The sequence below is a fragment of the Nothoprocta perdicaria genome, unplaced genomic scaffold (assembly GCF_003342845.1).
Source record: "Nothoprocta perdicaria isolate Ctin4 unplaced genomic scaffold, notPer1 scaffold_9, whole genome shotgun sequence".
In the NCBI taxonomy this organism is placed as follows: Eukaryota; Metazoa; Chordata; class Aves; order Tinamiformes; family Tinamidae; genus Nothoprocta; species Nothoprocta perdicaria.
Window position 1 is genome coordinate 2,211,876 of NW_020456198.1, and position 70,990 is coordinate 2,282,865.

Below are 70,990 nucleotides of genomic sequence, written 5' to 3' on the forward strand. Positions count from 1 at the left end.
CAGAGATGTCCCTTTTCTTCAGTTGGGGTATAGGAACTGCATAACTAAGCAACTAATTGAAATCCAGCATCTAATTAGTCCTGCAATCACAAAGTGCTTTATTGATACAAGTCGTTTAATGTGAAGCTTATTAGACAGTTAAGCCTTATAAACATGTTATTGTAAGTTTTATGAAGCAAAGGACAAATCATACTTTTCCTATTCAGAGTATTAATTTTCGTGTTTTGTGTTTTCTGCAGGCTCTTGAATTTTTGTTAAACACATGTAAAGTACTAGTAATTGGAGCAGGAGGATTAGGATGCGAACTCCTAAAAAATCTGGTAATTACTTAGTTTTCATCCTTTGTTTCTTAGTTTTTTCTTTTCTTTTTTTTTTTTTTTTTTTTTCCTGAGAAAATATTCTTTTTGCTTCACCGGTTTGGCAACTTTAACTCTATATGACTGTTATGTTTCTAGTGTATAATCCAAATTTACCAAATATGGGACTATACAGACAAACTGTGTATATATTGGAGAATGCACTATGCTAATAAGCTTGGAAGATGATAGTTGAGTATCTTGTGCATTATTTTTTAGTCATCTCAAAGCTCATCATGAAGAACATGCAAGTGTGAAGTATAGACAAAAAATCACTTGCAGTCTTAGGTATGATCTAATTAGGGATTTTTTAGCTATAAAAATATAAATAAATGAGTAAATTTTAAAATAAATCCTGCACATAACTATGGAGAGAAGTGTTGTTTGGAAGATAATGACTAAAAATGTTTTCTTTTCATATGAAAAGTCATAATTTCAAGTGAGAAAAGTAGCTACTATAAAAAACAAAACAAAAAGAATTAGTAGTCTTTTTTTCTTTCTTTTTTTTTTTTAATAATGTGTTTGGATTAATTCCAAGGGAAATACAAATTACTGGAATAATTCGTSTTCTTTCACAATGAAACAAGTAGAGCTAAATTTGCTGCTTGTATGGGGACCTTCATGTCCTTGGRATCAGTTTTGCTTTCCTGAGCAATGGATTTCAGGTTTTCTCATTCCTCAAGATCTGTAAATTTAAGATTATCTCCGAAGGCTGAATACTCCCTTAGAGTGCAGATTTAGGACTTAGATTGGCGCTTAGAGTGCCGAATTAGCACTCTTTAGCATTTAGAATGAATTTAAAAGGACTGTAAACATTTCATTTGCTGTTGAATGAGGCTGAGCRTATCTTTTCACAGGCGTTGTCCGGTTTCAGACAGATCCATGTCATTGACATGGATACTATAGATGTTTCTAATCTTAATCGACAGTTTCTGTTTCGGTAAGTGGATCATCTTTGTGATTTGGCTTTTCTTTTTTCTACAAAACTAAACAAAATGTATGTATGTATACAGGTGTTACTACTGTTGAAGAAAATGTCATAAAGTTTTCTAAACTTTCATATCGGAATAGTAATAATGTTTAACCAAATGTTATATGTTATTTGTTCTTGTTTTGAGATCTGTGGTTTCATGGTTTGATCCCGGAGATAATTAGCATACATTTCCTACTGTTCAAACGCAGTTAATAACAAATTTAGAAAGTAATAACAGACACAGGTTGAGTTATCAATTTCCCTGGTACCCTTTTCTTTTAATTACATAACTCTGAGGCTTTCATATCTGATGTTTTGAGAGAATGTCTTAGTATTATCCATATGAGTAAATTGCCCTGCAGAGACTATTAGTTATTAAATTCAGTATTTGTAAGACATAGATTCTCAAGACAGTAAATGTTACTAAAAWCATGGGTTTGAAATTGCCTTTTTTTCTTTTTTTTTTTTTTCCCAGACCTAAGGATGTTGGACGACCTAAAGCAGAAGTTGCAGCAGAATTCCTTAATAGCCGCATTCCTAACTGTGCTGTTGTAGCGTATCCTTTTGTAGAGTAGTAGCAGCCTTGGAAGGCCTCATAAAGCCCAGAAAAGTGTAGATGGTAAAACTACCTAAAATATTTTGTTACAGTCTTTTTTTTCCTTCTTTATATAGTTAAAAAAAAAAAAAAAGAAAAAAAAAGAAAAGATTGATTCAGCTGATGATTGAAAACTGCTTCTCAGAATGGAGTTACAGGAAATATATATCTAGAAAGAAAGCTAAGCTTTAAGAAATCATTACTTGTGTTTCTGTTGAGTCTGTTTTATTTGAAGTATCCAAATTGTCATTAGGATATTAGAATTACAGATTTATTCACCAGAGTGCCTTGAGTACATAGTAATAAGATACATTAGATTAAAAACATAAAGCACTGCTGATTAAGAGCTTTGTGAGAACACATTTGAGCTCCCGAAGGGGTTTTCTGCTCAGTTTTTTTCTGCATGTCCTTTGTTTGGTGCATTGGATGATGCAGCTTCAGCAATGGGAATTTTGAGTCTTCTGACCATGTTGTTTTAGRAAAAAAACCTAAAATTATAATGATAAAATATACAATCTTTTGCCTTTAGATCAGCAAAATAGTAAACTCAGCTGTTTGTATTCCTTAATTATGCATGCATTCAGATACTTTAAAAAGATTCAAGACATGGATGAAAGCTTCTATCGACGTAAGTGGTGTCTGTGTGCAAAACACTTGCTTTTACTTCAGAATATTGCAGTTGTTGCTTGGTGTTTTTTCTGCTAGTTAGATTGCTGATTATTTTAGTCTTCTACGATGTGCTGGTTTTACAGGTAACAAACAGAGAAAACTTAAATGCAACTGTCTAATAGGTAACCAAGGGGAGATGGTTGAACTACAGTCATTTCCTGTGAAAAAAAATCTATAGACAGAAAATATTGGTTGTCTTAAGAAATATGCATTAATATAGACTTTAAATAACATTTTTTTTCCTAGAATTTCATATTATTGTTTGTGGGCTGGACTCTATAATTGCAAGAAGATGGATAAATGGCATGCTGGTAAAGTCTTTGATCTTTTTAAAGCCTGGTTATTGCTTGAATATAGTTAACTAAAATTGGACAGATTTGTGSAAAATATATCATTAAAATGAAGTGAGAGATGTTGAAATTGGCAGCTTTCTGTATTTTTTCSTGCCATTTAAAAGAGAGAATAACTTGCATACTATTTTATGTTTGTTCAGTGTCCTGCAGGGCTAATTTCAGAGCACATGTTCAGGTCCCTATGAAGTCAGTTTCCAAAATTACTAAGAATGGAGGTTCCCCAACCTGTCTGGGTGCTCCCATTCTAAAAAGGGTTTTTCCCTTGCAGCCAAACAGAACTGCCTTGCTGCAACTTGTCAGTGTTGCCTTCTGGAATCCTGCTGCTACAAGGAAATAGCATGCTGTATATTGTAATTTCAACATTGTGAATTTGTTTTAAAAAATAGCGATCTTGAATATTTACCAACATGTACAGAAAAAAAGGTCCTCCAAAGAAACCAAGCAATAATTATTCCAGAGTACTATAAAGAAATAACAGCTTTTCATTGGGAGGGAGGAGGGAGGAAGGAGATGGTAGCTGAAGTTCTATTGCACTGACAAATAAATAGTGTTTAATACATTATGTATCCTTAAAATATCTTGTATCTTAAGCATGAGATCTTTGGGGTACCATTAAGCATAAAATTTCTGAGGTGATTTTTTTCTCCCTATAATTTCCAATTAAAAAAAAGTAAAAAAAAAAAAAGACAAAAAAAATCTTTTTTTTTATTAGATGTCATTTTTACATTATGAAGATGGTGTCCTGGATCCAAGTTCCATCATACCTTTAATAGATGGAGGGACAGAAGGTTTTAAAGGAAATGCTCGTGTGATTATTCCTGGTATGACGGCATGTGTTGAATGCACACTTGAACTTTATCCACCTCAGGTAATTAAAACTTTTGATAGTTCCTTTTTTTTATATATATATATATATATTCCACTTTGATTTGCTTGTTTCTTTCCCTAGAACTGTACTAAATACTTCTCTATTTTTTCTTTTTTGGTGGGTATTTCTTTTCTTCCCCCACCAGGTCAATTTTCCCATGTGTACAATTGCATCTATGCCTAGACTACCAGAGCATTGTATTGAGTATGTCAGGATATTGCAGTGGCCAAAGGAACAACCTTTTGGAGGTAATTAGTATATTGCCTTAGTGGAAATTAACATTTATCATCTCTAATTTTTTTGACTTAGCCATACACACCTTTGTTTAATCAAACAATCTTCTTACCTTCTATTAAACTTTTGTGACTCGCTGTCATACAGAATTGAAGCCATCTGGGTTGGTAGTTGCTTCTGTCTCCTCAGATCGGCCTTCCAGCCATATATTTCTTTGTACATTTATCTCTCTCTCATTGCACAGTATCTTTTCTGAGCCAAAGTGTAACCCATAACCCCTCTATAAAGCTATATATAAAAATTTAGAAATCGACATTTCTATAGAAATATATATTTGTGGKTTTTTTTAAGTGCAAAAATGTGAAGTTTTAATAGTTAAATGGGGTATTCATTTTTACCATATTTAAAACAAATGGGATATTTTTAGACAAAAAAAAAAATAAATAAAAGAAAGACTTGTGCTTCTGAAGAGCTGCTGCAACTGTTACTTATCTATAAATTAATTTTCCTGTAGAAGATGTTCCTTTGGATGGGGATGACCCTGAACACATACAGTGGATTTACCAGAAGTCTTTAGAAAGAGCATCGCAATTTAATATTAAAGGTGTTACATATAGACTCACCCAAGGTAAGGGGATCAGCATTTCACTAAGTTTGTAGCAATTTTTGCAATTAGGCTGAATTGGCATTCTTTGTACTTATTATGACTAAACTGGCAGCTCTGCTGGGAAAGAAGTAATGCTTTCTCCCTAGACAACTTAAAAGAGAAACAAGTAGCTTTTTTCCCTCTACCAGCAAGAAGTATTTCACAATGTGTCAGATGTTTAGGCATTCTTGATGAATCAGGCTGGGGAACTTATGTAGGACAAAACTGCATGTTCTTCTCTTAGTTTTAACCTGGAGCAGCTCCACAGTTTGCTTTAYACTATCTCAAAGAGTTCATACTAAACAAGAAACAAGAATACAAAACAAGAAAAAAAATTAGGCTGGTGAAGACTATAGTGTCTGATTTTTATGACTATGTGTGCTTCTGTTCATGTGCAAGTGCACAGTGCTGCCACGTACTTAATCAGCATTTTAAACTCTAATCAAGTAGATCACTAATTCTATTTGCATGATAGCTTTTTTCCCCTCCACATGTTCTACCTTTTCCAAAGTTCTTGAGAAGCATGACATTTTATTTTGTAATTAGTAAAGTTCTAGGAGAGTGTTTTAAGTAGCTTGGGGTCCACACTTCTGTAATTATTCTGGCTGAAAGTCATCTCACAGCATAGTTCCTGGAAAAGATGAACTTATTTGTTTTGTTTCTACAGGCGTTGTTAAACGAATTATTCCAGCAGTAGCTTCTACGAATGCAGTAATTGCAGGTATGCTAAAAGAACCAGAATGAAATTTCTAACCATGTCACCTCTGGAATGTAGATTTTAAATTTTCATAAGGCAATAGTTGGGACTGAAGACCTTGTGGGGGCAAGTAGTACATTTTAAGTGAGTCTAATTTATTCCTACTGTCTCATTTCTATCTTCCATGGAGAAACTGCACGTGATTGTGACTGCATGAATTTTAAGCTTATATGTGACTGTGTCAGTGAGCAAATGCATTTGAGACTGAAATAATACCAAGTGGAAAATGCGATATGTATGGTTAACACAGTCTCAGATTTGCGCTGAGTCTTTTATATTGATTCATAGTAATAGATAGTTGTTTATTTTTCTCTTTCAAACTGCTGTGTTATAAATGCTTTTACTTCTTTGATATGAACTTGTGTACTAATATCTATATGTTCTGACACAGAAAAGCAATGAAATTGTGGATTTTTTTTTATTTTGTTTTTGTTTTGCTCTTTCCAGCTGTCTGCGCCACAGAAGTTTTTAAAATAGCCACAAGGTATTTCATTTCTTATTAATAAAACACATAATTTCCAGCACAATGAGTTGTATTAACACTAATGTATTTATCTTTACAGTGCATACATTCCTCTTAACAACTACTTGGTGTTCAATGATGTAGATGGATTATACACATACACATTTGAAGCTGAAAGAAAGGTTGGTACTATTAAAGTCTCACAAAGTTGTTTTCCTTGATGCTTATTGCAGTTTCAATGAATTTCTGAAACCCAGAATCGAACCTCTCTGGCACTAGGTCTAAATATTTCTTAAATTTTAAAAGGAGAAACTACAGTGTTGCCAGTGTTGCTTTCACCTTGTGTGGATGAGGTCTAACACTGGTGAGAGTGGAGACCTATCCAGGTGAAGTAGCAGGACTGGAAAAGATTAACCTCAAGAACAAGATACCTTTTTTAATGAAAGCTTTTGATGTCCTGAAGACTGTGCTACAACCTGTTTTTCTGCTGGGTTCCCCCTCCCCACAAAATTACATAGTATGCTTAAGGGCATATGTCATATTTTGAGTGTTGAGCCAAAGTTTCTTGTATTTAGAAAGCAGCTGTTGRTATGCGGAGGTTTCTCAGACCAGCTAGTGCTGACTGACTGCTTGTAGAACACTGGTATTTAAACACCATTGCTTTTCTTGGGCTAGCTGTGGAGGAAAAGAGTGCTCAATATACAAGATTTACCTTGTAAAATAAGGAAATGAATTTTACACAGTAAAACACAGAAGGAAAACTTCTAAAAAAGAGGTTGTGATGACAGTGATTCCAGTTTTGCAGTACTCCTAACTTCAGTTCACATGGAATTTGTATTTCATAAACACATAGCTGATACTGGTAGCCAGTCAGTCAAAGAATGACCGGCATCACTGGGAACTGCAATTGTCCATAAAATTTTTGCAGCAGTTTTAACACTTCTGCAGAAATGTTTTTTAAAAACAAAAGAAAATAAAACAACCCTTGCAACTATCACATAAACTTCAGTACTGTGCTGCTTTTTRTAGGAGAACTGTCCAGCCTGCAGCCAACTTCCTCAAAACATAGAAATTTCCCCATCAGCTAAATTGCAGGAGATCTTGGATTACTTGACAAATAATGCTTCATTGTAAGTGTGCAACTCTTCTGATTTACTTGATGATTTTAATTAGTTTTTCTCAAAAAAGATGTTAATAAACCACTTTTATCTAATTTTTTTTTGGAATATGTTTTAAACATAGGCAAATGAAGTCTCCAGCAATCACAGCAACCATGTATGGGGGAAATAAAACACTATACTTACAGGTACTCTACACTTAATTTTGTTTAATATTCTTATTAAAAAAGCAAACAAACAAAACTTTTTTTGACTTGATTTGAGATGGAACATTTTATTTTCGTTTTCCTCTAGACTGTAGCCTCCATTGAAGAACGAACAAGGCCGAATCTTTCCAAGACGCTGAAAGGTATCATCCAGTTGTCACATGCACGTTTTCAACATACTCCTCTTAAACAGGAAGATACTGTTTTTCAGTTTTTGCCTCTTCATGTCGTATTTATCTTTATTTTGCCCTCATAGAAGAATAAAACTGTGTATAAATGAAAAAAAAAAAACAAGCAGTACATCCCTAGCTAAACATATGCATACTGCTTTGTTTCTTCCTGGTGATAGCTTGTGGGGATGGCATGGCATTCTTGACTTTTTTTTTTTTAAATCACGAGTTGCTGTAGTTGAACTTTTCYTTCTCTTTCAGAATTGGGGCTTGTGGATGGCCAGGAACTTGCAGTTGCTGATGTTACGACACCGCAAACCATGCTGTTCAAACTTCACTTTACTACTTAATTCAYGCATAAGGATGCCACTTATACAGAGAAATCTTTATCCACCTTGTAAAACAAATGCACACTGTGGGTGTTAAAGTAACCTGAAATGTTCATTTTAGTACTAGCGTTGTTGAAGGTTAGATAATCCAGATGAATCACCATATTTCAGAATTGTATGTAGAAGCCAATATTTGGTGGATTATATTTGTATAAATGCTTACTAATGTACAGAACTCTGATGTATAGGAATACACTCTTTTCCAGTTTTTGTTGTCAAAATGTTAATGCACACACATGGAAATTTTAAAGGTGGCCAGAAGACTGGTTTTCTTGTTGAATTTGGAGACGCGCATGCATGCGAAGAGATACCCTTTAAAAGGAACCACAGTGATCTGAATTTAAATTTTTAGCACTCCTGTACATTCACCAAGTCACCTTAAAACCAGAGGGTCAGTAGATGAAGCATTGTTTCCTTTTATTTGATTAATCTTCAAAAATATGTTAAATAACAGAGATTGCTTTGTTTACAAGAAAATACAGAAAAATAAAAAAAAAAAAGGACAAAACTACTGTACATGAAAACCCAGTCATGTATATTTGCGAACCATGAATGACGGCTGTGCATAGAACTGCAGATTATGTTCAAGTATCATTGGTGCTGTTAAGCTATTTATTAATAAATGATAATAATAATTAAAAAAATCTTAAAAATAGCTTAGTTTGTGGCATATCAGTGGGCATTCGCGAGTGTGTAAGAGGGTTGAAAATACTGCAATCTTTTTTGGGGGGGATTTAAATGATGATTTTTACGTTATTGAGGGCTCAAGTAGAGACCATGCTTGTGTATTTGCGTTAGTACTTTTGTAACCGCCAACTCGAGCATTAAAAAAACAGGAACCGAAGTTGTCATTTCAATATCTAATGTCACCCAACGGGGCGGGAGCCTAGGGGCCATGACGCCTACCGAGGCGGAAACGGCGCCCCGCCATGACGCCTACCGAGGCGGAAACGGCGCCGCGCCATGACGCCTACCGAGGCGGAAGCGGCGCCGCGCCATGACGCCTACCGAGGCGAGAGCTCTCCGCGTGACCGGAAGGGGCGGCCCCGCGGCTGCGCGCCGCGCCGTGTGCGACGTGGAGCGTGGCGCGTGCGCGCGGGCGCCGGGCCGCGCTCCGCGGGAGCCGAGGCCTGCGGGCGGCCATGAGCTGGTTCAACGCGTCGCAGCTGTCGAGCTTCGCGAAGCAGGCGCTGTCGCAGGCGCAGAAGTCCATCGACAGGGTGCTCGACATCCAGGCCGAGGAGGGGCCCTGGGCCGACGCCGTCATCCCCGACTATGGCGACGGTGGGAGCGGGCGCGGCCTTCCCTGCCCTCCCTCTTCCCGCCCTCTGCGTGTGGGGCTTGGGGAGGGGGTGGGTGATTATCCCCCCTCGGAGCGGCCTTGGGCATGRGGAAAAAAGGGAGTCCAATTAATTAAAACGGAGAGGAAAAAAAAAAATATGTGGGGAGGGGAAACACCCAGAGGAGCCTTTTGCTGCCGGTGGGTTGAGCCTGAGGCTTCCGCTTCTTGTGTTGACCTGTGGCCTAAAAGGAGGATCCAAACGGGGAAAACGTCTCCTCCCTATGGGCAGTTTTTCAGTGTGAAGCTTGGGGGAGAGGTTAAGGYGGAATCGCTGCTTAGGGATCACCTAGCAAAAAAAAGCCCCCTGCAATCTAATAGAAGCTTTCCTGTTATTAATAACTGCATTCAAGGTAGCATTGGACAAGGAAAAGGCAGAGAAATAGAGTCACCTGGTGTCAGAGGCCTTAGTGGCAAGAGAATTTCGTGTACTAGCAGTAGGAGGAGGATTTCAGACGGAGTCACAGCAGAGGCTCAAAAATCAAGTCCTGAATCAAGGGAAAGTGTTTTCTAGGTCAGTTCCTTAGCAAAAGTGTGGGCTTAGTTGCAGGTCTTTGTTACTGAATGGGAGCCAGGGGGCTTCAGTCACGTGTATAGTCTGTCATTTTGTTAAATTACAGGATTCTCTTATAGGAAGATATGTAGGCCTTAGTTTGTTAACATTGTAAAATCGTCCAAACCACKTTTAGGTTTTGCTTGTATCTCTGAGTGCTTGCAGTAGAATTCGTAATAAAGTGGCAAAGACCAGRCTGCTTCTGTTTTTCAGGTGGAAATGTATTTACTTTAAAAGAAACCAAAATATTTTCCGATATTACAGTTTTCTCAAGTGAGCTTTCTCTAAGCTATTAAATCATGGAGAARTTCATAATAAATTGGATATAGTACTTAGGTTGTTTTAAGTTTTTGAGTCTGATAGGTATTCATATTTTCTTAGATGATAGTTCAAGTATTATAACTTGGGGWTTTTGTATTCATGTGTTAATATGAGAAAACAGATACTACATAAAATAAGCTTGTTTTTAAGTAGCCTGAAACAGTTTTGTTTGCCAAAATCAAGTTGGCAGTTGTTTTTGAATACCAGACTGATTAATCTTTCTTACTCTGTGGCTACAGTATTTGGGATGTGAGTGAAATTGATGCTGTAATTCTTGTGCTGCTGACATGTCTTGGAAAACTTGCAAGAAATATATAACAGTAACTAATTGTTAACAGAGCTTTAGGATGGCTTCAGAGCTTCCCACAGGGGAGGAGTGACATTATCCTCTTAGTTTTGGTGCTGCAGCCCAGACGTGACAGCAAATAAAAACACAAATTGTCAATTTTTACCCTGTTGCTGTTTGAAGAAAAACATGAACAGCAGTGTAACTGTTTCTTCTATGGCCTGTGGAAAATAATGCTGCCGTTGGCATTTGGAAAATTGTCAGAAGTTTTAAGGGCCTTGGTATGGTGTAAATTTTGCAAATATTGGAAAATTGTCAGAAGTTTTAAGGGCCTTGGTATGGTGTAAATTTTGCAAATATTTAAAGATTTTTTTTTTCCTTGTGATCAGTAGTTGTGTTTAAGGGCTTGTCCCTTTCCTCGTCCCTGTGTTCAGTACTATTACATAACTTTTAAATTTTTCTCCCTTTCTAATGTTTAGAATTTTTGTTTCTAAATTGTCCGTGCTTGAACAGGGGAGGTTGAACTAGATGATCTCTAGAGGTCCCTTCCAACCTCACATTTCCTCTCCACGGTCACCCTCCCTTGTTCCCTTCACAAAGGAAATGTGTTTCCTTTTCTTGTGTCTGAATAGGTTTCTTGTCAGAACTGGCTTTCMAAATTGGCTCATTTCACCTTCCTGTGAACTTCTGTCCATCTTCTTTCTGCAATCATCAGTCTTGGAATTTCTGGTGTAATTTGTTTATGGTTCCTTTCTGCCTCTGCATGAGTTAGTGTTTAATAGGAAGAAAATTGTTTTCATTCAGATACTCCAACTTTCTGGAGTTGTTTCTGTCCRTGTTATGTCTGAACTATTTCATGTGTCTTACGAAACTTGTTTCGCTTTGTCTAAAAATCATTCAATGCATTGTAAGAAAATAGTTACAAAACAGATACAGGGCTTGTTTATGGCGATATGTATTTAAGTTGCATGGTATTGAACACTTTTCTTCTGAAATGCTGCATCTGAAAAAAACAAATACTGAAAATAACACATTTTAAGTGTTTTTGGCATGTCTCTTGTTTTAGGAACAAATTCTCTTATAAGTGGAGGATGGGATAYGTCTTCCTGGGGTTTAAATTCCAATACAGAGCCACAGACTCAGACGGTATCTCCGACAGCAATCACCAAGCCAGTAAGAAGAACGGTAGTAGATGAATCTGAAAACTTCTTCAGTGCCTTTCTCTCTCCAACTGATGTTCAGAGTATACAGAAAAATCCAGTGGTGTCCAAACCTCCAGCCAAATCCCAGCGACCCAAAGAGGAAGTGAAAAGCACTTTAAAGGAGTCTCTACACACCAGTCAGCTGGAAGCACCGGTGACAACAGAGGGGGACGTGAAAGATTCCTCTGTAGCTGGCCTAGTGGACTTGAAAAACTTTGAGATTCCTGAGGAGAAATTAGAARAAAGTCCTGTGCTTAAGTCTAATGCCCAACATGAAGCAAGCACAAATGAAGTTACCGATAAAAATGTGTCTACTCTAAATTTGAAAGTGCCTGAAAAGGCTGTTAATGAAAAATCCAGTGTTGGAAGTCATGGAGCAGGAGGTGCACTGGATAGCACTTCACAATCCCTTAATACAGGTACAAAAGACATGGGCTTGGAAACTAAGGAGCAAAAAACTGAGGACAGGCAAAGCAATACACCTTCCCCTCCGATCAGCACCTTCTCCTCAGGGACATCCACAACTAGTGATATTGAAGTTCTGGACCATGAAAGTGTAATAAGTGAGAGCTCAGCAAGTTCAAGACAAGAAACTGCAGATTCGAAATCCAGTCTTCATCTAATGCAGACATCATTTCAGCTTTTATCTACATCTGCCTGTGCTGATTATAATCGTTTAGATGACTTTCAAAAACTGACTGAAAGCTGCAGCTCCTCTGATGCTTTTGAAAGAATTGATTCATTTAGTGTACAATCTTTAGATAGCAGAAGTGTAAGTGAAATAAATTCAGATGATGAATTATCAGGCAAGGCTTGTGCTTCAGTATCTGTCACTGTCATTCCTCCTGCACCAAAGACAGACATGGTTGATCCTGAAAAAAGTAACTGTGAAGAATTGAATGACACTCCTGTTTTACATGCTGAAGAAGCTGAGATGGAAGAAAGTGGAAGAAGTGCAACTCCTGTTAATTCTGAGCAGCCAGATGTTTTGATTGCTACTGTGCAAGCTGATGAAGAACAGGCTGTGCAAGAGGACRCTGTGCTGCAGCAGGATGTTGTGGAAAACCTGCTTGAAGAAGATGACTCTGAAAAGCAACAACTTAAAAAGGTAACAGTAAAACATTTTATATAATTACATAGGGATTAGCTCATTAGGGATTTGCTTCACCTTGTTTGCATAAATTGATGCTGAATTAACTTACTTTGTTTAAAATAAGAATAAAGTCTTTAGTGTTCTACAATGGAAGAACACTTGGCCTTTTCCTYCCCCTCCCCACCACAGGCTTATAAACTATCAAAGTTTGACTGTGTTTTGTAAGTTCTTGCAAATATTTTCTGCTCTTGTGTATTTGCATATACTACAAGCCTTGTAATAGCTAGAATTTTAGTAGTCATATTTTGAAATAATTTTTTTAGTCATGCTAAAATGGTTATTGTGCTCGTTGGAGAGCACATATGAAGAGCAGTATTAGCTTAATGCAAACAAGTCCTTTTTTCTAGGTGATTTAATGCTTTTTAGTAGCAGAAAGTTTCCTTTGAAAGAGATATGCCATGYTTTTTAATGAAGTGGGGAAGCACAGTGAGAAGCATAGAGATGATTCATTCAAAKAGATGGCAATCTGTTTCAATTCCCCCCAATTCCACCACTGTGAACTTCCTTTTTTCCATCACTTTCCTATCCTCCTTGAAAACTGAGCTGCTGTGACATGTTCTACTGTTTTTATTTTGCTCATAAAGTGTTTGTATAATATGTGATATAGCTGGGCCCTAAGGTTGGCCCTGCCCTGCAGGAATATTTGTAGTAGTGGTGCTGTTACTTATAGTAGCAGAAGAAAGCAATTGCTGTGAGAATTGCTAAAATCCCCAATTTAATTTGTGTTTTAAGGAAATTATTTTTGTTTAAATTGTACAGAATGTCAGTGTAAATYCTTAGGACCTACATGGTAATGGACTATTATGAATAGACTTTTTTAACACTGGAAATAGTGATAATAGACTACAGCAGTGGCCCTTATCGAGCTGCRTATTTACAGAATGTTCAACGTGTGTATTTATATGTTTGCTTTATTTCTGTATGCTCCTCAAAATTTGGTATGAAGAGGTGATGTTGACTGATGTAAGTTGTCTTGACCATGCCGGAAAGTCACCAGCTTTAGCTGGTGATCTGCTGCTTCCTGCTAACATGTCACAGAAGAAACCTTCTGCAATATTAACTATAATTTGACTCTGTAAAGTAGTATGAAGAACCCAATGAGAGTCTTAATGGTTAATGCTAATTATCATTTTATAGACAATGWTTAAAACTCTTATGATTGAATATTGGTTGCTTTTAAATTGTTATAGTAGRAACATAGTGTGCTTCACTGATTTTAATTCATTAATAAAATGAAGAACTTCAGCTCTGAAATGGTTTGGGGAGAAAATTGTGGGGGGAGAGGGGGGAGGAAAAGTCTTCCTCTCTTGWGATTTGATTGTCCTGTCCAAAACCTCCAGGTGATTGATTCGTTGAATGAGAAACTAGAGAAGAGAGAAACACAGTTATTGAATACTAGTAAAGAAAAGGCACGCCTGGAGGAAGCTTATGATAACCTTAAAGAGTAAGTATGAAATAAAAATATATTGGGTGTGACTGTAACTCTAGTGTAACAGAAACAGTAGAAAGTACGGAAACACAAGTCCTTCTTGYAACCAGAACGAAGATTTCCAAGGGTGCTTGCTCTTTGGGAAAAACAGAAATGAAGGTTGTATGTACCATGGTTTCTTTTTTTTTAATGGTATTATTTCTTGGATCCTGAATCTCTCTTTGGAAGGTTGATGAGAGATTTCTGTAAGTAAGCAGCAAGAGTGAGAAACAGAGGTGCAGTCTTTGTTATAACACTGGAAATGGTCTCTTAAAGGAATCTGTTCTCTGATAGAAGCAGACGAACTCAGTTTACAAAGCAATTTTCTGTCAAGCAGGTCTTTATATTTTAATTGTAGTAGGCTCTGAAAGTATAGCAGAAGGGCTGTTTGTAGGAGGAAAAAAAAAAAAAAATTGTCCTTGATATGATGTAGGTTAATTTGAAAGAACTTGAATAATGGGTAGAATATTTTTTGGTAGATTTAGCATTTCATTGTTYTTACAGGTAAATTGTTGAAATAATGAAGAGCTTTGATTCTTTGAATATGGACCTCTAATGTTTAGAATTAGTGATGAAAGCATATAAAAATATACATTTATTTTAAAAACATTTAAGAYCATCTATCTTTTACAAGCTATTTGAAATGCCAGATAACTATGAAGCTGTACTGAAATGTTAATTTTGCATTAGTGAAATCCTTAGAATGAAAGAAGAGAGCAATAGCATTTCGTCCCTTAAAGAGGAATTTGCTCAGCGAATAGCAGATGCTGAAAAGAAGCTCCAGCTTGCATGCAAAGAAAGGGATGCAGCTAAAAAGGTAATCAGATTCTTCAGTGCCACTAATGTTCATGTCAGATGAAAGTGAAATTTCTTGGGGGAACCCATGTAAACTAAGCTAGGAGAAGGCACGAGACTGGCAGGTGCTATTTCAAGGAACTGTAAACTAACATAAGCTGATCTGGCTTCCCGGGCTCCTTATTACTTCCTTGTGTTGATGTGTATTCTTCTGCCACGTCATGAATTGAGTGAGGAYATTATTCAAGTTAAAGGCAGGCAGTCTCTTCAAGGGAAAAAAAATCCTCTAGTGTCATTTACTCTATGTCTACATATGTATTTGTTTTGGCTTGAGGGACAGAAAAGGCTGCAGGATGTAGTGAAGTGGCAAAGAATGGAATGATTTCTTTGGATGATTAACTGGTAGGAGAGCTAAGTGCTGAGGGGCGGGAGTTGTTTGGAATGAACAAAACACTGAGCAAAAGCAAAGTTTGTGCAGTTAAATTGTTCTCAGATTCTAATAACAGCTTTTATAGGCAGGAGGACAAATGAAAAGGTATATGTACTTATATATATATATACACATAGGTTTTTTGTGTGTGATTGTATGAAAAAAATAGTCACAAATATTTTGTTCTGTTATTCAGGAAGTAAAGAATGTTAAAGAAGAATTGGCTACTAGACTTAATTGTAATGAAACCGCTGAATTACTGAAAGAAAAAGATGAGCAAATCAAAGGATTAATGGAAGAAGGTGGGAATTAAAGATTTTAATAGAAAAAAGTTTGTAGAATAAGTTTGTTGAAAAGTATTTCACATATGAGCTGCCTTTATGTGGGGAAAAATACATTAATTGAGACAGATAATATCTAAATTTCTAAACCATTTATTTAACAGCAAAGACTGTCAGGAAAGAATAGTCAAATGTAGATGGCTGGAGATGTATTTTCAGCAACGTTTATTAATGCTGTCATAAATTAAAACCAGGATACAATGCAGTTATCCACGCACCATTTAGATGAAATTTGACAAGAGTACTGTTCAGGTCACTTCTACAATATCTCCTTTACTGCTGTTTAACTTTGGAAGTAAAATACRGTTACTAAATGAATTGACAAAGCAAGCTTTTTCTGATGTTATGGTGAGCCAAGTTTTTCTACTTTCAAAGCCTTTCATGGCTTACTCTGTAGTAGTGGAAGTTAATGCAGTGAGGTCATTTCAAGGCTAGCTGGATTGTACAGTGATAGCCAGGATACACTAACTTTATGTGCGTTTTCTTTATAGGAGAGAAGCTTTCTAAACAGCAGCTGCACAATTCCAACATTATTAAGAAACTAAGAGCAAAGGAGAAAGAGAGAGAAAATACTAACACAAAACAGAAYAAAAAGATTAAGGAACTGGAAGAGGAATTGCAGCATTTAAAACAGGTGAGAAATTGTTTCTTAAAAAACTTTGTAGAGTAGTTGCAGGGCAGTTTTCTGGGAGGTTTTAGGTAGTTTAACTTCTTTTTGTTGTTTGGAGACTTAGAATTTTGGAGTATGATTTCCAGTTGCCTTTTCCCAGAGAGCAATTTCAAAGCAATTCAGACTTTTTTAGGTTACCTAGTGCTGACTGAGCCAAACTAACAGCTTCCTCCTTCCAGAACTGCAGGCCCATCTTATTCCTGCTGCTTGTTTGCACTTACACTGGTATTCACTTGTACTTGTGTTAGGTAATGGGCTCACCAAATTCAGTTCACTAACTCAATACTGTAGAATCCATCCCAGCAAATTTTCGGCAGATTTTTTGCTGGCTTAGTAAATTGAATAAGTATCTCACAAGGAGCAACATCTGCATGAGTAAGTATGTGAATCAGATGTTGTTCCTTCTTCAGGGAAGTTGAGGAGCAAAACCTCTCTGTTTTGGGAAAGCTTAAAATCAATTTAATCATTTTGGTGTATTGTCATCCTGAATCAACCATCACAGTTGGCATTGTCCTTGCTCAGCTGGTGTGGACTACCCATGTGCTGTGGACTACCCCATGTACTGTGGTTAGTTTGACACATTTGTTTTGTACTCCAATAGGTACTTGATGGCAAGGAAGATCTTGAGAAGCAGCATCGAGAGAGCATTAAACAACTGAACAGTGTTGTAGAGCGACAAGAAAAAGATCTTACTAAGCTCCAAGCAGAGGTGGAAGATCTTGAAGAAAGGAACAGAAGTGTCCAGGCAGCACTTGACAGTGCTTACAAGTAAGAAGATATCTGCCTGCTTGTCTTCAAGTGTGCTTTCAGCTATTGTCTCTGTTCCTTGTGCAGGACTTGCAAGATGTCCCAAAGTTGTTATTAATACTGTATAATCTGTAAGAAGCATTGCATTTTTTTTTTCTTCTTAGAGAACTTGCAGATCTTCATAAAGCTAATGCCACAAAAGACAGTGAGGCACAAGAAGCAGCCCTAAGTCGGGAAATGAAGGCAAAGGAAGAACTTGGTTTAGCTTTGGAGAAGGCCCAGGATGAGGCACGGCAGCAACAAGAAGCTTTGGCAATTCAGGTGGGTCTTAAGTGTGGTGAATAAAGCTTTCTGTTTGAACAGATGAATGTGCAAACAAACTTGGAAAGTGTTGTCCAGTGATGGATAGATTATGGTGTGTTTGCAAAACTCAAACCTTTAACTTTTAAGAAGTCTCTCCTGTCTAATGGAGTTTAAAAATGTTATACATCTCTTGAAATGGACCATCTGTTTATGGTACTATAATTTTTGGCAAGAGATAAGTATCAGCCTATCTGTCTTAGGTGGCAGACCTGAGACTAGCGCTGCAGCGTGCAGAACAGCAGGCAGCAAGAAGAGAGGACTACTTACGCCAGGAAATCAGTGAACTGCAACAGGTACTGTAGCAAATAATACCAGCTCATAACTGCAAGGAGAATGTCAAAAAATGTTATAAAATGYGAGCTTGAATTTAATAATCAGACAGATTAAGTTTTGGTGTTTTTTGTGGTTGATGGTTTGTGTGTGTATTAAAATATATATATTAGTATTTAAAATCAGAAAGTTCATGATGCTTTTTAAACTTACTGCTGTCCTCCTATCATGAGAGAAAATGAAGCCATTACTATTCTGATAATACTTTAAAATTTCTTTGATTTGAATGTTCTTTGGTTTGAATGTTTCTTTAGCTTTTGGTCTTTTTTGATATAGGAGTCCAAAGACTCCTATATCAAAGGTCTATACCTTTGGCAAAATGCATCACCTGGTGTCCAGAAGGAAAAGCAAACTGAATAAAAAACATGTTAGAGCACAGAAGAGTTTGTCTGTGGTTGGAAATGAAGAAGATAATACTTGAATGTTGTTTTGGGAGGAAAAAACACCAAGAGAAGACCCTTAGTTTAGGGACAGTAATCTTATTTTCATCTTTAGTGAACGGCTAGTTATGAGCTGGTAACTTGCAAAGCCAGTATTAAATTTGCTTAATCTGGAAAACTTYGCCAGCACTCAGCAGTGATATCAGATAAACTGCCCTCCTTCTTCCAAAATGTAGCGTTTTCATCTGTTCTTCTATGATATATGTAAAAATGTTATACTTACATTTGGGAATTTTGTACTTCACTACTAGTTGGAACAAACACGTTTTTAAAATATAAAGCAAATTGCTAAATTCTGTGGTARCATATTAATCTGTCATATGGTTGTAAGGTTAAATCATATTTCATTTGTGATTTCAGAGACTTCAAGAAGAAGAGAGTCGGAACCAAGAACTGAGTCAAAGTGTCACATCTGCTACACGACCACTTCTCCGGCAGATAGAAAATTTGCAAGCAACGCTGGGAGCACAAACCTCCTCATGGGAAAAACTGGAAAAGAATCTTTCTGACAGACTTGGTAAGATTTTATTCATTTATTTATCTTTTACCGAACTGTGAGACTCTTGGTTGAAGATGTGAGATACTGGTAGTTATTTGCCCAAAATGAAGAGCTGGCAATCAAGAGAAATGAGCCCGAAATGCTTTTGTGCGGGAGAAACCATTGTACTTTTGGGTATTCTGCCAAGGATTTTGAACAGATAATTCACTGATTCTCTTTGAAACATGAAGCGGAGATGGTAAAGCTTGTGTGTCCTTTCAGCGCTTAAAAGAATCCTCCCTGAGATGYGGATAATAAATCAGCACTTTCTGTTGTCAAACTTGGTCCTGCGATTCCTTGTTTTTAAAGGTTGAAATGTAATCATTTATTTGTAATTTTATAGTCAATGAAACATATTGATCCTGTAGCAATCTGTTATTTTAAATGAATAAAAAGACAATTAAAAAGGGTAGAGACAAAGACTTAATGTCCTTTGCAACAGAAAACAGAACCTTTCTTTGCAAATCAGAAAAAAAAGAATTGCATTTCATGTGGCTTACAAGAATGCCTGAGTTTCATTTTGATAAATGAATAATTGATCCAAGTTAAAGATGTTTGGTCAAAAAGTAAAGTTTATATYTTTCCTTACTTGATTTTAGGTGAATCTCAAGCCCTTCTGGCAGCTGCTGCAGAAAGAGAACGGGCAGCAACAGAAGAACTTCTCTCTAATAAAGTTCAAATGTCTTCTACTGAATCTCAGAATAGTCTTTTAAGGCAAGAAAATGCTCGTCTTCAGGCTCAACTAGAAACAGAGAGAAACAGACTGAAGAAAATGGAAAATGAGAACAGTAGGTGGGTTAATGGTGTTTCTTTGGAACTGTAGTGAAACGGAGTATGCCATTGCACCTAAGCAATGCCAGCAAGTTGTTTTGGCTTCGGGTTGGAAGACTTGACTTTTTGTGCAGTAGTATCAACATTCAAAATGTTGGCAGCTATGCAGATAGCTGCCAAACTTAACAAACTTTATTTCATACTCAAGATTGTCTGAAGCATGTTACTTTCATATCATTTTCACATATTGCAACTCTCTTTATTTTAAAAGTACATGAACCTAAAATAATGAAAGCTGTATGACTTTCTTTCTTTCCTCGATGTAGATATGAGGTTGAGCTAGAAGGTCTCAAAGATGAGTATGCAAAAACCCTTGAAGAAGCAAGGAGAGAAAAGGTATTGTCCACCTCAGATTTAAACTATGTTAGTCTTGCAGCCTGGCCTGGCACGTAGTTCACAAACTGTATTTGTTTCTATAGATGCTGTTAACTACTCAGTTAGAAATGGAGAAAATGAAAGTCGAACAGGAAAGAAAGAAGGCAATTTTTGTGCAGGAAGCAACAAAGGAGAAGGTACCAAAACTTGATGTTTCTGTTTAATCTTATTGGTGCTATGGTGTCAGGTACCTAGAACCTGACACTTGCGAGCAATAAAACAGGCTTGGAACAATACAGTAGATATATCTGTRTAACCTAGGTGTTAGGGATTTTTTTTCTTTACTCTGACTGCCTTTTACTTCCAGTAAAATGCGAGAAATTTTGAATTTGAAATTGTAACGCTTTTTTAAAAAAAGTTTTAATTAACATGCCCTCAGAAGAGGCATCGTTCCATTAGGACATCCTTCCTACCATGCAGGCATACAATGTAGTGTATGCATCTCCTTTGTTTGTTGAAAGAGGATTTCTTTTGACATAGTTTGCAACAACTTTATTATTGTTTCCTGAAAAAATCTACTGTGTTCAATGTAAGCTGACTAGGCTGTCAGTAGTGTAAGTAATTCTTTACTGTATGAACCAGCATATAATTTAAGGGGGAAGAATGGTTATTTCTAAGACTATGTTCAATGCCTAGTGGTAGTGAAGGATATTGTCTTTTTCTTCACCATCTACGATACCTTTGTTGCTCTAATTGGTTATATTTTTCTTGAAGGATCGGAAGTCATTTGCAGTTGAAACTGTTGCAAGTACTCCTAGTATGTCACGCTCTAGTTCCATAAGCGGAGTTGACATGGCAGGTCTTCAGACATCCTTCCTCTCACAGGTATTTTGGGATTTTTTRATAGGCTACTTTCTTTTCAAGAAGGTTTCTTCAGTTAGAAAAYAAAGAGCATATTGATTTTAGACTAGTTAATTCCTGTGCAGAGACTTCCAAAGCTAYATGATGCCTGTGATTATAGAGCATCTGTGTAAGACAACATAAACCKACAGTGCTTACTGCATAATAATATGGACAAATATAAATATAAGTGCTAAATTTGTATGACTAAGCTAGCAGAGTGAAATTACGCTGATAGATGTGAGGGAGTCAAATCAGCTTGACTTCTTTTTACCAGCAGTCCTGGTTTAGGGCACACCCCAACTCCCTAGGCAGTGCCATTGACTGGTGTGGTCTGTGCAAAGTCTTTTGCTTCTGCTGCTTTCCTGTAGTTAGGCTTATGAGCATCCARAGTAAGTATTAGTTGTGTATATGAGTGGGAACTTACTTCAGTTTATAGCAGTCTAACTTTAAATAAAGTGATACTTTGAGAGGACAGATTTCAAAGTGTACAGTGTTGTTTTGCTTTTTGTCTAATCTTAAGGTTCTTTAACTTTTGTTTACAGGATGATCCTCATGATCACTCATTTGGACCAATATCTACTAGTGGGAGCAATCTCTATGATGCTATAAGAATGGGAGCAGGTTCAAGTATAATTGAAAACCTTCAATCACAGTTGAAACTAAGAGAAGGAGAGATTTCACATCTGCAGGTACTGTAGTCACTCAGATGTAACTAAATTCAGGACTTGACAGTAGAATGATTAATGGTGTCGTGTTTTTTTTTTTTTTTTTTTTTTTTTTTTTTTTTTTTTTTTTTAATCTTAAAAGCCCAGTCCCTGTCTGGTCCCTGTTCTTCGCAGTGCTGTGCATTCACTCTTCCCCTTCCATGACAGTTCTACTAATTAAGATAGCTGCCTAAGATAGCTGCTGGAGCTGTGTGTACGGAAGAGCAAGCTTAACTTKCTTATCTAAAAAACACTGATAAGAATTGAGAAGAAAGGGGATGCTGTCTTGTAGGCTGGTCTGTGAAAGACTTTTGTCTTTTACGTAGTGTATCAAAATATGTTGATCTTTAGTTTACAAATATGATAGATTCTTTCCTACTCCTATTTATGTGTTCACTTTAGCTGGAAATTGGAAACCTTGAAAAAACGCGATCAATAATGGCAGAAGAGCTTGTTAAATTAACAAATCAAAATGATGAACTTGAAGAGAAAGTGAAGGAAATACCAAAATTACGTGCACAGTTAAAGGTAAGCGTATTTGTAACATAAATTTGGTGTAAAATGGACATCCTTAATATCATCTTTATCARTTTAGGATTATATTGAAATGTGTCCCTCATTATAAGTGACTAAACATCCTTTTTCTAAATATRCATAACAGAACATGATGCCTACTCCATCACTACCTAGTCACTTCAAGATATAAAAATTGGTGCTGTACATAGGATTGCAGATCAAATCTGGGAGAACACATTTTTGTGTTTCTTTAAAAGAATGGGCTGGAAGGCTCGTCTCTTTAGTAAAGCAGATGTCTGCATAGACATCACAGATTTATTGAGAACTTGGAGAAGCTGAGTGCATTTGCAAATGTAGTAAAGATAATAGGACAAATAAGTTTTAATTCTTTGAATGCTTAAGTTACAAATAAARTACTGGAAATAATTTTGGAAATTATTGTTCTATAAATACAGAGTGTAAAACATCCGAGTGCAACATTTCACAAACTGCATTTCTTCCTGTYATAAAACTGTGTGCAATTTGCGAACACATTTCTTAATGGCTGTAGCAGTTGAACTCCAAGGCACTTCAGCAGCCCCTTTGAAGGGAGCACTGGTTTCAAGGATCTTTGCTTTTGGGGTCTCTTCCTGTTATAGCGAGTTCATAAATTAGCCATTCAGAGAGTCAAAGCATAAAGGCTTTTTAGAATTTTTGTGTGTTTTCTTATGGAACATTTTACTTTAATATGCTCTACTTATTTTCCTTGGTGGTGTAATATGCTGTCCTAAGTTGAAAATAACAATCAAATAACAGACTGCATGTTGTTGCAGGATTTGGATCAAAGGTACAACACAATTCTTCAGATGTATGGAGAGAAAGCAGAGGAGGCTGAAGAACTCCGACTAGATCTTGAAGATGTGAAAAACATGTACAAGACTCAGATAGATGAACTTTTAAAACAAAGACAAAATTAGCCCCTGCTGGAACTCATTTAACTTTATTATATGATAAACTGTAAAAATAGTTGTTTATGTAAATGCTGAATTTAAATATCTTGTAAAGATGATTGTATTATAGAAAATGTGACTATATTATAGAGTTCATATGTTGACAAAAATCAGTGCTTTACAGTGTCTTGTACTGTCTGCGGTTAAATTATTTGTGCAATATTTAAAACTTCTTTTAAAGTCATCCAGTTATTTAAGTTCTTACTAAATAGTGGACCATTTTACTTGTAAACAGCAGCAGAGTGGATGGTTGAGTGTTACATATGAGACAGCAGTAGAAGGTATGAGTTTTACTAAAGCAGCCCTTGATTCATAATCTCTTATTCATAAAAATGATATCAAAAGTTTTTAAAAATGTTCTGAATATATTTTTTTTCTAAAAATCTCATCAAATAGTTTTCAGTAACAGAAAATAGCAGTAGCTTTCTGTTTGAAGCCTAAGCAGTAGGTTTTTCTATGAAGGGAGAATCTCAGATTTGTGCTTTCAAATTCTTGAATGTATTAGGATGATGATTCTCTATTCTTACAGCAACTTACATTAGTATAACAACTGTTTTACACCAGGTCCTTGAAGCAATGTGAGACTGTGAGCTGAAACTTCATAATTACAGCTTCATCTTGCATACTGTGTCTCAGGAGTTGTCTAGAAACAGCAAGTCTGCTTGTAACGCTAAATGTGTTTAACTTTTTAACAGCAGAAATCTAAGCTCTTCTATGTTTGTTCTGGGGTCAGATAGAGTAGTTAAAGCAGTAGCTGAAAAGAACGCAGAAAATGGATTTTTTTTTTGGAAATTAAATAATTGCTGCTGCTGTCCAGTAAGCTGTCCCTTGTGAAGAACAARATTTAGACTTCTGAAAAATGTACTCAGACTTAATATAGCTCTCAAACTGATCTCCAGTGGCTGCTGAGTATTTCTCATGCCATTCTTCAAGTAAGGTATTGATCAAAGATCATCCACATAGCTTGACATTCAGCTACATTTTGGGTCATGTTAGAGGAAGCTTTTGAATTGAACCCTTGGGAATGCTGAGAATCAGAGGAAGCAGCTTGCTTCTTCCCCTCAGCATTCCAGGCAGCAAAGATTTCACCACGTCTCGGAATTTTAGCAGCGGTAGACTGGTAAACTTGTGAAATATTCTGCAGTTGAAATTCTTTGCTTATCATATCATTATCTCTGTTGAGAGAGRTTTCTTTTGCATTTGTGTGCGTTGTAGTCTGTGTTAGAGAACTCTGTTACTAGCTGGGTGTTCAGCAGATGGAGAAAGATGAAGAATGTGAACAGAAAAACCTAATACCATGTTTCTGTGTGCGTGAGGGATTTCTCTCTGCTTGTGAGAACGGTTAATGTCTGGAGTTTCACAGGCAATGTCAGATTCAGACAGATACTCTGAGTATGTCAATAAAGCAACAGAAGAACACTAAAAATAGTCTTAACTTCTAGTCTGTATTAGAAATTTTAATTGCTTTATTAAAATATTAAAATACAGGCTTTTTTCCTTTTTTTTTTTTTTTCTCTTGGAAGACAGGAAAGAATTTTAGTTTCATTTTGGAAACTAAGTTGAAACTTTTTTTCTTCTCAAAGACTAAAAATTAACCCTTTCATGTTGAAATTTTCTTGGTTGCTTTAAGTTTAAAACATACATGCAAATCAAAGTAAGTTCCACTTGTTGGAGCTTAATTAAATCAGGCTAGATTTAATTAAACACATGTAGGTGTTARAAATTCATTTTTCATAAAGGAACTTTTCAAGAAGGTTAAAGTTTAGGGTGCTAAATAGTTTAAAAAGAAATATTTTWAAGCAGTTTTCTATTGCAGTGAGTCAATAAATTGCTGTTCACCTTGAGTTTTTGTGGGGTTTTTGTTTTGTTGGTTTGTATTTTTTTTTCACAATCTTGGAAAAAAGGCTTCAAAAATTAAAGATTTAACTTTTATTTAATTTTAATACTACCACTGGTTTCTGAAGGTAATGTTTCACATGTAATGTATCTGTAAGCACTTTTTGAAAGGCTGATAGAGGTACAGTTTTTGATTTCTGCAAATGTATTTGGTTTTCAGGAAGATTAGAAATTAGAAATTTTAATGTGCTGTCAGCATTAACTGTTTTAGATATATAAGCACTTCTCAGATATATTAGATTTTTAAATACTGAAGAAGTAGATGTAAATATATAAATTGACTATTTTTGGATTCTTTAATCCCTTTCAGTGCAGCCTTTTTACTAGTGCATCAGAATCAAGTGGCTTAATACATCTTAATCATCAAAGCCTTAGAAAACAAAATAGCTATTGGAAAGTAGCCTAGACTTCTAATTATTGTCTATTTTGATTGTATTTTGTTATACTTCTGGTATGCTTATTTTGAAGAAACATTAGCGTTAACATCTGCCAGCACACCTTAAGTTCTTTCCCATTATGGAAATGGCCTGGAAAAGCAGTATGTGCTGAAGGGGAAGGATTTAACTCAGAAAAGTGATGCACGCTTCTGTTTAGATTTATTATTTTAAAATCCTCCCTCATTCAAGCACCTAATTTATACACGATTTTCACTGCATATGCAAATAGGAGGAATTTTCATTTTAAGGCTTCTTCCAAGTATGAAGCTCAAATGAGGCATATTCTGTAGTCTAGGGAAGATGGAAAACCTGCCGTTAATGTTGATGAATTTTGGAGGAGTTGGACTACGTGCACGTTCACTTCTTTGGGCTGGCTCCTTAATGAGGAGCCAAAGTTCAAAATCGCACATACCTGCACATGAAAGGAATAGTTTTTATTAATTTTTTTTGTCTTATTAGATAGGTTTGTTACAATTTGTGTATGTATGTTTTGCTAAGGGCTTTAACTAGTTGGATATTAAAGATAATGGATTATTGCACAGTGCAAATGGAACCCTTGGTGTTTCTAGTTGTAAAATGTGTATAAACTGTATAAAGCATGGGTCTGGGTAAAATAAAATTTTATGCTAACAGTGTGTGCTGGCTTTGCTTTAACACGGCTTTGGAGATCGTTGGAGGGTGTTTTGCTGTGTTTGTGTGGGGAGGCGTGARCTTAGCACTGCCGTGCTCGGAAGGGCGTGTGGATGTATCAATACCCTTAGAATTGAACTGAATTTAAATTTAACTGAAGTTAAATTCTGTTAAAAAMTGGGTGTTTTGCGGGTGGTGGGTGCTCAGTTCCATGGGCTGGCTCCCCCGCGGCTTTCCTGAGGGCGGCCGGGATTCCTCGCCTGGAAATCCTCATCTCCCGGTCGCGGGGCGCCGAGGAAGGCGGACAATGGCGCTAAGCGGCGCCGCTTCCTGCCGGCGCCGGGAGGAAAAGGCCGCGATTTGCCTTTTCCGCTGTTTTTTCCCCGCGCGCATCCTGGCACCGCCGCCGCCGCCTCCTCCTCAGGGCGGCGGGAGGAAGAGGCGCCGGGAGCCGCGGCCGCCCCGCTCCGTCCGCGCCGCGGGGCTTCCGGCCGCCGCCGCCTCCTGCTGCGGGTCCCGCCGCCTCCAGGTGGCCGCGGCGCCGCCCTCTCTCCTTCCCTCCCTCCTTCTTCCCGGCGCGGCCGCCTCAGGCGCGAGGAGCCGGCGCGCGCCGCCCCTCTAACGGCCGCCGCCGCTGCCATGCGCGGCCGGGCGCCCCGCGGCCTGCGCCTCTGAGGCGGCGGCGCCGGGACCGCCCTGCCCGCCCGCGGAGCCGCCCGGCCCGGCCCGGCCCGGCCCGGCCCGGCAGGTGCCGCCGCGCAGGTAGGGCCGCAGGGCGGCGGGGGGCTGCGCCGCGCACTCTATACGGGCTGCGTGGAAGTCTATAGGGTGCTGGGCGGGTGCGTCTGTGTGCGCGTGGGGACGGGCGCTCTAGGTTGGCTACATTTACTGCGTACGGGCATTTATCTATATATGGTGCTTATGTGTTCTTCTATGGTCCATGTATTTATACATATGTGTGCGTATACATATATATTAGCAAATACAGAGATACATATAGCTGACTTACTGCATGTAACTCTATGGTCAAAACTTTTCTTTAACGCCCTGCTCGCTACTGACGCTTCCCCGCATCTCGCTTTGGCTCTTTATTCACAATTGCCTATTTTTCTCCTCAACTAATGGTTAATTTCTTCCGAATTTCCTCTGAAGAAGCTTTTCTTCTTATCTGCCTTTTTATATGCGTGTGCATGTTTTATATGATAACATTTATATGTTATATGACATAATATAAATTAAAATGCATGCACACACGCACATGTGTCTCTATATAAAGCCGAATTTCTTACTCTTTCCCAGTCGAATACTTTAAAAATACTTCTGATTCCCTCCCGGCCGAATACTTTTAAGCATTCTTCCTGCCCTCCGCCTGTTTTATACTGGCTACTTGGCTTCCAGATATAAACTCCCAGGCATCCCGTGGGATCCAGTTAAAGTAAACACACCCTTGCGGGCCTGGCCGCGAGCTGGCAGTGCGTAATTCCCGCCGGGRCTAACGGCCCGCGGGTATTCCTGAGGCCGCTCTCCCGGCGGAAGTTTATTCTGCACTGGGAAAAATAAAAATCGGATGTGAGTTCTTTGAGTACGTGACTTAATTCGACTGAATGTTACCTTGTATGCTTGAAATGTGCTACATYGTATATATGCTAAGCTTTTTCTTTTTTCTTTCTTTCTCTTTTTTTAAATTACTACAGAATTTGTAGGTTGCCATGTTCATGCTGCTGGCTTTTGGATTGCTACTGMGAGAAATCCTGGCTAATTCCCAAGATGAAAACCTTGCCCGAATCAAAAAYGTCGTGGAGGAGCCGTTGTACAGCTACGAAACCATCAAGTTGCCAGAGGAGCACGTTCCCTACTTTCTGCACAACAACCAGCACGTTGCCAGCACCTGCCAGCAGGACCCTCTGTGCCCRTACAAAGTAGGTCTGCTTTTTGGTTTGGCTTTTTAATGGTTTTGTTCAAAAGTAATTTGGGGGTGGTTTGTACTTGGAGTCTTAATAATTAAAGATGGTAATGAGCTGGTCTCCTTGCCAGTGCATTGATTTCGTTGGGACCTGGAGCAGTTGCTCTTGAAAGGGCTATATTGGACCCTTTTCTGCATCTGACATTGCCAGATTTTTTTTTCTTTTTTTATGAATAACGAGCTAGATTTATGAAACAATGCAAGCTTTTGCAAGCTTTTTCTTTTTTTGCCTTTAATTACTACAGAGCTGAAGTGATCATGTTAATCTGAACGGCACTCTTGCACGTGTGGAAGATATTTGATCTAAGTATAGTTAGTAATTTCTAGGCCTGTGGCTCTTGGGGTGCTGCAGCATCTTTGGTCAAGCACCAAGAGTAGGGGCAAATAAGGGAAATGATTTTGCCTTGTGCACTGTGCTGCCTCTAAGGTTTATTCATTACCTGCAGCTCTCGCCACTGTAAAAATTTTGGGATGCTGCACACTGAGTCAGGAAAATTGAGGAAAATATATTCAAGACAAGAATAATATTTCTGTGTATATATGTCCTATTTTGGATATATGCCCATGCCTAACCAAATCRTTGCAGAAAGAAGGCTTGAATTTAAAATACCCCAAAAGGAAAGCCTTTTATTCAATGTATTTTACCAAAATGTAGCGTATAAGCTAACAATTAACTGAAGTAATTTTAAATTTTACTGCAGCATAACCTGTTCATGAGGCATACTCAATGAATTCTGTGTTACAGAAATACTTGAAGAAACTAAAATCCTGCTGGGGTTATGAGAAGACGTGCAAATCGGATTACAGGTTCAGTTACCCAGTGTGTGATTATGTTGAAACTGGATGGTAAGTTCCATCTAAAATGTATAATGTACAGTAGGTCATAAAATGTATATGCTCACTTTTCTATTAGTTTTGCAGTTACCATTATAGTGATATTTGGAGTCTAAAGGACAGTTATGATTCTTCGTGGTGTTATGTGCATATATGTGTGCTTGTGCATGCATATTTCTTTAAACATTATAAAAAGTACTGTATGAAATGCCTCAGGCTACAGTGTTTTCTTTATTCTGATGTAGTCTTGAATTCAGACTCCTAAAATAACTCCAGAGTTCCTTTCTTAGCTTTGAAAACAGAGGAGAAAATGTTAGAAAAGATTTTTATACCCTTTTAGGGGAGAATTTTAAACTATCATCGGAGTCTTTACTTACATGCAGCTGATAAGTTGCTTCCTGTTTTGCATGCAAAATGCCAATAAAGTAACTGGCCGGCTTTCTTGTTCCACTTCTAGTGGAACAAAAATATTATCTGTTTAAGTTATTACTAGAAMTCAGCAAAAGCCCTCAATTTTCTTCTCTTCATATTTCAGGGCAAGTGACATTGAGACAGCTCAACAGATATTCTGGAAACAAGCTGACTTTGGTTACGTTCGAGAGAGGCTGAATGAAATGAAAACCCATTGCAAGCCTGCAACAACGGTGGGTGTTTTTGATAGTTCATATAGCTCTTACTTGCTTCTAAATATCATTCTTGTTATTGATCAAGTCCTGCTTGCTCTTCTGTTAACAGGRAGATTCATCTCTGACCTGTTCTCAGTACCTTCAGCACTGCAGAGCAACAAACTTGTACATTGACCTAAGAACTGCAAAGAGAAACCATGACAGGTCTCTGATTTGCTTATGTTACAGTAAAATCAAAATATGGCAAGGAGAAACATTTCCAAATTTGTTTGACAAATCTGGACGTACAGCTGCTGTGCTTTGTGCTGTGGGATATGCAGTTGATCAAAGGCTCATCACTGAAGTGCTATGAAAATCTTCTTTTCTGATGACTGCTGGTTGCCTCTTGCAGCACTGCTGGGTTTTTAGGTTCTTGGCATGCTAAGCTATAAGTTTCTTGCAGTGATTCTTCCCTCTTCTGGGTAGAAACTAGAGAGGTAGATTTTCTGTATCTTCAGAGATATCCTTCATTGGTCAAGTGACATGCAAAGCAGAATGACATGAATGACAAAATAGTGGGTTTTTTTTTTAGGTAGGAATTACTAAGAAGGCCTTCTCTCTGATAGGTTTTAGTGGGCTGATTAGTGTGCCTTGATACAGGAAACAGGAATTGCATTCTCAGGTACAGTAAGTCTGAAGAAGACTCTAAATTTGGATCTCTTGTATCCCAGATTAAAATGCTATGCATTGGACTACTGGCTGAAGAAGGGATGGCATCGTCCTGCTTTCCTTTTGCCTTATTTTTAAAGTTAATGCCAGGGAATCTGACTTGAAAAAGCTGTTTCACAACTGTAACAGCAGTCATGACCCCTCAGACCCCTCAGAATGRGTTGTCATCTCCTCAGTATATCCTAAGAGCTAATTTAGACAACACCTTTGGTTGTTAAACTTTCTGAAATCTGTTCTTAGACCTTATTCTTYCAGCATTTATATAATTATTAGATGACTAAATGGATTATAAAATCCAAGGTTGAAATAGTTGTTGAAAAAAAATAGATACTCCTGTAAGTAATTATGAAGCAAAATCTCATTGAATTATTCATTTGCATACATGAAAAYGGTWCTTAAAATGTTCTGGCGGAGTAATGTTATCTTCTTGCTTAATATTTCAAACTCTGAGGGCACCATTATCTTTATTTGGAAAGTGGTGGAAAATGTTGCAATTATGCTGAAGAGAATGCTCAGATTTTAAGTATGCTTGAAGTATTTTGCGGAATTAAGACAAGATAGCACTGGTTTGAGTCTGTAATCTGGATTGCTAAGCACTTCCAATACTACTGCACAAAATCTGATAAGTTTTTATTGATTTGCATTAGATTCAAAGAAGACTTTTTCCAGAAAGGAGAAATTGGAGGTCATTGCACCCTTGATGTTCAAGCATTTTTGGCTGAAGGTCAACGCAAGAGCCCTCTGCAGTCTTGGTAAGAGTCACTTGTTGTGGCTGCTTGGCTGCTTCCAAGTTCTTTTAGTTTGGGTGTGTGTGTGGTGGGGGGTGGATTTTTTTTTTTTTTTTCTTTTTTTCTTTTTTTCCTTCTCTTGGCATTAGCAGTCTATGTTGGGTATTTCATAATGAGGACATAGTTGCTCCTTTCTAAAGCCAATTTAAGAGTTCATAACAGATTCCGCTAGTAATTACTTCTGTTCGGAGTGTTGTTCTGAACTGTACTGAGTGTAATTGTGTCATCTTGACTAATTTAGAGCAGCCGAAGTTTTGAATGTGTCTTTTAACCTGAAGGTCTAACATGCAAATGTTTTCTGGAGACAATGTTGACTCTGTGCCTGCGAACTGAGATGATCCCTTTGTCATTAAATGCCTGGAAGTTGGTGTTTGTGCCCTGGTGGACCCCATCCTTGTGGTGTTGGGGCCAGTGCAGAGCCTGCTCTGCACATTCATACACCCTGCCAGGGGAGCCCATTCGGGGTATGGAGCAGGCAGCAATCTACAGGCTGAGCAGGAACAGCAGAGGTTGCTTTGTGGTGGTTGGTGTCCTCTCAGGGTTGAATGTTGGTACTTCCAAGTAGTATTGCCAGTTAACTGATGAAGCATGAAGGAACTGGGACCATGAAGTTTCCTATATGAAGTCTTTTTTTTTTTCCCTTCCCTTTCATACTTTTCTCTTGATTCCAATTATTCTTCTCATTTTGCATAGATGGTCTCTTTAAGTTAAGAATAACTTCAGTGGAAGACAAGACTTATTTCTTCCCTACTTGTAATTGTCCTTTCAGATGCTCATCTCTGCTTAGTTCCAGGTATAATAAATATCACATTTGAACTCAGTATTCTGACCAAAACATGAAGATCTTGCTGAAGTATCTCTGGCAATGCAGATCAGTTTGGATAGACCCACAGATCTAAGCTCTAAGGCTCTTTGTTACATCTCAACTACTTTGATTTGTAGATCAAAGATGCTCTTTCCTGCTGAGATCAAAGGCTATGTTTAACCTCTTGGAGCTCATAACCTGAGAACTTTCCATTACAATTACAAACAATTTTAGTTGTCAGACTTTATCAGACTTCGGCAACCTKGTTAAATCAAATGCACTGGATGAACATTTGTTACTTCTTAGATATGAGGTACGTGGTCTTAAGTATGTTAATGACAAAGCATCTTCTTTGTGGTTGAATATTCCTAGGTTTGCAGAACTCCAGACGTTTACCCCATTAAACTTCAGGCCCCTAGAAGATGGCAAATGTGATATCATTATTGAGAAACCAACATACTTCATGAAATTAGATGCAGGTAACTGGTGTTTTCAGTGTAGACTTGTCCTGTAATACTGCATTGAAGAGAGCCCATATCCATCATACTCAGCTATGTTATACCTTTGTGCTATGTGAGATTTCCTTGTATTTTTTCTTTTGAAAAAAGGTGTGCCAGCTCTATTCCTGTTTTTCTATAGTTCTATTAATAATCTCACAAATTTAATTTGAAAACCTTACGTTTTCTCACAGATACTTAAAATCAGAGAAATTTCCTGCCACATGTCTGCACAGAGTCTTTGACTCTTGACTATGTTTTGACAAGAGTCTTTGGCACAAAGTCAAAGACGGTTCTGTACAGAATTTTTGGCTCTGCTTCTGGGTGGTAGTTTTCAGTTTTCATGTCTGTTGCATAAACACTAGGTATGTGCATACACATGTCTTGCAATGCGTATTAGGTAAATGATGTTTCTACATGTATTGAATGATATGAAAGAGGAAATGTTGTTCAAAGACAAAATGTTAGTAGATTATAAAACCTGATAACACTATTTTAATCATAGAGCTTCAAGCTCAGGTGAAAAGTCAATGCAGGAAGACTTATTTTAGTACAGAAAGTTGTGGTGATTGCTAGGCTACAGTATACCACTTATACAGTATTCATGTGAGAGGTGGCACCAAAAGGTCTATAGGAAGATGAAGCATCCTGTGTTATTTGACATTCATCAGCCTTTTTGCTCATGTGGTGTGTTTTAAAGCCAAATCCTAGCAAAAGAATTTTCAGAATGTAGACATTAAAAACAAGCTGTGGTGGGCTTAGCTATGGTTTAAACTGGATGTTTGCTCTATTTTGACTGTATGGCACATTGCAGCTGGATTATCCCTCTTCCCCTGTGGGCCAGTGTCTTGTGCTTGAAGCAAGGCTAGTACCTGAGCATTTTGCCCTGCTGTCAACTCGTACCTTTGAGCAGGGTAGTAGCCGTGTCCCAGGAGACAAAACTGTCGCCCTACATCTCCTTTGTTTTAGTGGAGGGAAGGAAATTGCTGTTCAGGGGAAGTTTAGACGCTAATGTCAAGTCTGCACTAGCAAAGAAACCGGATTCCTGTACTTCCTTTAGTCATCATAGCTTTTTTTGTGCCCTAATCTCTGGTATTAACTTAAGACACCAGGAATCAGCAAGAGTGCTCTGAGAGAGAACCTGATGAGTTACTTGGGCTTTTGCTTGAGTGTAAGTACAAGTTCTGTCTTGAAGTGTCTCAGACAGAGTTTCTCTGAGCACTTACAAAAACAAAACAAAATGAAGAGCACTGCCAAAGGCCTTTTTGATGTTTCCTGTATGTCTTAAGTAGCTACTGTTAGTGCAGCAGTTACTTTCAAACACTCCAGAAAGCAGTTGCACACTCTAATGAGAAGTGGCAAGTAAAATTTTTATTTTTTTTCCCAGTACCTTTATGGCCACTGATTTCACTGAATTTTCTTGAAATGTGCTTTAATTCAGATTTCTTATCTGGATGCCCTCCTTTTTAAAGGGCTGGTTTTCTGGAACATATGGGAAACTTTCAGAAGCAAGGGAAATGCAGACTTTATTTATACAAATATGTATTTATGTTCATATAAATATATGCTATATTTTTATAAGTGTATGTTTATATGCAGCCAGAATTTATTCACTGATAAAGAAAAATGCTTAGAGTGGAATAAATGGAGTGACTAATGGGTGAATGAATGAGTGAATGAATATCTTGCTAACAATTCTTTCTCTTTCTCAGGTGTCAATATGTACCATCACTTCTGTGACTTTGTCAATCTTTATATTACGCAGCATATCAATAATTCTTTCAGTACTGATGTCAACATAGTCATGTGGGATACAGTAAGTCTGTAGGGCATTTGTCATACTTTGTAATGTGCTATAGTTCAAATTTATAGAGACCTCAAAGCTTTTAATATGCAATTTCAATTTTCCGGTGGGCTGCTGATTTTAACCGTTTGAGTGTGTCATGTAAAACTTAAAACCCAGTCCAAAACTAACATACCTTTTACTATGCTGTTGTCCCTAGTCTGCCTATTATTTTGCTCTGTAATTTGCTTTGCAATACTTTGCGTTTTCCCTACTCCAACAGCTAATATTTACCAGGGAAGTGCCAATATTCAGTCCTTGCTATTTAATGAGAAACCAACCCTATGGCTAGAAGAAAACGTTTTTTCTACTTCCCCTGTATTTTGAAAGCTGAAATAAATCTCTTGCCAGATAAACCAGCTCCCAGATGTTATGTAATGACCTGTTAATCCAGCTCTGATGGCTTTCTGAAAAGAACATGTGTTAAATATCATTGTAAATTACTTTGAAAAGTAACTCCTTGTATGACATCATTGAAGTAAATAACTCTAKCAAGTGTTGCAATCAGGAGTACTATAATTCTGCAGCTTTAAATGTTTCTGCTCCTTCTGCTTAAATTTGTTACCATGTACAGCCAGATGATGGCACCAAGTAACTGCTGATAAGCTATCTCTGCAGTTATCAAAGACAGACTTGAATTTATTATTTGTTCTCTCTTTTTTTTTTCTTTTTTTTTTTCTTCTGATGTAATTGGATTTGGGCATATTCTCTAGCTACTGTAAAATTGGTGCACTGTTCTTATTAAACAGTAATGCCCTCAGATGTAGGTTAAACAAAGCAGAAAATGAGTAGGAAATCCACTGGGCGTTGATTTGCAGATTGCCTCTGTGAATGAAAGAAAATAATGTTTATAAAGCACTTTTAAGGAGAGGAGACAGGGTTAGAGAGCAGTACTTCCAGCTTTGAAGATCAGCTCTCTACTTCTAATCTAGAAGAGCAGGTCTCATAATGCAGGTTGCCAGAAAGTAGTATGGATTGTGAAATTCTTTAAAACTTAATGGAAGAAGAGGAGGAGAAAGCACCACTTCATTTTAGGAAATCTGGCAACCTTTAGATTCTTTTAGATTCATTACCTGCCTGCTCTCTTCTGTGGTCATTTAGAGCTGTATTTTTTTTTTTTWAAACATTTCCATGTAATTTTTCAAGAAGGATGATGCAGATCCAAGCTGAAAGGAACCTTTAAGCAGAAATCTGCACTGGAGTTAGTGAAGTCATTCATAGAATAAGATGTGGTGACTCTTTAGCCCTCAAAGTGCAGGAACTGTTATGGCCCTGAAGGCAAGAATGATTGAAAAGCCAAAAGGTTCCACAGCTGCTTGCTGCTATAGGGGATTTTCATATTATGTCCTTCAGAGAAACTTCAAGTAATACCAAACATAACGATCTGATGAAAGAATTAACAGGGAAATTTATCTTCAGTCTGTGATGCATGTTATATGCGAGTAAGTATCCCAAAATAGAGGCAAACATGAAACAGGCCGATTCTGAGTTTTTATTTTTAAACCCTACTGCTGCACTTGGGTGCCCAGGTGGTTATTAGTTTCAGGAGTTTGTGTTCATGCATTCTCCCCTCTTCACGTTTTGGTTACTTCAAATTTAACTTATGTTCTGTTGTTTCTAACACAAGTAGGAGGTACTCCTTGCTCCCAAGCTCTCAGACTGTAATTTGCTGCTGTAGAACTGTTTTCTTGAAAACTAATTACATACCAAGTAATTTGAGTWAACCACCCTTGTAAACAGTAGGTTAGACATTCTGTATTGTCTGCCTCCTGTGGAAGGCAGTTTTAAGGCTGGTGTGGTGATGTGCATATAAGATGTGTGTTAAAAGTCCTACAGGCTTGTAAATAATTAGAAAAACTTCTATATGCACTTCTGTAATCATTATGCACATTTTTTTTCCTCTCCTAGAGCTCATATGGATACGGTGACTTGTTCAGTGAGACATGGAAGGCATTTACTGACCATGAAATAATACATTTGAAAACTTTTGACTCTAAAAGGGTATGGAATTATATATTTTGCTTTAGAGACTACCTAGTAAATGTGACTGCTTCTTGAGCCACTTTTAGATATGAGTGTTCCAGAGGAAGGCGTTCAGATTTTAAATGCATGTTTAGTGTGTGTGATATTTGTATGTTGTYTTACAAACCAGAGACACGAAGCAGTAGCTGCAGTTGCCTGTTTCCCTGGTTTGCCTGCACTTTATGTAGATAGAAAAACTTTTGTATGTTCTGGGAGGTGGTATTTATGTATTCATTTCACTTTGGCAGCACCCTCTGAAGCTAAGGGTTTTCAGATGGTATTATTCTAAATTACCTATTTCTGAGGGAGGTATATCACTTCCCCTATACATGTTAATATTGTTAATAAAATGTATGCGTTCATTCAGAGCTCACTTAAATCCTTTAAACTCTCTCTTAAATGCTCTCTACTATTTACTTGATTTTCTTCTACTTAGGAATGTCGGCTCTGCTGTTTCTTTTGGTGTCCCCACTTTCCTCTTTTGTCTATGTAGCATCTTGAGAACTCTTTTGGGACCGGAATTGTCTTTGTTCCCTTCATTTGCACAGTTGGTAGGGAAGTGAGGATGTTCTTGACAGCAGCACCTAATTGCTACCTCATTATAAGCAGTGATTGCAAGGAATGAGCAGGGGATGTGAGAAGGTAGCAGTGCAGTGTAACTCCTTGTGATCTTTGCAGGTGTGCTTTAAAGAAGCAGTCTTCTCATTACTGCCTCGGATGCGATATGGCTTGTTCTACAACACCCCCTTGGTGAGTGCTCTTTATCCATGYGGTGTGTTCACTAGGGATGTGTATGTGACAGTATAAAATCTTAACTAATGCTTCTCCCAAGCATTTAGGTGAATTATTGTGAAATATTCTGTATTGAAGCACTGTGCAACTCCAAATGAAATGATTTTAGGGATTAGGATTTCAAAGGGTGCTTGATCATTGTACTTAAACTGGTTGGTGGTAAATGCTTGTGTGCAGGCTTCTACTTTGCAGTTCATGAGACACAGATTATTCCTCTTTAATGGGARGTAGTGAGAATTTACTGGTATACTTGCAGAGCACAAAAGATTGTAAATTGGCAGTGTTGCTGGAAGCCAAGGAAGCAGCTTTTATGTGGGCTTTTATCTTGGGGCTGTCACTTTGCATATTCTATGGAGAATAAGTTCTGAATGTGGGTGATTACTGCCCTGCATTCATGTGATAACTTGACCATAATTCCTTAATTTGCTTCCTTTGTGGCATTTCCCTGGAACTGATGGAGCAGGGTCTCCTGGCTGAGGATGTGTGATCCAAGTCTGGCAAGGGAGGGAGCCCAGGCTTGGAGAAGTCAGACTGCTCAGAAGAGAAGTTGGGAAGCCTGAGTTTAGGATTATGGTTTGGGGGGATGGAAGGCAGCCTCTTGAAAGGCAGAACAGCCCATTCTGGTGTCAGTAAGAAGTTTTGTGAGTGTTTTTGCTGCTAGACACTACCTTTGTGCAAAAGCTTTCATTCCTAGGGAGTTAGCTTGTGCATTCAGGCTGTAACACTACAGAGTGAGTCATATTTCCTTCCAAATGAAAGTGCTGCTTGTGTTGCAGTGAACGGTGATGTGCTCAATGCAGTGCATGACAGTGGGTTTTTGTTCTGCAAGAATGATAAGAAACTGATGACAAAGTGAGGTTTGCTGAGCAAAATAACTTTTATATTGTTAATTGCTTTTTCTAATTTCAGATCTCTGGCTGTCACGGTACAGGACTATTTAGAGCATTTTCTCAGCATGTGTTACACAGATTAAATATCACACAAGAAGGACCTAAGGTATAGTAAAAGAAAGATAAACTGTAGTGTGGAGCTTGCAGTTCTTACCTGGATAAAAAGAAACTGCAACTAACTGGATGCAGTGGGAAATCAGAGCAAATATTACATTTCTTGTCCTTCACTAGGGCACTAAAGACTTTCTTCCAGTAAGCCCATCAGTTCCATAAAGACCTTCAGCAGATTTTACATATGTTTGTAAAAGCTGACCCCACATGTAATCTATGTAGGACAAACATTAGGACATTCTGCTTTGAACCCTAGGGAGCTACTCTTTCACATCCCCTCCTGTGTTCCTAAGGCTTTTAGATTCTTTCTAGTTAAGCTGGATACACMGTATGTTGTCTCTTCTAGACTCTGCTGGCAACCTGCTGCCGTTAAAGAAGGCAAGAGAGAGGATCCTACAAAGCAGTGGGCTTCCTCTCTGCCTTCCTCCTCTTTTCCAATCATCATTAGCTACTGCTGGGCTCAGGTAGAGAAGGGAATGATTGGAGCTGGTCCTCCCAGTCCCTTCCTGGTGCAATCTCTCTGAGCCTGGGCTGCTTTGTTGTAAACACTGGTGGTTTTGGCAAACTGTTGCGATGGATGGATGCATTGATGGATGCAGCAGTTTGGGGCCTCTTGAAGTGTTTGCTAGAGAGCAGTTTGCATATTATCGCTGAGGGGCACATGCTGCACAGGCATTTAGTTACACTTCTCCTGCTGGCACTAATGGGAGTCATGCAGTTAAATCTTTTTATTTCACTTGGAGCATTTACCCCTATGAGTCTAATTAATTTGAAGAGGTAAAAGGAGGAACTGCTGTAGAGGTAATTTTTTTTTTCCCAAGGATTTTGTGCACAAACCATCCTGAAAGCAGCTTCCCTGCTTTCAAGAACTGCCATATAATGTGTAATACAAAGACTCGTTTGTACTGAATAAAAATAAATCATTTGGAAAACATTCTATTCTTTGTTAAAGCAAAAACTTTCRCAAAGTTTTTGACAATTTAATCTGTTGGGAAATCCAGTGTGAATTTTAAGGTGGTTACATCATCTGTTATATGGGGAGGGAACATACTTAGTTGCTCAGATAATTGCTAAAATAAACATGGGAGTTTTTTTTTCTTTTAGTAAGGTCTGCCTCACAGCTAATTTATTGCTGTTTCTTTCCTTTTTTAGGATGGGAAAATTCGAGTCACGATACTTGCACGCAGTACAGATTACCGGAAAATATTAAACCAGCATGAGGTGTGGTCCTTCATATTTTTAMAATAAGTAAATTAACCAGAAGCTGAATTTTGCTCATTGAATTGGTTTTCGGGCACTGCCAAGAYATCTGTCCGCTGACAAATTTTCAGTGGATATGTACAGTACTAAATTTTTTCCAATATGTCATGTGGAAAGTGTGGGCAGTCTGTGTTTCTGTACGCCAGGCACTGAACCTTGCTGCCTTTTGTAGATACTCGGTGGCAGACTACAGATCTAATACTGGAAGTATTTCCTCTTAACAAAAAGATATTGTAGAACCTTCTGATAAAATTAAATTATTTTGCTTTCCTRTTATTCTCTTTGATTTCTAGAAGCCCCATTGTTGAAGGCTCTAATGAAAAGCTTTGTCATGCTGGCAGAACAAAATACGTAGGCAGTTGTATCTGAGGACGAGCATTCAAAATTTAATGAATTTTCATGCTGATTCGCGTTTTCAAATCATACAACTTGGTGGTCTCACGATGAAGCTATCTTTGTGATGAAATGATAACATCTAATGTTTTTATACTTCTCTTCATTCCTAGTTGTTAGTACCTGACAAAAAACAGATAGATATTATTATTTCCATTTTATGTAGGGAAACTGAGACTTATTTGATGCAGTAGTTCAGTGGCAGAATAGATAGAGCCGAGATCACCAGTCCTCTGCCTTATCTGCCAGACAGTCCACAGCGCCTGCCTGCACTGCTACATGTAGTGTGTTTTTGGATAATAAGCACATGACATGAAGTGAGAAGTTAATTTTCTCTTGACAATACTTTTGTAGAGGAAAACACTTTGATTTCTTTTCCCTCTCCTGCCGGCTGTGAATAGGAGTCTTGCAAAAAGCCCTTTCTGGTAGAAGCCCACACAAGGGGTGTTGGTTTTGCTTCTCACATGAGTCGGAATCTGGCCTGGTAAGGGGTTCTTGAAAATTGTTCTAGCTATCAATTTGGTTTTTTTAGGTATTGAAATWTTTTTTTTGAAAACAAGACTGAAATGTCAAATGCTCCTTTTACAGTTTGGCAAAATTCCTGATAGTTTTTGGTGGTTTAGGTTTAGGCTTTGGACCATGTAAAAGGTAAGGGTCTGGGATGATGCAGGAGAACCAAGCCCCATCTCCTGTGACTGCTCTGACAGGAGTAAGGTATAGAAAATGTTGAAAAGATCTCAGTGTTAGGAAAGAGGTTTAACCCAGAGGTCATCCTCCATACTGGGTTTAGGATAGAGAGACTGGAGAAATAGCTCCTTTATATGGCAGTGACAGTCTGTTCTTTTCTCCTCAGTGTTATGCCCTGGTGAGGAAGGGGAGTGTGTAAAATGATCGGGAGTGTGGGGAGGAACCAATTGGAGCAAAACATTAAATCAGAGTCCTTTTTATTTTCCTCCTTAGCTCGTGAATGCTTTGAAAACAGTATCGAGGTTGGAGGTCCAAGTGGTAGACTACAAGTACAAGTAGGTATTTTGGTAAGGAAAACTGGTGCTGTTTCATGCTGCCTGTGGCTGATGCTGAGCCATTAGCAGATGAAGCTACATGCATCTCAGTACTCAACCCTTACGAAATGCAAGGCAAGGAAGAATATTACTGAAATAGTGGGTTAAGGATTCCTATCCAGTGATTAGTTACTTAAGAATGAATTTCTATGCTCATGTTAAAAGTACTCTGTGAGCAAGTTTTGAAATTTCTTTCTTTTGGGTGTTTCCTCCTCCCTCTCAGACACAGCTTGTTCCCATCACTTTTTGGATTTTCTAGTGCTCTCCAGTGGGTCAACGAGAATTTCTGTTATGTGATGGTGTTGTCTTATTTTATGACTACTAGCTTAGTAATGAATAATAATTCATAACTTATTTGTCCCTAAAGACAAATCGTCCCCRAAGACCATTGAGATCAATTTATGATGTCTAGTTGAGGTAGGCATTGTGCCAATAAGTAAAGGTTTGAAGGAAAAAGCTCCTGAGTGGTACTTGACTGTGTCTACAGCAGCAGTTTCCCCCTCCCTGGCTCTGTTGTGGACCCTGATGCAGGAAGAGCAGGGAGCTGAAGCTCAATATTGTCCAAAGCTGAGATAGGGTGGGTTTTTGTTTTGTTTGTTTAGTTTTGTTTCTGCTTCCAGCACTTAAGATATTGCCTAAGCAGCCATTAGGAAAGAGGCTAGATGCTCATGAGAGGACCATCCCACTGTTTGAAAGCAGGAGCTGTGGTATTTCTGCAATTATTGATGCTTGTCCAAACCATTTGTAGTATCGTTCAGCACTGGAGATTGCCCCAGCCCTCCTGGTGCGTCACTGTCCTCATAGCAGGGACTCTGTCCCTACTGCAGCTTAAACACTCTAAGCTTCCTTGTTGCAATTTGATCTGGTTGAGCTTTTTTCTCTTCAAGGTGGGCAGAAAGTTACTATTGTTATGATCTGGTTTTCCCAAGATTGCAGCCAGCAATATTCCATTTCACTTTCTTCTACTTATGACTAAATACTTTCAGTCATTTCTTTCATCATGTGATCAGGGAACCCCTTTAGATTTAAAAACACTTGATGTGGAACTTGCAGTTAAAGGGTAGGAGAGAAGTGACAGGGAGAAGCTGCAACTGTAGAAGTTTTGGGAGCTGAAACGGAGTCTAGTCTCCTTATTTCTGCTTGATTCCCTGTGTATAAGTTCAGGTTGGGGATCTGCACCTTTATGAGGGAACTTTATATTTCTACAATTAATTCAAAATGCTTTAGGTTTCTTTGTATTTTAAAGGATGTCTATTTTTTAAAAAGAGCAAATAAAARAGGTTTACAAAAACATAAAATGACTTAACCAAAGAAAATCAAAYTTTTGGAGCAAGCTCTTGTTAATGCAAAGTTCTGAAATCTGTCTTCATCTCATTTAATTCCATGCTGAGTTATTGCTGGTTGCAGCATTTTTGATTTTTTTAGTATGGTTCCTTTAAAAATCAATTCCCTCTTTCAGAATTCCCTTAAGTTAATTTTGTGCTTTCTGCATGTAACTAATTTGTGCTGAGATGGATAGGCATGCCAGATCACCCCTCTGCATTGTGTATTCTACAGGGAACTTGAATTTTCAGAGCAATTGAGAATTACACACAATTCTGATATATTCATTGGGATGCATGGAGCTGGACTTACCCATTTGCTTTTTCTCCCAGACTGGGCTGTTGTCTTTGAATTGTAAGTCTGATTTTTCTCTCTTCCCCTCCTTATTATAAACATAACTGCTGGTGTCTGTTCATGTGTGCCAATGAAGTACTCTCCTTTGCTGGTGTTTGACTGTGAACATTTCTGTAGCATCCTCCTCTAGGCTTCATTTTTGGGTAAGTAAGGCAGCTTTCATCATAACATACAAAATGTGATTATCGTGCAGCCTTGGCCTTTGGTTTCCCACTATGTCATGGTATAAGCAAGAGGCAGCCTGGCAAGTAATTGCATGAGGAAGATGATAGAAAGAGACTTGTTCTGCTTGGGGGCACCGATCTCTATTAATGGTACTCTGGTGATCTAGAGGAATTGATTACAACAAATGTTTGTCTAGGCTGTTAAAACATTCTCCCAAAAGGTTGTTTATATCCTCTTTCCTATAGTCGCCAGGACACAAGCAGCAGCTTCCCGGCCAAACTCAGCTGAGCATTTTCTACCTTACCTAAGCTTCTCCAGGAGCGTCATTTAAATGTGTTTTGTCGTGAAGTGATACTGATAGATACTCTAGTTCTATAGAACTGAACAAAAGTGTCTTACATTTGTCAGAAGAGGACTGAATCCCCCCCATCTTGGGCGGTTCTGCTTAAAACCCCTGAGGTGGGGCAAGTGTAATTTCTAGGGTTAATTTGGTCTTCTGCCTGTCCCTAGGTATAACTGTGAAGATGAACGTTGCTATCTGGATTTAGCAAGGCTAAGAGGCATTCACTACATCACCTGGCAAAAAAAGAATAAAGTATTCCCTCAAGATCAGGTAATGATAGCCACACTGGTGGAAGGGTGGGGATGATTTTCCTATTATAGCTTYATTTGCTTAAAGTTTAGCTTGTTTTGCCTGTGTTCTGATCTTGGAAATATGATTTTTTGTCTGTAGTTGAAATTAATTTCCTTGTTAGATTAAGAAATCTTTGGATATTAGTGGCCAAGAGAAGAAGAGAAATGAAATTAATAGGCTGTTAATCGAAGCTCTCCCTTACATCCTTGTGCAATTTCTTTACTTTTCTTGCCTCAGAGCACAGCAATGGTTAAGATATAATAACTTAAAACTCACCCCTTTTTATGGAARATGTACTGAATTTTTGTTGTCTAAATGCTTTTAATGCCTTTTTGTTGGTTGTTTTTKTGTTGTTTTAGGGACACCACCCAACGCTGGGGGAACATCCAAAATTTACCAACTACTCCTTTGATGTGGAAGAATTTATGTACTTGGTGCTTCTGGCTGCAAATCATGTTTCACAGCATTCCAAGTGGCCATTTAGGGTAAAACATGATGAGTTCTAGGTTAGACTTTAGACTGAAAAATTATTTTAAATAATGCTACAAAATAAATATTGTAACAACATAAAGCAAAATGCTGATGTGAAACATGTAAACCTCTAGGAGGGAAACAATCTGTTTTTAACTTGTCAAACCAGTTCACAACACCGTACTGTATCTCTATATTCCTTCCCTTTAATTTTAGTTTTCCATATGTAAAAGCTATCAGTATTTTTTTCTGTACTGTATTTTTGCATCCCCAATTCTGAACTACTGCTTCATACAAAAATAGTCCACACATTGCATGTAATGTTTATTTGAGGGTAGATATTCATCTTGTAATGACTTGCACCTTTTATGCAAGGTGGAGAAATACCAGAAGGTGCAGTAGTACAGATTTATTTCTCAGTATAGTCTCTGTGAGAATAAACTAGTCCTGGCACAGAGTTCTTCAGCTCCTCTTTTTAAGAGCGAGGAGCTTTTATACTATAGTACTAGACCTGCAAGTAAAAACCTGCAAAGGTCTTGGCTTACTGTTGAGAGGCCCTGGCCAGTGTATCTTTTGTGGTCAGGTTACGTGGCCCCTTGGTTCCTTCCCATCACCATCCTGTAGTGCTTGGCCCTGCGTCACTGCCAGAAGGGATTGAACTCATGAGGAGCTTTACTCTTAGGAGCATTAAAAGCCTAATCTCAGTAATAACCTTCTGAAAATCTTTCTGAAGACAGTAGCATAGCTCACCTCTTCAGTAAAGACAATATTAAGCCAAAGCTGATTTCTCTATAAAATTTCTCCATAGAGCTGGCATCCTTATGATAGCTAAATAAATAGGAGTAGATCTGTTGTCTTAATAGGRGTAGATCTGTTGTCTTAAATGGGACCAGGAGGATGTGTGGAAAAATCAAGTTCAATGAGATGAAAAGCAGGAGTTCTGTGTTATGCTATAGATTTTTTGGCAATGTGTTCCCCTGACGCTTGCATCATAATCATGCGCAGCTTCAGGGGCTTGAAGCAAAGCCTATGTTTGTATGCAAAAGCAAGACAGTGTTACAGTAAATGTAAACACTTCACTGGTATAATGGTAGATATTATTGACTTCCATTCTCTAACAGTCATAGGCAATTTCACAGATTGTAGATATATTTACTGACCTGCCTACACTGGTAAAGATGAGTTATTGTAAGTGCAGCTTCCATATAGATCTCTCCTGACCTTAAGCAGTGCATAGGAAAAGTTGAATATAGCTGACGCGCAGGATCTATTAATGTATTTGGTGCAGTTTTTAGCTTAGTGCATTGCATAACTGATGGTAAAACTGTTTTACTTTAAGAATCATGGAAGCAAAATTGCACTTCTTGACATGAAAAAAATGCTTTCTTTGAGAAATGCAGTTTCTTGTACTTGTTCGTGTGTGTGTGTGTATGTCTTTTATTTTTTTTTTTTTAGCTTGTGGGATTTTTAAGTGTCTGAGTTTGAAAGAAATAATTCCAAATAAAGAAGGCATTTAATTATGAATTGCACACAGATACATTTGATAAAGAATTTTTTAAGACAAAATATGTTGTAGAATTTTTGATCCTCATTTGCCAGGTTTTAGAGGCAAATATTTTAAGTACTCTTAAATGTATGGTGTCATGTCTGTCTCTTTCTGCTATGACAGCATGATGTTCAGCTGTCCAAACTGACATTCAGATTAATTTATTTGGGAATTGTTCATGGATCATGCTGTCATCTTGCACTGAAGGCTATTACCTGGCATTTAAAAATCTGTTGAGTTTTGAGGAAAATGTGTCTGGGTATCTGTGTGTCTGCACTGCAGGTGATGCTGTTGAAGCTGGGATGAATGCAAGCACATGCTTGAGTCCTTGTAGAAGGAGCATCCCCCTTGCTGATGCGGAGTTTCCCTTTCAGGCTGTGTTAGGACAGAAGCCTGAATACCTGGGTGAGAGGCTGTGAAGTCTTAATCCAGGGACAAAATATCCTGCCAACACTTTCCAATTCAGCAAACTTGAGTGCAATGTCAATATTTGATAACTAACATAACTAACCCATAAAGGCTGAAGAGTTACTGCGATGAAAATAATATTTTGGTTGATGAGCTTTACAAATAGTTATACAAGGATCTTGGCAGTAGGAAGAGATTTGGTCGGACTGAAGGAATTTTGTCCCAAATCCCCAGAGAGGACTTGGCAGCAGCAAAGATTTAGTTCACACGACCTTTTTCAAGAGGGCCTGGGTCATCTCCAAATCGGGGTTTGATGGAATCCATGAGGCTTTCCAGGCCACTGCTGTTTTAGGTAGGATAGAGCCTTGGATTATGTTTTCCTACCAGACTGTGGGAATTTTGTTCCTTACTACTTTTGGTTTTTGTCTCTCCAGTGCTGTGGTGGTTCCTTCTCACTACCTTAAGTTTAGAGTCATGTTCAAATGGCACATTGGCATCAACACGATAAATTCAGCTCTGGCACTTGGTAAATGTTGCCAATTCTGAGTACTTCCAGGATTGCTTGTGGTTCATGTACAATTTAAGCTGAAACCTGTTTTTGAAATAAAAGAAATACCACATGGATGTGCACTGTGTCTTTCCTTTTACTTCAGAAATRTTGAAAGGAGCATTTTACATCTCTGTTCATGTGGTTCTGAGGAAATTGAGTGAGTGTGAGAAATGGTCTGTGGTGGGAGAGGTGGCAAATCACAGTTATTCATCTTAAGAGTACAATTATAAATATTAAAGCAATACATTTTTAAAGCCAATTAAATAATAATGAAGTTGTTTAATTCTTGCTGTTAATCTTACTGGTTATACTATTAATGAGATAACCGAGGGTTTAGAATGTCTCTTAATCTTTTCTTTATTTTTAAACAGGAGAAAAAGTGAAGGAAACATCCTCCTTGAGAGCTTTATACCTGCTCAGAGGGGCAAAGTGTGACGGGATCATTTTGTTTGATTTCARTCCTGAAGAACTGTTTCAATTTGCAGTGTTAGTGCTGAGGCTGAGCTCTTGTTCCTATTCCCTTGAACACACCTTTCTCGCAGAATGGACTTCTTTGTCTCTAAAGAAGTGGTTGTTTTTATAATACAGTGAAGAATGTTGAAATCTCATGGGAACAGAGCCAAAGGTGAAGGCAGAGAAAGCGACAACGTCATCCACGGCAAGGAGGTGCCGACCAGGCGGAGGTTGGGAATGGGAAGGACCTTCCCGATTCCTCCGGGTCTGAGCTGGATGCAGAGCAGAGAATGGGAACAAAATCAGCTGAATCTCACTGTTTGGGTTTAGAAGTTGAGCTTAGAGTTTCCTGAGGATTTCTGTATTCAATAATCTCGCTATACGCTGGGTTTAGTTTCTCTCTTGCAGGTATAAGGCCGGAAAAGTATTTCCTCCGATTTTCCCGGAGTGCAGTAGGTGGCACTAGTGCCCTGTCAAATGTCCCTTGGCAAATCTAATGTCAGGTGCAGAGAACCGGCTCGCAGAGGAGTCCAGTGAAGCGACGCTCCTGAAGATGATGATGGTTTTTTTATTCTCTTTCCAGTCTGTAGAAGGAAATTCCTGGAAAAAAATGAACCCAGGAGAATTTTARGTTTCAGTGGAAGGTTACTCGGATTCTGTAACATCAGGATATTTTCTCAGTAGCTTCTAGTTCAGCAACTTAATTGGTGYAGGGAAATAACTTCTAGTTCATCATTTGTAGCAAAATGCTGCTTCTCATTTCCTTGTGAAGGAACACCTTGAGCAGAGCCGTGCCTTTTTTTGCAGTTAAAATGATGCTCTGCTGCAAAGGCCTGATTTTCATTAATGCAACAGCCTTCCCCAGTCATGCAGTGCATTGGGTGCCTTCCACTACCTAATTACTTAATTTAGTTCGCTGGGGAGACTGTGTGTGCATGCACATCTGGTGTTGCTGGAAATGCCGACCACTGACATTTAGAAAATACTGTGGAAATACTGGCGAACAGCATCTTTTGTTTTAAAAAATATTGTGAATGCCTCTATTTTTTGGAAAAAAATCTCAAAGTGGATTAGCTTTGTGGATTAACCCTATACCAACCTTAGCCCAAAGGCAGTGGAGAAGCTGCCTGAAAAGCGAAGTGAGTGATTTAACTTGTTCCTTTGCAGCTTCGGAAACCTCTGAGTTTGCTCAGGGTCTCGGCCCTCCCGGGAGGGATTCGGTTGTTGGCTGAAGCTTGTGGAGCTGGTTTCCCTGCCTGCTGCGTGAGCCACCGGTTTCAGCGCCTTTGGAAAATAGTAAGYTTCGAAAGTTAAGTAGCTTCATTGTCAGCATCAAAAGGATGTGGCTCCCCAAGATGGGATCAGCTGTAAGCCAAGATGCCCCATTCCAGGTGAAAATGAGCCCAAAAATGTACAGAGGCTACTGGTGTCCTCAGCTCTTTCCTTCTTGGAGCGGGAAGCAGAGGACGTTTTGTTCGGCTAGACATCGTTACACCTGGTAAAATATTCAGCTTTTCCTCATGCTTTATTTATTGTGGTCCTATGTAGTCTAGAAGTGCAGCCCCTCCTGTTGCRTGCGTGGCTTTCGATGCCTCTCGCTTCATTATTTAGGCAGCCGTGGCTTCCTCCTCGCCCCTCGGCTGTGCTGGCGGCTCTGCAGAGGGAAGGGACAGGGCCTGGAAGCCCATTCCTTGGCCCTGCATTCCCAGGAAATGCTCYTTTCCCAGGACACGTCTCCTTGGGACACGTCTGCATCGGGGAACGGTGACTCCAGAAAGGATCGAAGCTGTTTGTGGTGCTGCTTTGCCGTGACAAAAGGTCTCTGTAATTAATTTAAGTAAATCAAGTGGAGTTCAGATGCTGCAAACCTCCTCCTGATGCCCTTGCGTACCTTGGCTTGGATGTCATCTATGCAGTGGTTTTAGCACATAGAAAAAATTGGGGGGTTATTAGACCTTGCAATAAATGCTGCAAAGAAAAYGTTTCTGAATGTTTTGAATAGATCAATCACTGCCTAATAGCCATAATACTTTCCCGTAACATTAAGGGACTCACGGGAAAGACTAGGATTGTCAGCTTTCTGCTCATTTAATTCTTTTTTAATATCATCTTTGTGCAATGACATCAGTTTCTTTTTCAAAGCTTTCTGCGGTTAGTCCCCTCCTGATAAGACCATGTTTATTTGTTATCCTATTTTCTTCTGAACAGCTCTCCAGCATCGTACTGACGCAGCCAACACTCCTCTTCTCTGAGCTGATGGTTTATTCTCCTCTCACAGGGTGGTTTGTTAAAGCTTCTTCGCAGGCASGAGGGCTCCTCCATGCACCCTCGGGCACCACTGTGGGGAGAAGGGGGTAACAGCCCCAAAATGGTGGTTCTTGTGCAAACCCACCGTGGGCATGGACCCCTCGTGGGGTCAATACTCCGTGTTCACCGCAGCCTTCCTCCTCCCCACAGCATCTTCCCACTGTGCTTTTACTTGCTGGCATTTAATTCTTTCAGTTCTCTTCCATTTTGTCCCTCCCTAAGAAGCGATGCCCAAGTTTCTCTGTCTTGGGAAGGCAACCATGTCTTCCCACTGTTGCTCATCTCCTCTTGGAGCCAGCCAGACCTGGCCCTTTCCTTTTGGTGCTTTGGGCTTCGGTGTCTGTCAGAGAGGAARGCGCAGATGGGCATCATTTTCTACGACCACACTGTTCTTACTCACTCTTTTTCTGGCTGATACTTCCCAGAGAAAGGTTTTGGCCAGGATCACTCTAGGCAGCTCCAGTTCTTTTTGTCCTTTCTCACTATTTATTATTATTGGAAATAGTTTTCAGTGAATTAATGAACTCATGCCTCCAAGTGAGCAGAGCTCTGTCATTCCCTGGGTGTGCTTCTCCTTTTTTAATTCTGTATGTCTGCTCATGCAAATTTCCTGAGCCTCTCTGGAGTTCTTCTAGCTTCTCTCTAGTATTCAGCATTTATTGTTCGTGTGCTTTCCTAGCTCACCAATTAATTAAATGCGAACGGTGATGCTGGTCTCTTGCAAACCAACCATGCCTGTCTCTTTCCACTGTTTGAGCCATGGCAATGCTACATCTCTCTGTGGGATTTTTAAGGTCGTCAATGGATTCTTGCTAGTTACTTTGCCCAAGACCTTTTCAAAGATCCTATGTTTCATAGCTGTGTTTTCCTGGTATCTTTCACATTAACCTGCAAAAAGAGATGAGGTTTTCCTCTACAGAAACGTATGGTTCACCTAGGCATGTGCCATCCCACTTGCAGGATGATCCAGTGAACAGGCATGTATTTGTATCACGTGTCCTCCTTCTGCTGGTCTGCTCTTATTSAGCTTTGTTATGGGCTAAACTGTTGGGTTTTCAAACAGGACTTTGGATCCCAAACTGCTGCTTCCTCGGAGCAGCTCTTGCTCCTGTCCCAGCCTTTCCCCAGGAGATCTCTGGGCAGTGCCGCCTGCCTGACCTAAGTCCCCCTTCACCTTCTCGTCAGCTTTCCTTTTAATGCCCTTCGTGCACTAAATCTTGCTGGTTGCTGGTCCCCCTCCTTTCAGCAAAGGCAATTCTCTACTTTTTGGTACSTTTCAACAAGCAGCACCCACCCAAAACCATTCCTGAGGCCTCACATTTGACTGCCTGCAGCGTGTACCTTACCCAAAGCTGCTTTTTCCTTTTCTCCATGAGCACCTGGACAGGTGTTGCCATATGGGCCCTTGTGGAATCACAAGACAGCCGGAGCTGAAGATATCAGGAYGCCTGAGGTAGGAGAAATTATTCACCAAACCACAGATCAGACCACACACATCTCCGGTGCTGCATTTTCAGTACTCAGCCCCTCATGATTTTTACTGCCTCACACTGTTCAATTTAACGTTGTCCTGCACTGCATCCAGCGTCTCCGGTTCTCTTCTAGGAAGCAAAATCCTTTCACAACCTAAATACGACACAGGAGATATAAAGACTGGTTCTTGTATACATGTAGCTATTCCAAGGGAGATTTATGCACCTGTTTTTTAAATAGACCTGTTTTTTTTTTCCTTTTTTTTCTGGTTCATTCTATTTTTGTTGGTCATCATATATTATCTGACATTTTCTTCTTGTCTAGTACTRAGAAGAAATCAAGAATAAGAAGCCTTTGTTAATTCATTAGAGACACTTCAGGAGCTCCTCTTGTTTTACTGTCTTTGCAAAGTCAGATGCAGATATGCTATAATAGAGGGATTATAAAGGAGTTCCTACTATCCATTTCCTGGAATGATTGTCTTTGTGCGGGTCAAAAGGATAAGGATTAACAAAACTATTAGGAATTGGAGACAATAGACCAGTCTGTTTACCTTCAGTATATAAAAGCCATATCTTAAAAGGACAAGTGACTCTGACATGAGAAGCTCTGCCGCTCTTTTGAATTGAACACGGTCCCTATTCCTCCAAAAAACTCGTTCACTTTGGGCTTAAGCAAATTTTTGACCACCAATGACCAGATTGATTTTTTTTTTCTCCCACTGAAGTCAGTGTGAGGATCCTGGATTCACCTCTCTTTGATGAAAATGTTTCATTCTTGCAAGACAATATAAGTTTGCTCCCATTTTTTTTTATATGCATCCAGCTGCAATGCAGATCAGCAAGCTGTGTATGTCTCCAGAGTGAGCTAGAGTGAGCTTTATTTATCACTTACAAATGGCTTATGAACTCTGATTTCTGCTTTCCTTCTTTTGAGACAGGGCTTTGGAAGGATTTCAAGGGCATCAAACGTATGCTATTGGAGATACTGAGACTTCTTACATATCAAGTAGACATTCAGATATCTACTGTTCTGCAGGATGGAAGTTGAACTATGAGACATAAGTTAAAACATTTTTCCTGCAAAATGACATTCATTTGTTATTGCTATCATGTGAGAAGGCTCCAGTGGAGAAGAAGCTGAGCCCTTAGGTGTGAGTTATGCACCTATACAGCGTTGTRCTCTTCCCATGACCTAGTGGGGCTGCACAGATTAGGGTGTTTAATAGAAAATGATATGGACTGGAGTTGTCAAATCCATACACTAAATGCAGTGACAGCCAAAGCTGCTAGTGAAGATGAGCTACATGCAATGTCTTGATTATATTTGTCCTGAGATACTTTTATGCTAAAGGATTTTCAAGTTTTAATTAGTCTGTGTTAAAAGCCATGCACTTTTGGTTGATCATGGGAAGAAAACAACATTTGATTGTACTAAAAGCATTAAGTGACCTCTACTAATTAAAAGATAATGTCAGCGCAGCTGAGTGGAGTGCCTGGGTCTTCAGCTTTTTAGATAAACACTAAATGTAAATCAAATAGTTTGTAGGAAATAAATGCAGTAAAAGGAGGAGACTGGAAATAGCAGGTCATGTTTAAGTCTAGATTATGAAGCCTCTTACTGATACCTAAAAGGCCATATAATAAACAAGATGGTGAAAAAGGATAAGTTTCCTCTCCAGGCAGCAGGATGTCTTTGCTTACTCTACCTTGACTGGAGCATTTGGCTCAGGAACCCTGTGATGTAATGAACCTAGCGTGGCTCCCTATTGCCCATAAATAAACGAAATGCATTTTCTCACAAATGCATGTCACCTTTTAAGTGACCCAGACATTTGCTGCAAAGTTCTGGGATCAGTAATAACGTAGTCAGTGTCTAAAAATGTAGTTTTACTTGTCTCCTTTTTACTAAACTCAGGGGCTAGGAGAGAAAACACATCAGGGAGAATAATGTRCAACTTCATCCCTCACTGTAAATAACAAGCAGGCTCTCCTGTCTTCCATGTTGTATAGGTGCAGAATGAAAGCCYTTTGGATGCAGAAGCCTGACAAGAAAATGTCACACAGCTTTATGTGAAATTGCTGAAGCTGCCACCTAACGCTGTCTTTCTAGAGGTCACCATGTCCAGTGAGCTCCTCCGTGGCCACATGGATGGATGTGGGTGAGTTTCTGACTGCTGTCTCCCTTGTAGCACCTTTGTTCTGCCATCATGCGCCAAGTCCTGTCCTTGGGACATGAAAGCAGCCACCTCTGTTGTGCTGTTCTGGCCAGAAACCTGGTGTTGGAATGAGCTCATGAGCTGCAGGCCAAGCTACCGCTGCTCACGCGGCTTCCACAGCATCCATGCTCGCTGTTCCCACCACGCCAGGAGCAGGAGGACACCCTCCTGCCCCCGTTTGCCGGCCGCACGAGGCTGGTCTGCCRCGGGGACGGCACCTTATGTGACACCATATGATGCTCCCGTCGGAGGCGGCCACTCCGTAATCATCTCTGACAATTGTGGTGGGTCGGTGGGTGCCCAGGAGCTCGTGCAGCTCTCTGCTGCCTCACAGGCCAGAAAGGGGCACAGATTTTCATTATTATTATTTTATTCCCTTAAAAGGTTATTAAAAAAACCCAACAATTCTTGGCATAGGGATTCTTGGAGGGTGTGATGAATATTTTAATAGATAAAAATCTAGCCAGAGAGAAAAGAAATGATTTAATGATGTAAATAAATCTCTTAGTGGGTTTTAATGTGCAAAAATGGACAACAATGGCTTTAAAACCTCTCCACAAGCACGGCAACCTCTGCAATGCTATACGTTGTATATGTTACATCCGCAGCCCGTAATRGTCTGTTATATCTTTTCCGATGCTGAGGGAAGTTATTAAGACCGTTTTTCTCCTTCAGAACTTGGCATAACAACCTTTAGGTCTTCAGGCAGCAGATGAGACCTGCTGGGAAGTCGGGGTTGGGGCAGTCAGCGCTTGGCACCTCGGCTCTTGGATGCTCCGAGGATTTGCAATGACAGGGAACGGGAGCTGGGAACACGTTGGGAAGTTGCAAGGGGAAGGGGCACTCGGAAGAACATCTGTCCTGCGCCGAGCAGCCCGGGCTGCATAAAGCTGCAGGTTAAAATGGAAAATATTTGGCCRAGGTGCTGCTTAATGTTTCCATTTCCTTCCCTCTCTCACACAAGTGGGAAAAAAGCAGCCCTTTGTAATATCAGAAGTGACAGGGATGGAGCATTTTTTGAGAGCCTCTTGAATTTTTATAATTAATCAGACATATTAGTCTCCATGCAACGTATATCTTTGAGTCCCATTTCTGGAAAATGCTGTCTTTTAGCTGAGTAAAAGTTCTTTACTCTTAGATCTTGCTATAATGCTGCCTTTCTGGCAGATCTTTCTGCTAATCGAATCTTCTATATTTTCCTCCTTGCTTTTATAGTAATTACTGTTGCTAAATGCAGTGAATGCCGTCTCTAAAATGATGGTGCCACTGTAAATTATTAAAATTACATACAGTAATAAAAATGTATTGTGTAAAAAAAAAAAAGGAAAAAGAGAAAAGAAAGAGAAAAAGAAAAAAAAAAGTACAGGACAAGGAAATTGGACTTGAGCTTTTAAGTTACTCCAGAAATGTCTCTGAAATCTATAATATGGACATGCTACACATGAGAAACATTTGCTCTGTGTCTTTGTGTTTTCCAAAGCAACATGTTTGGATGCCATAATTTTTATTTTCCAACCCTCTCTGAAGAAAACGAAGTGGAGGGGATTCACATTTGAGAATGTTCAAGGCTCTTTTTGATAACTTAGTAGAATATCTTGGCTTGATTCCTCAAAAGTAGGTAAATAGATAGTAGATAAATCACTACTGAAAATGAAGCTGGCAGGTAGCATGCGTAGACCAAGGGGCACTGAACAGATTTAAGAGYACAAACTTTACTCTGCCTTAAATCTATGCATTAATGACTTTAGTGCATCATGTATGTATTTTTTGTTCTGTATTGAACAGCAAAGCTATTGACAGCCAATGAACTAAATGAACAATGTGCTCTGGTTACCTACTGTTCCTGCAACCTCAACCTGCAACTTCATAGTAATAGGAGTTGGAATTTCCCTTCCTTGCAGCAATCAGAGACCAGCAAGAGGGAGTGTTATGAAAGACTGGGGAGAGGCTAAGCAGCGCAGATGTAGAGGCTTTCTTGTTGGGAAAATGAGCACAGCGCATAATCTCAGCCCTTGATGGAGAAGATACCATGAAATGTTGACTTTAATTGCCATGGGACATAGATTAGCAGATGGTCCCATGGATAGACTGCTCTCCGTGTCTATAAATAGTGTGAGCTAATTTATGCGAGATCTTTCTCTGCTTTTATAGCTCTGCCTGTGTGCTGAGAGCTCCCCGGCAAGGAAGCGCCCAGCGCTGGAGCACGGATAGGGCTCCTGCTCCAAGCCCTGGTGTCAGACACTTACGCTACAGCAAAAAAGCACCCAAGCAAGTGACTCGTAGTGGAAAAGACGGGCAGGAACGKCTGGATCTGAATGCATCTCCGTGTCAAAAATAACCATTATGTGCCTATTATCCCRAATAACAGCGGTGAGAGCCAGGGAAGGAGCAAGGTGCTGACCATGGGCAAAAATGGGTCTCCGGCCCAGTTTTGCTTCCCTGTCGTTCAGAAAACCTCATGTTAGCAGGTTTGGCTACAACTGCTGCCTAGCAATTGGGTACCAGATTGCTGCTGATATTTATGCCTTTGCTTTTTGTTTTTGCCTTATTTTTGTTTTGTTTTTGTGCCATTTATGCCTCATCCAAAGAGCGCTTAGAAAAGCCTTCTCTTCAGCAAATACATTCATCACTTGTGCGGTACTCAGTATTACAAATCAGATGAGTCCAGGCAATCTCTATGTCCAGTTGTCCCTTGCTATTACATCAAATAAAAGCAGTAGCAGTAAGCGAGAAAATAAGCAAGGAATTGGCCAAGCAGCATGTGCAAGAATAGGAATCTTTCTTAAAAAGAGTATTATCTCTTTTCTCGATAGTAGCATATTATCTACTAGTCCTGGAGAAAGGTTGTGCTGTCTCTTTGCTCACCTCTTGGGCAGGTAAATCCAAATGTAACAGGGGACCCAAAGTGATCACCTTTGTCCCTGCTTGAKCCTAAAAGAAACCAAAATTAATGACAGGAAACAGCATTGAATGATTGAGGTCCGGATTCTGCTCCATGAAAAATCTAAACTTCATTTGTTTCAGTAGAGATATCTTGGATTTACCTATTTGTAATTTAGAGCAGATTTTGGACCCGGCTCAGGAGAATTATGCCTTTCCCTACAGGAAGGGAGATTGTTTCTGACCTCACTTAAACTAAGCAGCTTTAATCATTCAGTGTGGAGGTTCCCAAACTGGGGTGGGGGCTGGCGGCACAGACATGAGAATCCTATAATCTTTGGTTAAGTTGTAATGAAATTGTCCAGATGAGAAGGAAACAGATGGATTCTGATTAATTTCTCACAAGTGTAGACCTCAGCATCCGATGCAACATATGTGGTGAGCAAATGTCACTCATGCCTCCAAAGTGCAGAAAATATCACTATTGTCAGGTTATATTCGTTGGCATATTGGCTACTGAACTCCCAAGGGTATAAGGATGCTGTGCATTATGTTTAGACCCAAATTAAATATTCAGAGGCAGAGATACCTAACCCTTTCCTCTATGCCTCRTTGCCTCTCACAGTTGCACTCAATGAATAGAAAGAGGGAGGGGAAGGGAGATTTTTCTTCTCTTTTGTAAATCCTTATTTATTGCAGAAGGAATATCAGGATGGCATGAGACTTTTCTGTTGCAGAGTTCAGCTGATGCRGCCGGTGTAAGAAAAAATAACAGAGCTTTGAGCTGTAAATGAGCAACTTTACCACTTTAGTCTTATACCTCTGGAAACCAGAGTGCTCATGGAGTTGTTCTCGTTCTTGTCACTTCTGCAATCTGTTCTGTGTAATTGCATCTTTAAGGAAATGAAGTTCATTTCTTGGTGGCCAGTGGATTGTTTAAGGCAGGTAAATATGAGAGGGCAGCGCCGCTCGCGCTCGGCTCCGTGCGGCCCGCGGGACGCGAAGCAGCTCCGCGTGCGAGCGAAGGGAGCCCCATCTGCGCCGGGCAGAGATATTCATTGCAGCTGACTTGGCCTGTTAGAATTACCATCCAGGCCTGTTTCTGCAAAAGGGCGCCACGAAGGCCTCTAATAGAGTATTTCATAGCACAGCTTGCGGCTGAATATTGAACAGGGGGCTACTGTGCTGCTCTTGGTCTGCCTTGGGATAGAGCTCCCTCCTTTCCCTCTGTTCCTCTGAAAACTCCAGAAACGTGTTAGCTACATCAGTGTCATCTGATCAGAAACAAGAAAGTTTAGTTTTAAATTGAAGATGCAGCAAATCTCAGTAATAGCTGGGACTTTACTAAGCGGCACGCGTCAGCTGAAGTCATAACCTTCCTTTTAATTAAAGCCTCTAGTTGAGGAAAGCTTGACCTGAGATGACTCTTTCCCTTTTTTTTATTGTTTAATGTTTTGACCTGTGTCAACCTCCAGGCTCCTCTTTGCCCATGAAATACAGTAGTATTTGTTTGGCTTCTGTGCTCATTAGGGACAACTCTTTGTGCTTAAAACTTAAAAAATTCTCATAGGGAATCAGACTGAATTTTCAGGAAGCTGATGCAAAATTGAGTGTTGATTTGGTTGAAATTCTTGCCCCTGGATGTTAGTTTTCCTTTGTTGTTGTCCTAATTATGCACCCAAAAGAAGGGAACAGCTTGTGGACCTGCAAACTTTCTAAGCATCCTTGATGTCCTTCTGGAGGTGGAATCTTGTTCTCACCTCTCCCAGTCTTATTAACAGTGAAGCAGCTACCAGGCTCCTGCAGGACTGTGTTTTTATTTTGGCTTATTGCATCAAGATGGCACAAGGCAAAACCCCACGGGTCCTCCTTTGACCTCCAAAAGCACCAAACAGGGTTGGGATTGCTCTTTTCCTTGATCTGGAATGGGCTTGGAACGTTGCAGTGCCCTTGCCCTGCTGCGAGGACCAGGATCAGTGCAGGAACAAGGGCAGACATTGCTGTGCTATGTCATGATTTTCTGTCTCAGTTTCCATCCTGGGGGAAGACGTCTGAGGTTTGTGGTCTCATCCCAGCTAAATGGATTGTTTGCTTAATGAACCTGCTTACTGCATTGCTTCGTGAAGTTGTGTTTTTTATTTTTTTTCCTTTTTTTTTATGGATAACCAGGCTTTCCAGGGGGAAATGTGAAGCCATGTGAAGCAACAAAGCCGAGAAGAGTGATGGGATGGACAAAGAAACTAAAATGGTGGGTGCAGAGATTTTTATTAATTAATTGTAAAGCTACAGAGAAAAGGAATATACAACCCCTGCAGAAATAGCTTGTGCCTAAAAATAGTTCCATAAATCAGTTTAACTGAGAATATACTCATTGAAGTGTAGCCATTTCCAAAGGGCAGCATGATGAGGATGGGACCTGCGTGCACGTTGCTTTTGTCTCCTCATCCGAAGCGTTGCACACGAAAGTCCCACTTGCTGCTTCCTGTATGCAGCAAACCAGTATAGATATTAAACTGGGGGCGTAATGATGAATGACACTGTGGGACATGTCTTGATTATCCCAGGTTTCTAATGTATAATTGAATTATTTTGGTAAGTATATTTCAAGCCCTTTGATTTCTGGCCTCTGTTTTTAATTACTCAGCCCCCTCTTGCCCTTGTGCATTATTATGCTATTCATTAGCATTCAGCGAGACTACAGAAGTTTGACTTCTGAATAAAGTAGCGTACAAAAGAGAAGGGATGCTTTTTATCTTACCACTTAATAATTTAAATGGAACTCCTTTCTTTAATCAATGTTTAATTGTACAATAGCTGTTTATTTAAATTGTGCATTACCTGATTTTGCAAACAAAAAGAGGGAAAGGATAAACACATTTAGAAATAATGAGCTTTGTAACTGCTCTAATCTTCAAAAGATTTAAATATCTACAGCACTCTAAAATGTTGGTTCATCTCGACAAGGCAGCAACACGGGCCTGAACGTAGCCATATCATGTATGCAGCGCTAAGTACTACAGCCTATTTTTCATCTGAGAGGAGCAGAAAACCCTGTTAATTGCAAAACTGAAAGCTCCTCAGCAACGTTAATATTGCTGGCATGACCGCCAGCTGTGACGATTAGGATGTGTGACAGAGGGAGAGATAATTCGATCACAGGCCTGGCGAGCAGTGACTCTTGTGTCCTGCTCCTTCCTCGTACACAGGGAATGATTGAACCCCCGCGAGCTGCATTTCCCATGTTTTGCTGGGACCACCCTGGGAAGCAGCAGCAGATGCCGGAGTCACAGGAGGGAATTGGAGCCAAATCCAGGCACTCACTCGTCAAAGGAAGCAGCTTTATGCAGGGGATGAAGTGAGACATGGATATGAGCTGTGTGTGCAGCGCTTGTCCCACAACACCGGCAAAATGTGTCTTTGGATGCGACCCAGGGCCCGAGCCATGGCAAGGTCAGGGAGACCCCCAGAAGCAGGAATGAGAGAGAGGAGTTCTTCCCTCTGCTTTCCTTCCTCATCTGTAAAACAGGGATTGATCAGGGCATATCTTGAGGATTTAGAGATATCTAGAGACCGCTTTGGAGGCATTAGAACTAGTGAGCATAGCATCTGCATTTCAAAGTGCTCTTTGGACATCACTTAATTCACTTTGACAGCATCCCTGTGCAAGCGATGTGGCTCTCCCCGTTGTCAGGATGGGAAAACCGAGCGGAGGCTCAAGACGGAGGCGGCTGTGGAGGCCAAGGTGAGCGCGTGAGAGCCCGGGCCAGGGCGAGCACCGAGCTCGTGTCTTAAAGAGCTCAACAGCCCGGCCACAACAGCACCACAGCAACAAAACTGCTCTGGCCACGGGGGCCGGGGCAGTGGCGACCCTGCATCTGTGCTCCTGTCTCAACAAATGGATCCCCAGCCTTTCCCCCGCTGATTTGTGGCTCTTGCCCCCTAAATCTTTCCCCTTCTCACTCAAAAGCTGTTAGAAGGGAGATGGAAAGAGAGGGGCCTCTAAGTCTCCCCTCTGGAGAAAATGAGGTTAAAAACCTTCACTGTGGGAGGTTTCCCAGCCCCGGTTTTGCGTCCAACTTAATTCTGTTAAACTAGACTTCAGATGACACCAAGCCAAATAACACTTCCCAGATACTCTCTTTTCTAGGCTTCAGAGAGGTGTGGAGCACTAGGTGAGAGGGCAATAGCTCCATATGTAGGAAGTGAATCGGAGATATGTGGCCTGGTGCTGTGGGCTTGTTCCCCCTGTTTCCATCTGTGTTGAAATCTGTTGGCTAAAGTGCCATGGCTGAGTTTAGGGGAGAGCTACAACAGGGTTTTTGGCCCCTTGTTCTTATGTCAAGATTCTCGATGAACAGTGGTGTAAAAGCTACTGTTTTTTTGTGGGTCTTTTTATGTGTTTTTTCTTTTGGCATTTTTCACATGCACTCTAGGAAAGTTGCACATGGCCAACTTTATAGAGAACATGAAATTCCAGATAAGAAGCTGGAGAGTGGTTCCCTGTCATAAAAAATACCCTACTCTCATCTGCAAAAAGTATTTTCMGTGATTCTTTTTATTCAAGGGATGATTGTTTTAGATGGTGATGGCAATTTGTATTGCAATAGCACTCAGGGAGTGTAGCCAAGATCAGGCTACCATTACACTGTGAGCTCCATAGGCACTTACTGTGAGATGATGCCCTTGGATATACAGATACTTAGGTGCCTGAGTCGCACTGAAGCAAAKAGCTGGGCACTGCTCTCCAAGCACACAACAGAGCTACAGGGAAACGGATGGTGTCAAGCGAGTTGACAGAGGTTGTGCAGATGGTCAGTGACAGAGCGAGAAACCAAATCTATTTCCCAGGGGCTGCTGGAAAGCCGATCCACATGACCCTAGGTCTGTGATCAGTGAAAGATGATCTTTCACTTTTTTTTTTTTCCATTTAAATTATGTTTCTGAATGTGATAATTTATTGACAACATGCAGGGCTATGGTGCTGCAGTGACTAGACATAGGATGAGAAGAGGGTTGGGAGGTTATGACCCTCACCCTCTGCACCCTTTTGTAAGTTGCTGCTGCCCCCCAAAGATGCTGTGAATCAGAGACGGGCTGTGGGCTGAGGAAACATCYCCTCTCTGCTCCTGCCTCAGCAGCGACCACTCTCTAATACTAAAATAAGGTCAGGGCTCCATCAGGCAGTTAAAAGCCCAGGCTGAGCAGCGTGCGCAGCTCTGCTCCGGAGAGCAGAGCAATCTCTCCCGCAGCATCCTCGCTCCTCGGGACTCTGGGGACATCGCCGGAGTGGAGAGAGGGCACTTGGCGGAAACAGTCTTAGCTCTGCACTTAACGTGCACCGCGGGCTCGTGCACTAGCGGAGAGGCGAAGGGAGGGAGCAGGGAGCCCCACGGAGCTGGAAGAGAAATAAAAGCTGTAATACGGTGCTTCCTCCTCCCGTCTCCAAAGAGGAGGAGCAGGAGGGCATCTCCAGAGCCACTTTGGGCGATGCGCTGCTCCGGGCAGGAGTCTGTGCGGAGCGTCCGCCTCCCAGCCTGAAACCCAGGCGTGCTCCCTGTGATCCTGCTGGATGCTCCCCCCTTCCTGCCCAGCACTGAAGCAAGTGGCTGCACCGCGCGCTTCCTCGGACGAGACGGCAACCAGGTGCGTGATGCCCCGGAGCGCGTTGTGGGGCAGCCGGGTGCGTGATGCCCCGGAGCGCGTTGGGCACGGGGAGGTGCGGGCTGCAGGCGCCCAGCGGGATGCAGCCCCAGCACTGCCCCCGCCGGTGCATGGGCTGCACATCCTCCCGGGCTCCGCTGTCCCGGGCTGGCTGCAGGGCTTGTGTGTGCGGGGAAAAAGCATCGCTTAACCCGCCTGGTAACTTGTATTTAGGAGTGCAGATACCAGGAGCGCGGTGGGAAATAGCAACTTCTCCATTCCTGCAGCATCCGTCCGGCTCTGCCCTGCTCGGAGCAGACGGCTCCTTGCTGAGCAGCCAGGCRCTCGGCAGGTCCCCCTTGCCGGAAGCCTCCGGGATTTTTGCGCTCCTAAGCACATCTTTAGTGGTCCCTGAGGGTGGGCAAGCTCTGGTGCTGTGAGTGCGATCGTGAGAGTGCCAATCCGCACCGCTTCAAGCATGTGTGTTATGAACATTTGTGTGCCTAGTTAATCTTCTGTCACAGTTATTCTAGCAAGTCTAGTGATAAAGAAGTCACGAACAACTGGAAAAGCTTCCTTTACAAATATCGTTCTTACTTTTTCAGTCTTTTTTTTTTTTTTTTTTTTTTTTTTTTTTNTTTTTTTTTTTTTTTTTTGCTAAATGTTTTAATCTCACTTACCAATTCTGTAGCTCCTGAAACAGAAATACTTCTATTTCCAAGACCATTTAGTTTCTCACTAGTGGCACTTCTAGCTTTTTTGAGTTGGAGATTTTGAATATATACTTATATACTTTCTTTAATGTAGAGCTGTAACAATACCTAGTCCTTTCAGAGAGGCATATTTTATTTCCAGACCCCTCCAACTTCACTTTGAAAACAGAGGCTGGAAATCATCATTTCAGAGATGCTACTCTCCCCGTTTCAACAGGTTGCTTTATTCTCTGCTCCAGTAATTTCCTCTAAGACTTATGTTCATCATCTTTATGTAGATGATGTGGTGATGTGTGTGATGTTAAACCTGCAGTCACTGGGGATTAATGCATGGGAATGACATCATCGACAGCCAATGAGGTGGTGGGTTTGGGCACATACTGCCCCAAACTGTCCTCCAAACTGGTGGGGATCCTGCCTGCTCCTAAGGAATAGCCCAAGTTTGGACAAATGGGGTGGATTCCTACCGTGGTTTCACTGTGTGTCTCAGTCTYGTGTCTTCCTTCCACTTCTGTGAGATGAGCAGGGTGCATTAATAGCCACATGCATACGTGCAGTCTGCRTGATCAAAGATTTCATTTATTGGTAAGAGATTATTCAGACCAGATGTATTAGCTCCTTGACACAGATAGATATGATGTGACTGAGCTTGTTGATGGCAGAATGCGAACAACCAAAGAGTTTTCAGCTTTTATTTCAGGCAAGTGTCTGAAGAGCACGTTTACAGATTTACCTGCACTGAATTGCCTCTTTTGCTTCTTGCTTAGAGTAGAGGTGTTGAAGTGGAGGTGGACACTGGCTGTGTCCGTGGAGCAGGGAGGGGAATGGTGCAGCCAGGAGAATGCAACTGGAGTTGGTGGTGAAGGAACACAGGTGTTCACCACTGCGCCCATGGTGCCGCCTGCACCCTCCTCGGCCACTAAACCTCTTTGCCCCWGTCTTACTGAGGTCTAGCAGATTTGATGCCTTCACACTCAGTTTCTGTTCAGCTGGTGCTGGTGGCTTGTTGGGAATCATGGCAGGCACATCCCAACTGGAGCCAGAGCTCCGCAAATGTCTGTGACTGGATTCAGGCTGCTCTCCTGTCTAATGTTTCCTTAAACTTCATCATTTTGCAATAGATTCATTTAAACAGATCAACTAGGAGACGAGCACAGGCTGCATGGGAACCTTTCAGCAAATATTCCAAATATTCTTTGCATACATATGGCCTTAGCTTAAATAGATTTTTCATGTTTGCCAAAGTGTTTATTGTGGAGCACAATTCCTGGGTTCCACAGTTCAGTACCTGGAGTGTTTAATGTTTTGTTTGCAATTTGTATGTGTATATACATTCATACACGGACACGCATCCACACACATGCACTCCATTATCAGTGTCATTTGCTCTGATAGTCATTTATATTAAGGGAACCACATAAAATATTAGCAGTAGGACTGACTTGCCTCTGAGGTGTGTATGATTCCTACGCCTTGGATGCCAATAAGACGTGACAGGATACATCTAATGAATTACCTTTAAATTAGAAAGCAGTAAACAACTCGTTATTGGATTAGAGGAATATTAAAATTAGAAGAATGTTACCGTCTTTTGATATCCTGTGGCATATTTTTAACAGCTAGGAAATGACACGGGTTACTGCAGAGAGCCAGAGTCTCTAGAGACCTGTAATGATTTTCGTCTGTGTGAAATAGATTTTTTTAATGCTATTACTTACTACCTTATGTTTAGATAATCCTACAGCAGATTTTTTTGGCTCTAGTTTCACGCTAGTTTCCCTGTTCTTTTTGGAAGGTACAGACTTGATATACTTTGAGGGCTGAAWACTCCTAATTATTGATCAAGAACAGATGAAAAAAGATACAAGAGGTTTGGAGATAGATTTCAGTGCAATAATGAAGAGCTTTCTGCCTTGCTGTGAGGCAGAGATAGTCTAGGACCATGCCCGCTTAGTCCATGGCCCCTTTGCTCTGCTGCCTATAAAGTTGCCCCTGCTCCTGCATTTCTGGGATAAAACTTAATTTGCACTTCACTGAGATTTGACTTCACTGAGATTTATACCATTTGGTAAGAACTGGATTAAAACCCCCAGTTCTTCTGGTCATGCATCTCTGTCCACCAGCATTACTCAATACTGCCTTCCAGATGTGAGTGGTCTGTATTAGATCTGCATTGGCAACCAGTAGTATTTGTTTGAAGCAGCTTTTGGTCTCCCCATGCCAATCTCTCATTAATCTAAGGCCAACACCTGCTGTCCTCTCTCAGGCAAACTGCCTGGTTTAGGCATTGATGAGGCTTTGAGTGAAAAGGTCAGAATTTGGCTAGATTTGCTCAAGTGTTATAAATAATGTATATTTATGAGGCAAACAGTAAGATATTTGGTGGAAAGTGGTTAATTCTCAGGTTCATTGAGAATAAACCTTCCTATAAAACCTTGAAAATCCTACCTTCTTGCAATACCAGTTATTTAATATCATTGATTTGGTGAGTGGAATAAGTTGTTGTATTTGAAATGTATRTCTCTGATAACACTTAGACGCCCCAAGACAAATATATTATTCTTTTTAACTTGCTATWTATATGAATGCTAAGATGGCACAGCAAGATGCCTTTGAGTGCTGCCTCCACTGTCCTGAGGAAAATCTAGAGGCTCCTGTTTTATCCTGGTTTTTGGAAGTGTATTTAGGATAAAGAGCTGTGCTATATGTATGCTTTTCATTCAAGGTAAGGGATTTTCCATGTCTTATTCTCACAGTTAATGGCCCTGGGACTCCTTGCCTCCTCTCAAGGTTTGGGAGGAACACTCTCAGCATCTCATTTTCCTCTCTAAATATTTGATATCCATGAGGTAAGCGGTTGTTTGGAAGCCATTGCCAATCCTGAACATCAGAAGATCACTGCATGCTTTGACCTGAGGTTAGACAGAGCAATGTTAGCTGCCAGTTGCAGGAGGCCTCCAGTACTTGCAGACTATGGGGATTTCTACTGGGCTGTGTCACAAAGAAGCTTGGCTTCTCTGCTAGCCTAAAAAAGCTTATAGGGAAGAAATGGGACTGTGGATTTTTCCATTTTTCCTTTATTTTATTTGCTGGTGATTATTTTGAAAAGGTTGTGAGCTGAAGGACTGATTCTTTTAGAGTTAATGCAGCTATGCCAGAGCAACACTCAAATGAATGAAAGTAGCATCAGATCTGAGTCACCCCAAAGGTGACCTGTTATTTTATTGTCCCTTCTGTTGTGCTGTAATTTCAGTTACACTTTACAGGAAGCATCTGTAAAACAGAAGCTCTTGTTGGGTCAGGCCTTCTTCCTTGGAGGGTATTTCCCTCCACGCAATGTCAGTGCAAGTTCTCTCTCTCCCACCTTTAAAATGACAGGTGTGATACAAGTCAGGTGCTGTGGGATATTGCAAGTAGGATAAGCATATTAAATAGGAGCACCTTAAGTCTGTGCTATGTGATAGTAAATGTTTCATTAAAGAAATTAGTCCCATAACCTTCAGTGAAGAGCCCTTGTCCCTTTCTCTTTTCCAAGCTGTCACCTGCGAGACACGTCTCGATCACGCATCTGAGCTGAAGGATATGGCTTCAGCGGCAGGCAGCCGGGACCTGCTGATTCCGGATGCGACTAACCCTTAAAAAGAAAAGAGCTGGACTCTCATTTTTCAGTTCTTGAAGCATTCATAGGTCTTTTTGTAGTTTGCAGCTTGGAAGAGAAAAATCTAACTAAGCTAGACTTGTCTGAATAAGGCCCAGGAATGGATCAACCAGTTAACACAAGTTGTTTTATTTTTTAAAGACAAATCTCAGGTTCATAGTTGCATAATTCAGATTGTTAGCTCACGTCTTTGAGTTTTTCTAAGCTGTGTGCTGAATTCCCATTTGGCCCAAGTTTTGGAGTGTTAATTTGAGTGTAAAGGGAGAAAGGAGAAAATTTAATTGCTGTAGGAAGACGTAACAGCATTGAACATTTGGATATTTTTGGAGTGTGGCAGGGAACAATAAAATTAAATGGATTTCTCTTCCCCGAGTCATCAATGTGATTTCAGATATTCAGTGAAAATTTTGAAAATTCTTAATTGATGAGGGACTTAGGCTTTTGTATCTGACCTCTGGGATTTAGAAGTTTTAATAGAGATTTCCAGCATGTGTTTGGCACATATGTAATTAAGGAGCCACTATATTTCAATGCATTCCACAGTGTTATCTCCACTCCAGTTGTGTAGGTTACGGTATTTTATATCGCCATCTGTAAGTGAGAGCATGTGGGCACGACTGAATTTGTTTGAAGGACTAGGCTGGGGCTGTTTTCAGTCTGGAGGATATAGTTGCCCTTGCATATCTTTGCTGCTTCCATTATTCAATGAGAATTATGTGTGTTTATGATGGTTTGATCAGCAAATAGAGGTACACTGCAGATGCAGATATATTGTGAAGTACAGTGGTTTACATTAATAGGAAGGATTTATCTTGTTGCAGAATTGAATTTACGATATTAAGCTGTGATATTTTCYTGTTTCAGAAATGTTATATTGCAGTGAGCTGATATCAGAGTGATAAAATAAATGTTTCCTTTTTAATTTAAGCCACTGTAACATGCTAATAACATCAGAGACAGGAAGAGGAATGTCTTACTTCAGAAATGAATACAATGCATCAGTGCTATAATTTCCTAGCAAAGTTCATTTAATTTAGGAGTCCTAAATGAAACTTCTTGCTTTATTTAAATTGAAATGCAATTGTGGTTGAGATCTTTAACAAAAACATACTTTTGGACAAAAGCTTTGGAATTAAATACACCTTTAATTTGTACTTGGGACTCTTGCATCCTTTTGATTCTAAAAAGGAAATAGAAAAGCTGTAATTGCTGGTGATCCTCCTCTTCCTGGGGAGTTGGGCAGCCCACCAGCTCTTGACTCTTTGGACGTTTCCTGACAAATTCCCTAGATGCATTTGCAAGAAGGTTCGGAGGAGTCATCTCTTCTCTGTTGCTGTTATGTCCTCTCATTGCCATTGCCAAAGATGGTGACAATATCAGGGTTATATTGGGGATATCTGGTTGCCAAATTCCTAGAAAATACAGCTGTGAGGGAAATCTTAGTGATGGSCAGCAACTCTGTTCCACTGCCACGTGCACCCCACTTGAATCAGCTTTTGAGGGAAGTTGKCTGCGCCTTCCGTCACGGTGCTTGGATGAATTGCTCCCTGGATGGGCTTTCGTCAAGCCTACGAGGAAGGTGATACACAATCCCGTTTTACCTTTGGTGTGGAAGAGAAAACAGGGCAATTTCCAAGGAATACTGGGATTTTGTGAGTCAGTGAACATAATATTGGAAAATGGTGGTGGTCAATGAGCATTGTTACCAGCAGGTTAGACCTCCTTTCCTCTTTGCATGCATGCATCGGTGTTCCCTTCACGAGTATTTTACTGATTTCACTGCAATTGGCCCGTCATGAATAAAGGTAGCTGCAAAAGACTGGTCCTGATTATTTGGTGGGTTTATGTTGACTACATCAGCATCTGTACTGAGAAATGTCAGTTTAATGACTATGAAGCGTCATGGTTAGAAGTCAAGTGCTGTAAGATTTTCCCCAAGCACATGTCTGCACTAGTGAATGGACTTGCACATAAAATAGCTCAYTGAATCTGAAAAGGATTAATAATTCTGTGGGATGTAGAACGAGTGTCATGTGTATTCCTGTGATATCAGTGCCTCTGAACCTTTGAATTAATACCCATTATTTGGAAGAGCGTAAGAGAGTATTTGACACTGCCTTGTTTAGCTGAAATGTCCTATTGGAGTAGTAGTTTTACTGTGAAAATACTTACAGGTTAGGGTCTATAAACTTAGGTGAAGCTTAAGAGAGAAAAAGCAGAGTAATTATTTCTATACAAATGAAATAATTTTTCTATGCTTTTATTTTCTATGCTATGAAATGTTTTTTTAAACTTTTGTTTAATAATAGATGTTTCAGTTAAGGGGACATTAAAAGAACAATATTTTATTAGGAAAAAGTCACTTTTAAAACCCTCCACTGATCCTCTTACTTTGAGAAGGGATCAGGTAAAAAGATTCCCCCTCCATTTCTGTTTCAAACTGACATGGAGGGATGGAACTGAGGTGAAGGGGAGGCAGAATTAGTGTGGTATTSCGTCTGAGAAAAGAATAGGTTCATTTGGTTTGTTAAGTGTTGGAAATTAATAAATACTGAGCTTATCTAYGTTCTTAATAGCACTGTTCTCCAGAACATTTTCTTCTTGTAGATGTTTCTAATGCATTTTTGTGATATATACTTAGGTTTAACAATAGAGCAGACACATAAGCCCCAAACCTCTAAGAATAGTTACACTTTATAACTCTGAGAAAGGGGCTGCAACATTAAATGCAATTATTCATTCTGTTAATGTGCATCGTTCACATATCATGCATTTTGGGTTATGTTTGATCTCTAGTTACACCACAGACTGAGATGAGTTGTACTGCTTAGTGGATGTACAGGTAACTGCCTTTACCCACGCGCTTGGCAGAAAGATGCAAAAACCAGAAGGAAATTGGCTCTTTTCAGCCCAACTCTTAGTTTTTTCCTTTGTTTTTGCATGTGTTTCTCATTCTTTGTGAGCAGAATCTTTATCGATAAGTAAACTATTACTGGTAAATCTCTCTTAGTGATGAGAGTGGCAGCTATTTGTAATCAGTGTATTTGGATTATATATCATTGTATTGTGGCTGAAAAACTGATAGATCTTCTGTGTTTTCCTCTACTAAAGGGAAAAGCAAAGACTGAGTAAAGCCAAATGGGTTTGGTTTAAATGAATGCATTTTTCTACAATAGTAGCATCTTATGTTACAGTTAATGAGTATTGTTGTCTTTTGTTTAAATTCTTTGCTACAGAGGCTTAGAGAAAGAGGGCTTTAAAAATAAAAGGGCTGCCTTCCCCACTGGAATGATTGTCTGATAACAGCCTGTAAGACTTAAGAATAATACTATAAAATAATTGGTTTTCAAGTGAATACCTGCAAATTACTAATTGGAGGGGAAATGGAAAATCTGCATCCTCCAAACAAGTATAGTGTCTCTCTTTAAATATCAAACCAAATTTTCTTTCTATTTTCCCACCCTCAAGACAAAAAAAGAAAAAATATCTCTTCCAAGTCGCGCTTAAATATGACCAAATTGATAATTACATTATTATGGAGAATGGTAGGATAGCTGGAGGATATGTACAAGTTGCATTAGTCCCACAAATAGAAGCTGATTTACTTATTGATAGTAGAGACACGTTTTAGTCACTTTATAGAATTAACAATTGATCAGCTTGTTAGGTTCTAGTTCTTCATAAGCACAGCATGTTTATTCATTATTGTCATTACATGGTGTAAGCAGCTGAGGTCATGATTAGCAAGGCAAAATCTAAAAACATTTAAATTTGATTCATTATAACTTTTGCAATAGATACAGTTTTGAGCAGTATACTAAATCTCACCTTTCACAAATAAGCATAAGTTATACCTGTCTCGTTAATTTGCATTTCATTTACATTTTCCAGAGCCATCGGAGCTATTTGTTTTCCAAATATCACAGAATCTTGTAAAAGTGTAATGAGATGGGCAGTGTAAAAACATTATTTTCAGATTGCCTTGGTCACTGTAGATTTAGCACCGATAGTGGTACAACAGATAAACTAAACACGTTAATGAAGGAGAATGGAAAGATGTTATTCCAATAAATATATTCATGATTGTTTGTTACTAAACGTAAGCTATTTTTTTCTAAATCAGCATTGACTTAAGCTTGAGAAAATTCAATAGCAAAAAATCCCAAAGAGGTTTCTCCTGCTACATATGACTAATATATTAAAGAAGATAAATAGTCATTTTTAAAATTTATTACACAGTAGGATTGAACACAAGGGGAAACCATTTTAAAAATCTGAAAGCTAAGGTCACCCTGAGAAGAAAAGGACATTTAAGATGACTAGAAAAAGTCTGCTTCCTGAAGAAATTGAGATTCAAAGTTTACTCTTTTCACAGTGTCTTTTTATAAAGCTTTAGGATCCCAAGTGTAAAACCAGAGCCTGTTTTGATGTGCAAATATTTCAAAACTGTATAGTGAATACACACCAAGACCCTCACATCTAACCAGTGCTATAGATCAGCTCTTAGTCTCTTAATTCATCTTCTTAATTCAGTCTCTTAACGCATACTATCAAGCTTTTTGATATTTATAACAAAATTAATTATTAGGAATGAGCTCTCTAAAATGTTTAAATGAACACTTTTAGTATTTTTCGCCTGTTTCTATTTTCACTTACAATCATTTTTGCTTTAAAGAAATCCAATATGTGCATTTTAGTGAAACTGCACATCATTAAGCTTTTCATTCRTCATTCAGACTTCCAGAAGTATGAAAATCTGCCCAACAGCATTTTATTAGGACTTGCTAATAAAGTTAATGAATTATTTTTCTATTAAGCTGTCTTATCTTAGCTAATACTGCTTGCTTGTTTGAGCTGTAGCAAATAAGGACAACATTGATTTTCTTTAAGAGATGAATAATGAAAGATCTAAATTCTTAAATATGTAGATAAAGATAAGTGACTTAATTAAAAAATTATCAGTAGAAGGCAGTAAGCTGAATTAGCTGTTTTAATTTGTTGTATATGTCAATATACTGTAACATAACCTGAAGGATTACATAAAATCCATTTCTGATTTTTTTTTTAATTTTCAATGTGATTTCAGAGTGTCTTCTGTAATTTATTCTTTTGAAAACTGTTTGTGTATGGGCAATGTTCAGCTCTTCAAACTATTTGTCCCAACTTTAGCTTACGTAGACTTTGACTGCAAACATTTAATATGCAGTGCAATGCATCCTGTTGGAAATAGTTCTGCTCTGGTCAATGATAAATGTTTCTAGGCTTTGTCTTTAGCAGTGGAAGTCAAGCATGATTGTTTTACTAGGCACTGGCAAGTTCTGCTTTTGGATAACATRTACTATGAATATCAAAGATGGCAAAATCCCATGCTGAAATGCTTGCTATTCTTTGCCCAACTTTAGATGACATCAAAAAGCAACATAGGATGAAAAAGGAGGTGGCCCTGGTGTTGCTTTTGATACTGTATAGCAAACTTCAAGGCARAGTCCAGCTGTCTGCAGTGAGGTGGCCTGGCTCAACTGCACAGAACGGGTTTGCAGGACTGCGTCTCAGCTCTGAAGGGCCTGTGTTGGATTCTGTGTCAGATAGGCTGGGTGCTTTCATGTACCA

General features: G+C 39.5%; 3 protein-coding genes across 4 annotated transcripts in view; all 3 read left to right on the top strand.

The window, feature by feature from the left end:
• UBA3 (ubiquitin like modifier activating enzyme 3) overlaps nt 1-8,168 on the top strand; it is an 11,846-nt gene extending 3,678 nt beyond the window's left edge. For both annotated transcript variants that reach the window (XM_026052700.1, XM_026052701.1), the window contains 15 exons: nt 240-320; nt 1,214-1,296; nt 1,805-1,885; nt 2,509-2,552; nt 2,840-2,904; nt 3,659-3,814; nt 3,960-4,062; nt 4,563-4,676; nt 5,362-5,415; nt 5,899-5,935; nt 6,015-6,096; nt 6,944-7,044; nt 7,157-7,220; nt 7,327-7,381; nt 7,670-8,168. In XM_026052700.1, coding sequence (XP_025908485.1) covers nt 240-320; nt 1,214-1,296; nt 1,805-1,885; nt 2,509-2,552; nt 2,840-2,904; nt 3,659-3,814; nt 3,960-4,062; nt 4,563-4,676; nt 5,362-5,415; nt 5,899-5,935; nt 6,015-6,096; nt 6,944-7,044; nt 7,157-7,220; nt 7,327-7,381; nt 7,670-7,758 — 1,209 coding nt within the window. In that variant the 3' untranslated portion in view covers nt 7,759-8,168. The remainder of the gene's footprint in view (nt 1-239; nt 321-1,213; nt 1,297-1,804; nt 1,886-2,508; nt 2,553-2,839; nt 2,905-3,658; nt 3,815-3,959; nt 4,063-4,562; nt 4,677-5,361; nt 5,416-5,898; nt 5,936-6,014; nt 6,097-6,943; nt 7,045-7,156; nt 7,221-7,326; nt 7,382-7,669) is intronic.
• Nucleotides 8,169-8,939: 771 nt separating this feature from the next.
• On the top strand, nt 8,940-23,231 carry TMF1 (TATA element modulatory factor 1). Its single transcript, XM_026052699.1, has 17 exons — nt 8,940-9,081; nt 11,363-12,606; nt 13,992-14,095; nt 14,810-14,936; nt 15,541-15,646; nt 16,177-16,319; nt 16,957-17,123; nt 17,267-17,423; nt 17,666-17,758; nt 18,596-18,752; nt 19,373-19,565; nt 19,871-19,940; nt 20,024-20,116; nt 20,694-20,804; nt 21,365-21,511; nt 21,929-22,054; nt 22,855-23,231. The coding sequence occupies exons 1-17, from the start codon at nt 8,940-8,942 to the stop codon at nt 22,996-22,998; spliced, it is 3,324 nt and encodes a 1,107-aa protein (XP_025908484.1). The 3' UTR covers nt 22,999-23,231.
• A 3,503-nt stretch (nt 23,232-26,734) lies between these two features.
• On the top strand, nt 26,735-44,738 carry EOGT (EGF domain specific O-linked N-acetylglucosamine transferase). The gene is made up of 16 exons (XM_026052596.1): nt 26,735-26,756; nt 27,689-27,913; nt 28,703-28,803; nt 29,327-29,435; nt 29,527-29,621; nt 30,773-30,877; nt 32,091-32,197; nt 33,928-34,031; nt 35,967-36,059; nt 36,759-36,830; nt 37,782-37,868; nt 39,026-39,094; nt 40,487-40,548; nt 42,145-42,264; nt 42,940-43,042; nt 43,423-44,738. The coding sequence occupies exons 2-16, from the start codon at nt 27,704-27,706 to the stop codon at nt 43,567-43,569; spliced, it is 1,584 nt and encodes a 527-aa protein (XP_025908381.1). The 5' UTR covers nt 26,735-26,756; nt 27,689-27,703; the 3' UTR covers nt 43,570-44,738.
• The last annotated feature ends 26,252 nt before the right edge of the window (nt 44,739-70,990 follow it).